This window comes from Mesoplodon mirus, assembly GCF_964341445.2.
Source record: "Mesoplodon mirus genome assembly, chromosome: 3".
Lineage (NCBI taxonomy): Eukaryota > Metazoa > Chordata > Mammalia > Artiodactyla > Ziphiidae > Mesoplodon > Mesoplodon mirus.
The window spans coordinates 20,715,784-20,779,425 of NC_138978.1; the positions used below are offsets into that span (position 1 = coordinate 20,715,784).

At 51.4% G+C, this 63,642-nt stretch overlaps 4 protein-coding genes across 4 annotated transcripts; all 4 read left to right on the forward strand.

The window, feature by feature from the left end:
* The first annotated feature begins 14,615 nt into the window (after positions 1-14,615).
* C1QA (complement C1q A chain) lies at positions 14,616-17,565 on the forward strand. Its single transcript, XM_082614009.1, has 3 exons — positions 14,616-14,631; positions 15,571-15,740; positions 16,816-17,565. Exons 2-3 carry the CDS (start codon positions 15,578-15,580, stop codon positions 17,388-17,390), a joined length of 738 nt encoding a protein of 245 aa, XP_082470135.1. The 5' UTR covers positions 14,616-14,631; positions 15,571-15,577; the 3' UTR covers positions 17,391-17,565.
* A 2,985-nt stretch (positions 17,566-20,550) lies between these two features.
* Positions 20,551-25,610, forward strand: C1QC (complement C1q C chain). The gene is made up of 3 exons (XM_082614008.1): positions 20,551-20,669; positions 20,949-21,141; positions 24,775-25,610. The coding sequence occupies exons 2-3, from the start codon at positions 20,961-20,963 to the stop codon at positions 25,329-25,331; spliced, it is 738 nt and encodes a 245-aa protein (XP_082470134.1). The 5' UTR covers positions 20,551-20,669; positions 20,949-20,960; the 3' UTR covers positions 25,332-25,610.
* A 1,731-nt stretch (positions 25,611-27,341) lies between these two features.
* Positions 27,342-28,418, forward strand: LOC309799086 (heterogeneous nuclear ribonucleoproteins A2/B1-like; the record flags this gene model as incomplete). The annotated part of the gene is made up of 1 exon (XM_082612111.1): positions 27,342-28,418. One exon carries the CDS (start codon positions 27,342-27,344, stop codon positions 28,416-28,418), a length of 1,077 nt encoding a protein of 358 aa, XP_082468237.1.
* Positions 28,419-32,062: 3,644 nt separating this feature from the next.
* Positions 32,063-39,226, forward strand: C1QB (complement C1q B chain). Its single transcript, XM_082614007.1, has 3 exons — positions 32,063-32,165; positions 37,162-37,365; positions 38,516-39,226. The coding sequence occupies exons 2-3, from the start codon at positions 37,182-37,184 to the stop codon at positions 39,082-39,084; spliced, it is 753 nt and encodes a 250-aa protein (XP_082470133.1). The 5' UTR covers positions 32,063-32,165; positions 37,162-37,181; the 3' UTR covers positions 39,085-39,226.
* Positions 39,227-63,642: the final 24,416 nt, after the last annotated feature.

A 63,642-nucleotide genomic window follows, 5' to 3' on the forward strand; every position in this document is an offset into this window, starting at 1 on the left:
GTGGCACCCCCAGTTAGCCCTTCACAGAGGCTGAAGGCCCTAGGAAGTCACGACACCTCACTGCCACAGAAAACCCTGCACACACCTGGGTTCTGGGAAACAGAGCTGGGAGGGGGTGGCCAGAACCAGCCCCGGGGGCCTGAAGCCTGAGTTCTGAGTAAAATCAGGCAGCGGAGCAAATGAAATCAGGCAGAGGCCTTCCAGGAAACCAGAGGCTTAGCTGAAGGCAGGGAGCATTCAAGCCATGCTGCAAAGGCTCTTGGCAGTCACCCAGCCCCACCCCTCAGGTGACAGAGGCAGCCTGGCATGTGAGCAGTTCCAAGAGGTTACACAGCCCTGGTTCAAACCTCAGCCAGGTCTCCTAGGACTTACACTGCCTGCCATTATTTAGTGCCTGCACAGAAGAGACTGCCGCTCCCATTTTACAGATGTGGAAACTGAGGCTCAGAGAGGCAAAGGTGCTCGCTCAAGGCCACAGAGCTGTATACGGTAAAACCCAGTTTACACCTCTGCTCTCTTATTCTCTTAGTGTTTGGCCTGGGGCAAATGACATCACATCTCAGAGCCCCCATTTTCTTATCTGTAAGCTGGGAATGATATATTTCCCAGGCAGGGAAGTTGTGAACATTGAGATTTTTTTTTTTTTTTAATCCCTGCCTGCCCTACAGTGTGGCTAACTGCCATCGCCTTTGGCAACAGGGAAGCTGAGGCCCCGAGATGGTGTCAGGGACTCAAGGCTAGCACGCAGGCTGCAGAGGGAGCAGAGGCTAGCCAGCCAGCCCTCTTTCTGTTCCATAAATGTCTCTAAGTTCAGACCCAGTTCTGCCTATTGTGGGATGTCTGTGGGGGACCCTCAACAGGTCACCCGCAAGCAGAACTTTGATGCCCTTAGATCTGCCTGGCTTTGGGGATGTTTTTCTTGAGCATCACCCCATGGATTCTGCCCCCGGCCCCACGAGGCAGGCAGGATGGTGCTTGTTAGAGGTGAAGATACCCCCCAAGAAAGAAGGGAGGGACTGAGGTAGCATAGACAGAGCCTGGCCGAGCACCCAGTCTCCAGCCCCCAAGCCAGGGCCCCCTCTAGGTGCCCGGGCAGAACGAGTGCCCCAGCCTGACTCTAACAGCATCCTGGAGCCCACACCCAGGCCGGCCCCAGAGGCCAACCCAGGAGCTTTTGCTTCCTCTCTTCCCTGCCAGGTCAAGCCGGCCTCCGGAAAACCCCCCCAGCAGCCTCGGTTCTTGGGGGAGATGGTGGGAACAAAGGGAAGGGTGCTGATTCCACCAGCCCCTACCCCAGTGTGTGCCAACTCCCACCAGGGTTCCCAGCAGCTGCTGTCTGCTGGGAGCCAAGAGGCTGGAGAAATCGAGTGGGGCAGGGGCTGCCCAGAGAGGGCTGCTTGGAAGTCCATTTCCCAGGGGAGAAAATAGCTGAGCCAAGGCCGTTTGCACTGCTCTCCCTCCCAACCCCGTGCCTTCACCCCAAGCCCCCCACTAACACCTACAATACCCTGGCAGTGTAGGCAGCAGGCACATTCTTTACTTCTTTACTTTGTGGAGACAAGGAGAAGCCAGAGGCTAAGCAGCTCTCCTTGCTTAAGTTGCCTCGAGGCAACCAGGCACCTGCTGACTTTGAACCCAAGTTCCTTCTTCATGATCCTTCCCATTAACTTGGCCACATCTCCCTGAGCAAGCACTATGTATTTCTGGAATAAATAACATCTAGTATTTTGTAAGCACTTGCTGTGTGCTTGGCACTATTCTGAAGACATTACTGTCTTGACCCCATTCAGCCTCAGCCCAGTCACATGAGGTGGCTTCTATTACTATCCACATTTTACAGCTGGGCACACGGAGGTGCAGAGAAGTGAGGAATAAAGTGACTTGCCTAATATCACACAGCTGGGGAGAGGCAGGGTCAGGATGTGAACCCAGGCTCTCTAGGCTGCTTCTCTAGCAAGTGAGCAAGCATGGTGGGTGGGGGGGGCGGTGGATGAGAGGGAGGAAATGGTGGCGGAGGTTCTGTTCATGGGCCAGGCACTGTGTCAAGCTGGTAACAGGTAACTCTCACCTGCCCCTGCCCCTGTCCCCCAGGACTAACAGTCTGCTGGGGCTTCTATGTGGCTCAAACAATTCAAAGTCCATCGTGACCCTTCTTGACCCACCACAGGGTCCACACACAAGGACCCTCCACTCCAGGCATCTCAAAACGGACGAAAGTCCTCTTACCTGGAATTCAGGGCCCACGCCAGGGAAAATGGGGGAGTCCATGGCCCCTGTCCCCCACCCCTGCCTTCCCCACATTTTCTCTCTTGGGGAGGACATGGTCCATAGTCTCTTGTGGGTGGAACTTGGTTGTGCCTGGGCTCCCATCTTCAATTGTGTGTTCTCATGGAGAAGCTTCTGCGCCAGGCCAGGTCTCAAATCCCCACCCAATAGAGCAAGAAGAGGCCACGGAGCTCAGCCCTCTTGCCATGGTCCCTCCCCACCCACCTCCCTTCACTATAGCCTTCAAGCTGGGTCTGGTTCCCCAGGGGGCCTCCTATCTTTGCCCCCACCCAGGGCTTGTTCGGTTCTAAGACCCACTCAGAAAAGGAGTATTTAGCTACTGACTCTGCTGCCTCTTCTAGCTTGAAAAGTCAGAGTGTGACAAGACTCAGGAAGCCACGTTACCTCTAATTCATCCCTCTAGTGCTTTAAACCAAAGAGTCTTTGGTCACCCAAGCTGGACACATTCGGGGGGGCGCGGGAGGAGGACTCTCATTTTTGCTTTTCTTCAAAGGGAGATTATCTCAACAATATTCTGAAGGAAATTCCCTATTATGAAAGGGAGGGTGTCGGTGAGACCAGGCACAGATCATAGTAATCTAAGGTTTAAAGTAATCAGAGACTTAAGCAAGGGATAGATGGAGGGTTGGGTGCTATAGGGACAGGAGAGAACACTGGAGGGTAGAGATGGCTTCCTGGAGTCGGGGTGCGTTCAAGATGAGCCTTGGGGAATGTGTGGATTTGGACTATGGAGATGGTGCAGCAGGGCATGCCAGGTGGAGGGGAACTGTGATGGCAAAGGCATAGAGCTGAACAGGTAGCAGAATGGCCAGTGGGCTGTGAGCTGGGTAGGGGTCTGGTTCCTGGATCATTGAGAACTGGGGCTTCTGGCAAAGACCTTGGAGTGGCCCCCCCAAGATGGTGGCAATAGTAGGGTCTCATGAAAGCAGGGACTCTAATAGATATTTGTACATCCATGTTCAAGGCAGCATTAATCACACTATAACCAGAAGATGGAAGGAACCCAAGTTCCATCAATAGAGGAATAGATATTAACAAATAAAATGTGGACAATACATACAATGAAATATTATTCAGCTTTAAAAAGGAAGGAAATTTTGACACATGCTACGACACAGAGGAACTTTGAGGACATTATGCTAAGTGAAATAAGCCAGTCATGAAAGAGTAAATACTGTATGATGTCACTTATATGAGGTACACAGAGTAGTCAGATTCACAAGACAGAAAAAAGAATATGATTGCCAAGGGCTGGAGGGAGGAGGAATGGAGAGTTGCGTTTAATGTGTACAGAGTTTCAGTTTGGGAAGATGAAAAGAGTTCTGGAGATGGATGGTGATGACGGCTGCACAACAATGTAAATGTATTTAATGCCACTGAACTGCACACTTTAAAATGGTTACAATGGTGAAAATTTTTGTTATGTATATTTTGCCCCAATTAAAAAAAAAAGAGTGGAATCTCAAAGGTCAGGCGTGGAAAGAGTGGGAGATGTGGTCAAGGCAGAGGAAGCAGTGAGGTCACAGATCCTAACACCAAACAGGCTCTGGTGAAAGGCAGGCACAGCTTCCAGTCCACGCTCAGCCGCTTCTTAGCTGTGTGCTTTTAGGCAAGTCACTTGTCCTTTCTGAGCTTCCTTTTTCTCATCTGCGAAACAGAGACAATACTAGTTATTTCTATTCTCTTGCAGGGTTGTTGCAAAGGTCAAATGTGGTCATAAAAACAGCTCTTTGGGCTTCCCTGGTGGCGCAGTGGTTGAGAGTCCACCTGCCAATGCAGGGGACACGGGTTCGTGCCCCGGTCTGGGAAGATCCCACATGCCACGGAGTGGCTGGGCCCGTGAGCCATGGCCGCTGAGCCTGTGTGTCTGGAGCCTGTGCTCCGCAACGGGAGAGGCCACAACAGTGAGAGGCCCGCGTACCGCAAAAAAAACAAAAAAAAAAACACAGCTCTTCATTGAGCAATTACCACATGCCAGGCACTGAGTAAAGCGCTTTGCACATATTAACTTGTTCAATTCTCAGAACAGCTCTATAAAGATGTATTTTTAGAGTCCCCATTTTACAGATGAGACAGGCAAGACTTTAGGAGGGAAGATGCCTGCTCTGCATTACACAGTGAGAAGTAAAGGAACTGGGACTCAGACCTGAGTCATGATGAGAACCTATGAGTACCCAGAGGGGAGTTGCTGTGGCCACCTTCTTCCTCCTCCTCCAAGAAGTCTCCCAAGTTTCCTGCACTGGAGTAACTCTTGTCTTACCCACTGGGAGCTCCCACCTCGGGTTTCTACACTGTCTGGCACCCGATAAGCCTTCCACTTCGGGAGTTATTTCTGGATCTGCCTCCCTGCCACAGAATTTAAGCTCTCCAAAGGTGAATCTGGATATTTTTCATATTAGAATCCTGGGAGCCCAGCCTAGCCAACCCAGAACTGATGAAAGTCTGGGCAGTGCTGGAGAGCTCAGGCTGAGGACAGGACGCTGGAGCTCAACAGGGATCAGCTGGGGAGGGTGCAGCCTGAAGGGTTCTTTGAGGGTGTTTGTTGTCAATGACAACGACAGCCTGAAAATGAAGAGGAGGAGGAGGATGGTTCAGACTATGAGGCCAGCAACAATGTCAACGTCATTATCATTCTGTGTCAGGCCCATCCTGTGCTGTACGGGTCAGGAGAAAGGAAGTTATGCTGTAGAAACAACCCATACCTCAGTGGTTTGACACCATCGCTCCTGAAAAGCCTGTTGTGGTCCAGATGACTCTGCAGGGCGGTTGTCCTCCATGCAGACACTCAGTGAGCCAGGCCACTTGGATTCTGTGGCTCTAACCATCGCAACATGAGGACTCCACAACAGCAGCAGAAGAACAAGAGCGTGTTAGAGGATTTGCACCAGCAATGTCACTTATGCTCACATGTCTTTGCACAGAACTGGTCCCAGACCCCGCCTACCTGCTAGGATGAGGTGGGGGAAGTGCAATCCCCCTGTGTCTCCAGATGTGCAGAAGCTCTTAATATCTCACAATATATGACAAACATTTCACATATCGCACCTCACTTAACCCTCATGATGATTCCTGAGCACAGACAATCCTGGGACAGTCAGTAGAGTAGAGGCCAAGGCTTTGGGCTCTGGAGTCAGATCTGGCTTCAAATCCTAGTTCCACTGCCAAACAAGTGATGTCCTGGCTCCATTGGTAGTGAGCTCCCTGTCACCGGAGGTATACAAGCAGAGGATGGATAACCACTTTGGTCATCATCATCCTTGTACATTAATGCGTGATGTATCCCAGAAGACACCTACATTTTATTTATTTTAAAATTATGTTTTACAGAAGTAAAATATATATACAGTGAAATACACATAAATGTACCATTTGGTAAGTTTTGACAAATGTGTACACCCGTGTACCTGATACCCCAGCGTAGATATAAAATATTTCCATCACCCAAAACATTTCCTCGTGCCCCTCTCCCTGCTCCCCTCTCCCATCCCTGCACTTTAAAGGACAATGTTTAACTCTGAGAGATGATTTGACAAATGTGGGCTTTCAGCAGAACCTGGAACAGGATGAGGTGAGTGAGGTGCCCAGGGCACACATTTTAAGGAAGCATTCACTCTTGTTATCAGTTCTGCACTCACAGCGTCCTGAGTGAACGCCTCCTTAAATTTTCCTCCCTGGGAGCCTTAGGCTCCTTACCCTAGTCCTGGTCCAGAATTACAGGTAAGGTAGGAGAGATAACGTACCTGGGAATAGAAAGGCCATTCCTGAAGCCTTTCAAGTCACATGTCACAAGACTGACTGCAGCCCTGAAAGGCAGACTGGGAGAGGATGAGCCCCCCAAGGGGACGGAGCCTTGACTCAGAAGTTCGTGACCCACAGGGATGCCACGGGCATATTTTGATGCTTTCTGTTAAGAGTTCCCATTTACTGAACACTGAAATGCCAGGCCATGTTAGACAATTTGTGTGCTGTCCAACTCTCAGTACAAGCCTGAAAAGTGTGTCTTTGTATCCCCATCTTTCAATGAGAAAACTGAGGCTCAGGAAGGTGGGAGTGACTTGCCCAGGGTCACATAAGCAAGGACCAGTGGTGTGATTCAAAGACAGCCCTCTCTGAGCCCTGAGCCTATTTCTCCCTCTGCCTTCCCGCAGAGCTCCAGACACAAGGACGGCAGGTGTGCTGGGGAGCCCCAAAGGTGAGCCCCCTACTCCTACGCTGACCCCTCCAACCTCCCTAAACTGGACAGCCCAGGACCCCTGCAGCTGGGGCCACCGTTTCCCAGAGCCTCTCCCTTCTCAGCAGCCGGCGCCAGCAGCTCTGACAGCCTTTCCTGGGAGCCTGAGAGGGTGTCATTTGCATATACTTAGGAAAAGCCTTCATTTTTCCCACCTGCAGCAAACTCCAGGCTGATTAGTTCTCCCCACGTTGGAGAGTTAATTACTCTCCCGTGTAGACTGGTGTTTATTTGTAATCAGCAGAGGGCTGGGAAGAGGGGGAGGAAACAGGCTGAAGCAGCTGTCATTAGCCCAAATTCCGAAGCCGCCCTGTGGGTGGAAAAATGAGTAGGAGCTGATCGCCGCAGACCTGTGCCCAAATCCCGGCTCTGCCCCTGGGCTTGCCCCCATTCAGGGAAAGGAGAAAGAAGACTGGACCTGAGGTAGGGAAGTGTAGGACAGTTGCCCGCTGTGAGTGGCTGGCAGGACAGAGGCGGAGGCTCAGAATGTCACACTGAAGAAAGCAGCGCCTCAGGAGCAGGGCATTGTCTATCCCGGACATCTTCCAGGACCACCTTAGGGTGGAGTTGGCGGCGGAGTCCCAGCCCCAGAGACAGGAGACTGGACCAGCTCTGCTGTGTAACACGGGAAACGGATTGCCCTCTCTGAGGCTCGGTCTTCCCATCAGTTCACCGGGGCTGACAACAGTAGTCTCACCAGTCCCCTGGCAGGGAATCACGTGAGGCAGGCAGGGGCTGTGTAAAGCATAAATCTCTACTCAGATGTAAGAAATATTTCTGAATTCCCAGGATGAAAATGGTCTCAGCCCCAGGGAGATTTAGTGACCTTGCCTCCCTCCCACCCCCACCCAACCCAACAAACCTGGGCTTTCCCCCACTTCTCCTACTTCATCAAGGCATTTCTAGACACTTCAGCACCTGCTCCCCACTTGTCTGATAAAAAAGGCAGGCCAAGCCCACCTGTCAAGATTGGAGAGACCCTCAGGTGCTGTCAGAGCTCCAGAAAGATGCTGGGCTGCCTGCCTCAGCTTGCTCAGGGCACCTATGAAAACGGCAGAAGCCCCACCTCACAGATTCTAATGTAGTACGTAGGGACGCAGCTCAGGCAACAGTATCCTTGACCAGCACCCCCAGGTGACTCTGACCCAGGGAACTACTGCTTTGGTTCAACTCCTCCCTCTTTTTTACAAATAGGGAGACTGAGGACCGGAGGGGTGATCTGCCCATGGACACCCTGCAGAGCTGGGAGTAGAACCCAAGTCCCCTACCTCCGCCCATAGTGGCCTCTCCTGATGAAAGTCTGGGGCAGGGAGAGAGCTGGCAATGATATGGGGGGTCACAGTGGGAGAACCTGGCTGGGGTTCTTGGCTCACCCACAAGAGTAGTGATCTTGGCCCCCAGACTGAGGTGAAGGCACCTATTCCCCTTCCCCCTGGGAGGCAGGGACAAGCATCCCCTTCAGCCCACATCTTCCTACAAAGATAGGCTTCCCAGTGAGCCAGGAAGAGTGGGGAGAATAGTCACCCACAGGCTGTATGACCTCTGTAGGCTGCCAGATAAAATATAGGATGAATAATGTTTTTAGTATAAGTATATCCTATGCATAGTGTTGTTTATCTAAAATTCAAATTGAACTGGGCATCCTGTTTTTGTTTTTTGTTTTTTTGCGGTACGCGGGCCTCTCACTGTTGTGGCCTCTCCCGTTGCGGAGCACAGGCTCCGGACGCACAGGCTCAGCGGCCATGGCTCACGGGCCCAGCCGCTCCGCGGCATGTGAGATCTTTCCAGACCGGAGCACGAACCTGTGTCCCCTGCATCAGCAGGCGGACTCTCAACCACTGCGCCACCAGGGAAGCCCCATCCTGTATTTTTATTTGTTAAATCTGGCGGCTCTAGACCCATGAGCAAGTCACTTTACCTCTCTGAGCCTTAGTTTCTTCCTCTTTAAAAATGAACCAAAATACAACCCTGTAAGGATACTGTGCAAATTAAGTGAGATGATATATGTAAAATGCTTGGCACAGGGGAGGTAAATTTGTGAAGCCTGCAAATCTTGCCGTCAGAGTCCCCATACCCAATACTTCTATCTCCTCCATTCCTCTCTCCCTTTCAGAGTTCCTGTTTTAGACCCCCGATCTGCAGGATGCTAGTGAACATCTTCAGAAAGGTACCTGCTGTGGTGGACATAACACTACCACTTACTGGCTGTGTGACCTGTGGGGATTGTTTACCCTCTCTGATCCTCATCTGTAAAAATGGCTTGTCATACATAGTACTACCTCCCTGGGGTTGTGATGATGAAATTTCTAGATAGTGTATTAAACACTAGTCCTAAGCCTAGCAGTAGGGCTCACTAAGTAGATAGAGCCCATTAACGTCTTGTAAATGCACTAAGACACAACTTTAATTGTAAAACATCCCAGAGAAGGCAAGGCGTACCCCACGGAAAGAATGAGTAAAAGTGGAATCGCAGGCCAAGCGATGGGCAAATGGGGGAGGTCATTTCTGCACAGCGAGTTGGGGGCGGTGGTGGAGGAGGACAGGGGGAAGAAGGGTGGCGGGGGATTTAAAGGTGGGGGTAGGGTGGGGCTTTCCCCTGGCTACTCCCCATGCATCTATGTGAGCTCCTTTGAAGCTCGCATTATCCAGGCCTTCCTGGTGCCGCATTTCCGCGCTGTGGAGTCCAGGCAGCCCTCGGGATCCGGGGCCCATCCCCCACCAGGCAGAGGCCTGTCCTCCTTGCTGGCTCTCACAGGCTGCACTGTTTGTTTTCCAAACTCTCTCCTAATCCTCTTAATCTTTTAATTTTTTTTTTTTTTTCTTTGCGGTACGCGGGCCTCTCACTGCTGTGGCCTCTCCCGTTGCGGAACACAGGCTCCGGATGCGCAGGCTCAGCGGCCATGGCTCACGGGCCCAGCCGCTCCGCGGCATGTGGGATCCTCCCGGACCGGGGCACGAACCCGTGTCCCCCGCATCGGCAGGCGGACTCCCAACCACCGCGCCACCAGGGAAGCCCTCCTCTTAATCTTTTTACATCTCATCTGCCAGCATGCCTGGTGGCTTCCATTAGCGCCTTTCCAGCTCGACCTGCGCTCTGTGATCTACATGTTGGGAACTTCTCCCAGAGAGGCTCCACCTGGCCCCTTGCAGGCTTGGCTGCTTCCTCCTGGGCAGCCAGGATGCTGGTCTCCAGCTGTGGCCAGCTGTTAGGGGAGTTTGTCTTCTTCGTATTTTTCTTACTCTCCCCACAAAATCATTTGTGCTGTGTTTGGTCTTCTTTTTACATTTTTCCCGAAAACTTCTCCACTGGCCTCCGTGCATGGCCCCCTGAGCAGCAGGTGGGAATTTTGCTAAGTGCCTGCCACATGCCAGGTTCAAGCCACACTGATCAGAAACCTTGTCCCAGTCTGAGGGGTCACTGCCATTCCCCAGACACAGGAGTTCTCTCGTGCTAGAGCAAAAGGGAGGCAGATGCTGGATTTGAACCCACGCTGCCTCCGTCTCCACAATAAATCATTTCTTGTTCTACAATGCCCTCCGTTTTTCATAAAACAATCCCCCAAAGCTCTTTTATCTGCCGAGAGAGGCAAAGAATAAAGAACATGCACTGAAAACGTGTAGCAGTTTCTGACAGCTCCCTCCCCAATTCCCAAACACCCCCCCCACCGCAAAAAAAAACCCTGATCTTTTGGGTGGAGGGAAGGAGAATGGAAGAATTCCCAAACAGCCCGCCCCCCAAAAAGCCTGATCTTTTGGGTGGAGGGAAGGAGAATGGAAGGAGAGATTCAGAAGGCCCCAGAAGAGGGGAAGGATTTCACAAGAAAGCCAAGATTAAGACAATCTCCATAATAAAGAGCCGGGAAAAGGAGAACCATCGGATCGGGTAGAGGGTCCAGGAGGTTTGTGTTTTTGAGGGAGAGGGAGTGGAAGAGGGAGGTGTGGGGCAGTGGATGGGAGAGGAAGGAGTATCCACGTCAGCTCCATGTCCCCTTCTTGGTGTTCAGACAGTACAACAGGGATTTGAGCACATCCGTTCACAGGGTGGCGCAAGGAGGAGAATTGTACGAGAATGTTCTCCGCAGCTCTCTTCATCATAACCGAAAATATCCATGAACGGGAGAAGGGCTACGTGAAGTGCGCTGCACGCAGGCAATGGAGTACTACTCAGCAATAAAACCGAACCGACACGAGCAATAACACAGCTGAATCTCACAAGCATATAAAATGAAAGAAGCCAGACACAAAAGACACACACTGAACAATTCTATTTACGTGAAGTTCAAGAACAGGCAGAAATAACCCATGGTGAGAGAAGTCGAAACGCTGGTCACGTTGCGGGGAGGGGGGAGTACAGTTGTCCCTCAGTATCTGCAGGGGATTGGTTCCAGGACACCCCTGTATCCCCTCGGAGACCCAAATCTGAGGATGTTCAAGTCCCTTCTATAAAATGGAGAAGTATTTGCATATAACCTACCCACATCCTCCCCTATACTATAAATCCTTTCTAGATTACTTATAATACCTAATACAATGTAAATGCTATGTAAATAGTTGCCAGCGCAAGGCAAATTCATGTTTTGCTTTTTGGGAACTCTGGAATTTTTTTCAAATATTTTTGATCCGCGGTTGGTGGAATCTGGATGCAGAACCCTCGGACGCTGAGGGCTGACTGTACTACAAGGGGCAGGAGAAAACTTGCTGGGGTGATGGAAATGTTCTGTATTTTGATCTGGGTGGTGGTAAAGGATATCTTCATTTACACGAGAAGCCATTGAACAGGGCACTTAAGATTTGTGCATTTTACCGTATGTCAATTATACCTCAATGCTTTTTAATTTAAAAAAAGGAATACAAGAACTTCAGAGTTACATTATATGCACATTTGACTATCTGTATTTTGCCTAGTAAACTTCAGAGTGAGAAAGAGCTAATGATACCAATGAAAATAAGGTAAGGGATGCTGCCCATCACTCCAGACCCTCAAGGAGCCTATTCTGGAGCGTTTTCCTGCCTCAAATCCAGAGCCTCTCGTGGTCTAAATGCCTCACCACTGAGTACAACTCTAAACTTTAAAGATTGAATTTCTTTCTTTTTTTTTTTGAAAAGGGGGTATATCTTAGCCAACTGATATGCAACTGAAGAACAGGAAATCTGTTCTGATGTCAAAGCTAAAAGTGACAGGGCTTCCCTGGTGGTAAAGTGGTTGAGAGTCCGCCTGCCGATGCAGGGGACGCGGGTTTGTGCCCCGGTCTGGGAGGATCCCACGTGCCGCGGAGCGGCTGGGCCCATGAGCCATGGCTGCTGAGACTGTGTGTCCGGAGCCTGTGCTCCACAACGGGAGAGGCCCCAGGGGTAAGAGGCCCGCATACCGAAAAAAAAAAAAAGCTAAAAGTGACAGCATAGAAGTATCCCGAAATGGTAATACAGTCTCCAAACATGGCGCTTTCCTAAGAATTTCTTCCAAGGGTAATACTGACCATTTACAATTACTGCCTTATATGCTGATTTTGGAACCCAGCCCTTGAGTGAGATGTGACTCCACCATAAGGAATTTGAGTAATTTAGAAATTATTTTTCTGGTTATTTCTTAGACCCTTGGCTATACTGTGGGATGGAGCTCCTGGATCCTGACCTCACAAGCATGACAAGGGGTTTCCTCTCATCCCTATATCTCCTACCTCCCCTCCAAGAGCCTGAGCTCTGAAGAAAAGGAAGAGAACGCCATCCCCTCTGATTGAAGGTGTCCCAGCTGTGACATTCACAGGACTATTGCCAACCCATTACTTTTCACACTAATGATATGTTTATTACTATCGATGTCTTTTATTTCTTGGGAAGTGTTTATACTCTTGTAACAGCCTGATAAGTGAAATCATCCAACACTTGGAAATAAGGCAAATAGATAACTGGTGTCCTTTCAAAGTCAAATTCGAGTAGTGTCTAACAAGCCTTCCTAAGGATCATCTGACACTCCAGGGGAATGTCACTTTGCTTGACTTATTATTTACTATTGATTAGGGCCCAGGCTCTATAAAGATAGCTGTTAGCTGGTACAAAACTGATAAGTTGCCAATTATTTTTGTCTGATAGAGATGCAAATGATTTCTTTCCATTACAGAAGATAGCCCCAACTTTAGGATTTTATTGCCCTATAGAATATTAACCAGTTTTGTATGTAACTTAGCAACCTTATGAATATTCCAGAATTCTTGGTTTTTTGGTTATTGTTGTTTTTGTTTTTACTGAATCTTTTTTACCATATACAGGTATATATAAATTTTTTTCTCATATCCTTCATTGCACTAGCTTTGTTCCTTCATTTATAAGCTACAAAGAAAATTCACATGAGCTCACTATGTATTTCTATATGAATTGTGTATTTAATATTTTGAAAACTATATTCTGAGAAGCCTTTCACAGTATTTGTTTTTCCCTCATGCCACCTCTGCCGTCCTCTGCTTCCCACCACTCTCTCATCTTGAGAAAGTGAGGCTCAGAGAGGTTAGGTAACTTGCCCAAGGTCACACAGATATTATTCATAATGATGACTTTTTTTTTTTTTTTTTGCGGTACGCGGGCCTCTCACTGTTGTGGTCTCTCCCGTTGCGGAGCACAAGCTCCGGACGCGCAGGCTCAGCGGCCATGGCTCACGGGCCCAGCCACTCCGTGGCATGTGGGATCTTCCTGGACCAGAGCACGAACCCGTGTCCCCTGCATTGGCAGGCAGACTCTCAACCACTGCACCACCAGGGAAGCCCAATGATGACTTATTTTAATGTGGTGTTTGACAGTATAAACTTCCTCATATATTCATATAATCCCTCGGCAGCTCACTGAGGAGACTGTATCATCCCCATTTTACAGATAAAGAAACTGAGGTCTGGAAAAGTGATGTGGCTTGCCCAAGGTCATAGAGAAATTCTAGTTCCCCTAAGCCCCTGAATCCTGGAGAGCAGTAGAGGGGCTGGCAGGAGGAGCTCTGTGTTCCCACCCTTAAACCAGAGCATCCCTGTCTAGATTTGTTATATATATATATTGTATGTCACACAAGATTGCAAATGAAAAAGGAGTCCCAAAGGCTTGAAAACCCTGACCCTAGACTGTCTTCACCTGCCCAGGTACAATAGCCCTCCCTCTTCTCCTCCACCTCCTCCTCTCCTCCTCCCCCTCTTCCTCTCCTCCTCCCTCTGGAAAGCAAAACAAAATGACAAAAAACATGGTCATGGGAAGAAACAGAAAGACATGGTCAGCCCAGGCCTGAACACATATGGTCTCCAGTCTGGAGGAGACAGAATCACTCAGTCTAAAGGAAAACATTCTCCGGGTCCAAGCTGTCAATGACAAAGTGAGCTGTGCTGACAGGTAATGAGCACCCCATCAGTGAGAGTGAGTAAGGCTAGATGATCCATCCAAATGTTAACAGCAATTTTCTAGATGGGCTTTTGTCACTAATTTTTAAATGTTGATAAAAGCTAATTATTAAGTGGTCACCATGTGTCCACTGTTTTGTATATGTATTATGTCATTAAAACTTTATAATATTCGACAAGGTAGAATCTGTTGTTTCCAATTTACGAACAAACAAACTGAGACCCCAGGAGGTTAAGTATCTTTCCAAGGACATGCAGCTAGGAAGTGGCAGGTCTAGGAAGCTGATTACCGAGCTTCCCATTACTATTGCACTGTTCTTTCTTCTGTATTTCCAAGCTTTGGCAATGAATACACGCTGCTTTCATAATCATGAAAGTCTTACAAGTTACTGATTTTGTAAAGGTTCCTTCTGCCCTGATGTTCTAGGCCTCTGTGGGTCTCTCAGCCCTGCCCAGTATCCCCACCACGGCTCCCCCGGCAGACTCCGCCTTGCTGTCCCTGTCCCCACACCATCTGTGGCTGGGGTAGGATGTCCCATGTCCCAGTCTTGCTGAGGTCTGCTCAAAATGTCCCTTGCAGGCCTGTGGCCCTAGGGCAACACTGGGGGCAGTTTCAGGGAAGGAGAAGGGGAAGTGGGAAGGGATGTGAAAGTTGGCCACAGGCCAGCACCGCCCTGCTGGGTGTCCCACAGGGGTCCCTGGGTGAAGGACGGGAGTATCCAGTGCGTTGACGACCAGACGCAGGTGAGGCCAGCGCTTGACAGGGAGGGAGCTGTAAAGTTCAGGGAACCAGGAGGGGTGGCCCAGGAGGCTGGACCGGGCAGGGAGGGAGGGAGACCTCTGCTGGCTGGTTCTGTGCCAGGACAGTGTTGCGGGGTGGGGGTGGGGGGACAATGATCTAGGACCCAGAATGAGTGAGTGGGGGGACCTTAACTTCAGGGGCTTGGGGGGAGGGGGGAGGTAGTGACAGACCCATGAGCTGTAACCAAAGTTCCTGGGTCCTGCCCCCCCCCCACAAAACACAAGAAGCTGGGAAAAGGTTGGGGGTGTCAGAGCCCAGCAGAGGGGTCCCACGAAGGGATAGCGGGTGGCAGTCAGCCCTCTGTCCTCCGGTGGGTGCTGAAAGGGGCCGAGTGTGTGGAGGAAGGAACAGATGTGTGTGTCAGGTGTTTGTGAATTCTGGTGTGTATGCACAGCTCTGCCATCTGGGTGAGAGGGTGTAAATTAAACAAGGAGAAGGCACTCAATAAATATTTGTTCAGTCATCTGTAGGAGTGTATGACTGTGTGTGTCCAGGTGAGTGAGGGGGGGCATGTCATTTTGGGTGTCAGCTTGTGTGTCCAGGAGTGTGCGGTGGACTTTTGAGTTTGCTTATTGTGTCGTGTAGGTGCGTGAGGGAAAAGCTGTGTTCGTGTGTCTGAGTGTGTAACTATATGGGTATGTTCAGTTGCATGTGTGTATCTGTGTGAGTTTGTGGTTCTGTGTGTATGTTTGGGGTCCCTGGAGTAGGATGGAGGGTGGACATTGAAGGCCCTCGAGGGGGGGTGTGTGCAATGGTCGGGGAGATGATATATATAGCTAGACAGATAGAATTGGGCAGGGTTGGGGGGTTCAAGTGTGGGTGTTGGGTGTGCATGAGTGTGTGATGTCCAGCCTGCCCAGGCCCTGCCCATGTCTCCACAGTGGCACCATGGAAGCCCCCTGGGGCTGGCTGGTGATCGGTGTGCTGGCCATATCCCTGGCCTCTTCGGTGACCCAGGACGTTTGCCGAGCACAGGATGGGAGGGACGGGGCCGCAGGAATACCCGGCCGACCCGGACGGCCAGGCCTCAAGGGGGAGCGAGGGGAGCAGGGTAAGCCCTCCCTCTGGACCCCAGCCCCTCATCCCTGGGCTTCGCCTGGCCACCAGGGTGGGGCTCGGGATGCCACTGAGAAACAGGAGTCCACCTGGGCCAACACATGAAGCCTCTCCAGTCTGCACTTGGTCCCAGGGGCTGAGGGGGCCCTAGCCTTCTTCCAAGGCCATGTCCACAGGCCCCATTAGCCTCTCTGTATCCCCTTTACTGCCCGGGTCCTCTTTCTTTGGCCTCACCTTCCTCCTCTGGACAGTGGGTCACTGCAAGCAATGAATATGAAAGGTCCCAAAGCTGTGCTCAGTCTTTGGTCTTTGTTCAGTTACCAGAAAGATTAATGCCCTTGGCTTTAGACTCAGGAGCCCTTGTCTTGCTGTGTGACCTTGAGCGACTTACTGATCTTCTCTGAGACTCAGTTTCCTCATCTGTAAAATGGAGAAATAACCCCACCTAGCACATTGAGAGGGATCAATTCATGGCAACTATCTTTTTTGCTTCCAGCTTCCCCACAACTCTGTCCCTGCGTCCCCCTTCCCTCCCCCTTCAGGCTTCAGAAACTCTCATGTTCTAGAAAAAAAGGCTAAGGGTGAAGGGAAAGGGAGGAGGGCACGACCAGAGCAGGAAAGGAAAGTCTCATGTAATCGCCCTGAGCCTCCCAGTCCACAGCAGACCAGAAAGATCGGCATAGGCATTTGCAAACAATCTGCACACAGGCATCCTACATGTAGTCCCTGAATCTGAAGAAGTCAAGGTCAGTGCCCTGGGGGGAGTGTGGAGTGCACGGCTGTGGGCAGGAGTACAGTGAAGCCAGTGGACTGCTTTTCCCAGAACCAGACACTCCCAAGTGCCTGTTCACATTTCTCTCCATTTTACAGACAAAGAAGCTGAGTCTCAGAGAGGTTGAGACACGTGCCCAAGGTCATGCACAGCCAGTCAGAATCAATGTCTTGAAGGCCCAGACACTCCCCCTATCCTCTATCCCACAGCCGTCCGGGGTCCCAGCCACTTCCCTGAGGTCTGGAGGACACTAGACCAATTGGGACTCTCACTCCCAATCTGGCCTTTCTCCCCACAGGGGCCCCTGGTATCCGGACAGGCGTCCGTGGCCTTAAAGGAGACCAGGGAGAGCCTGGGCCCCATGGAAAACCTGGCAGAATGGGCTACCCAGGACCCAGCGGCCCTCTGGGGCCCCCTGGCCTCCCAGGGTTGAAGGGCATCAAGGGCAACCCCGGAAACATCCAGGACCAGCCACAGCCGGCCTTCTCGGCCGTGAGACGGAACCCTCCGACGGGCGGCAACGTGGTCATCTTCGACACGGTCATCACCAACCAGGAGAGCCCATACCAGAGCCACTCGGGCCGGTTCATCTGCTCTGTGCCGGGTTACTACTACTTCACCTTCCAGGTGGTGTCCAAGTGGGACATCTGCCTGTCCATCGTGTCCTTTGGGAGGGGCCAAGTCCAGCGTTCCTTGGGCTTCTGTGACAGCAACAGCAAAGGAGTCTTCCAGGTGGTGTCCGGGGGTACGGTGTTCCAGCTCCAGCAGGGAGACCAGGTCTGGATTGAAAAAGACCCCAATAAGGGCCGCATTTACCAGGGTTCAGAGGCCGACAGCGTCTTTAGTGGCTTCCTCATCTTCCCATCCACCTGAGCCCCTCCCCACCATGGCCTCCGCTTCCTGCTCTGTGACCCTGGCCCACTCACTCCACCCTTATGGTGTCTATGCCCTGCTCTGTAAAGTCGGGGTGCTGTTGCTTTAGCTGCCTGAAGGAAGATCATTTCTTGGAACCCTTCCTGGAATAAAGACCTGAGTCCATGTCTGCTGAGCTTGAAGTTCAGTCGCTACCCTGGCCGTTGGGACGGAGGCTTAAGAATGACAACAATTACTGAGTGCTTACAGGCCAGGCCTGCATTTAATATTTTACAATAAATAGTTAGCAGGTCCTGGGAGCCTCATCGGCCTGGCCTCAAATCCTGGGCCACCATTTACTTACTAGCTGTTCAATTATGTGCATTTTATGTTACTTCAGTGAATCTGTTTCCTTATCTGTAAAGTGGGAATTCTGATGGCACCTTCCTCAAAGGGTTGTTGGGAGGATTAAATGACTTAATATATGCATAGTCGTGCATAGTAAGGGTTACATACGTTTTAGCCTTAACTATATTTTGTTTAATCTTTACAGTTGAGCTCTGAGGTGGGTATTATGACCTTATTTTACAGATAATGAAACTGAGGCTAGGGGGCTGGGACAAACTTAAAGCCCAAGGTTAGTGTGTAAGGGGAGAAGCTGGGGTTTGACTCCAAGTCCTACTGACGCCCAAGCCTGTGTGTCTACCTACTACCCTAGCCAGCCTCCACAGACACACGCCTGACAATTGACACGTGTCATTTCCAGCGCTCAACCAGAAAGGCAGATCCAAGGGCATCCAGAAGTCTTCCTGAAGCCAGGTTTCCCGAGGCCAGCGCTGGACTTCTACCCCGGCAGGCACAGAGGCTGGGGCTGCTGCCTGCTGGGTATCCCACCTGGGTGGGGACTGGGAGGGTCTGGAATGTTTGTGGTGCTTTCCCAGGGTCCCACTTAGCCTGTCTGGGTGCTGCTCAGAAGCAAAAAGCCCCACTATGCCCTTCGTATGTGAGAAAAGTAAGGCGACCAGAAGTTCAGTCCTGAAAATGTCCAGTGTCCTGCGCTTTTTCCCAAAGGAAGCCGATTTTACCTTTGTGCTGCAGACATTCACGGTTGCACACACACGCACAAGAATACACATCACACTTGCACACACACCTCCCGAGATGCACGTGGACCCACATTCCTGGACCAAGACTCGTCTACTCCTCACCCACACACCCACGCCCTGCGACCCACCGGCTGCACCCCTGGACGAACTACCTACGCCTCCAGACCCACAGGCGCACTCAAGGATACGCATGCATCATACCCGTGCACACCCACCTCGTACACCTACGTGCCCCCATCAACCATCAGTAGTGCTCTCACACACATGTGTTCCAGACACACCCCTGACACGAAGGTGCACACACCCTCCTCTCCCTCTGACATGCATGTGCCTTAGAAACGCCTGTGATCTCCGAGTCCTCACGTACCCACAACCTCCACGCCTGCCTTCCCCACACACTCAAGACCCACTTGGTGGGGGGGGGGGCAGGCCCATCAACAGCCTTCGGGGCTTAGGAAGAAGAGAGTAAAGCTCTGCAGCCCCAGAGCAGTTCTGGACTCCTCAGCCCCCTGCCCACCCAGAACACACACACCCACGGACTGGGAAGAGAAACAGATCTGTGAGCACCTACTATGTGCTGGACATTTTATAACCATGGATGCATTTAATTCCAGCAAAATCCATGAGGACCCTGAGGCTCACAGAAAGGAGACATCTACCCAAGGTCACACTGCCAGAAAGTGGCAGGGCCTGAATTTGAACCAGGTCTGCCTGACCCCAAAGTGAAGGGCTTCTTTCATTGCAACGGGGCTCAAAGACAACGTCAGGGGTAGAGGGCCCGTAAGAAGCTGGAGAGGCCAGGCTATAGAAATGGCGGGGGTGCGGGGAGCACCCCACTGCTTCTTACCATAAATTCCACCCATACCCACCCCTCTTTGCAGAGGCAAATCACTTGCCCCTCTGGAAGGAGGGGACCCAGCCGCAGCCCAGGCGGGCGGGGCAGGGGCGGGCTGAGCACGGGCTGAGGCTGCCACCTGCTGGAGAAGCCGGACCCAGGCGCGAAGGAGGTGAGGACTGAAGATGGGAGAGAGGCCTGGGCGCCATCGGCCGGGTCCCCCACCCTTCATAATGCTGTGTCCATCGTTTCTGCTCTCTCCAGCCTTCCACGCACCTGGGAATTCCAGGGACAAGTACACTCACGTCCTCGCTCTTGCTGCTGCACACCCTGCAGCCCTGTGCCAGAGGGTGGAGAGCCAGCTGGGGACACTGAGGCCCTGAGGGTCACCCAGCAAAGCAGGGGTAGGGCTCGGAACTCTGCTCATGGCTGGCACAGGGCTAAGTGCTGTGTATGCATTGGCACTGCCCTGCACGGAAGCTACTGGAAACCCTCATTTACAGAGGCAAAGCCTGGTCCTCCCCTACCACCCAGTATACAGATGGGATGACTGAGACCTAGGGGCCAGTGGTTTGCTGAAGGTCTCGGGGCCAGGGAGTGGCAGGGCTGGAAGGAGAACCCAAGGCCGCTGACTTTGTAGCCAGAAGAATCTGTCGGCCACAGCAGGCTGCCTGCTGTCAAAGTTTGCCCTGGATGTCCACCCCCAAGTAAGGCAAATGGGAGGGGGCCTATGGGAGCCTCTAGAATAAGACCTGTCACTTCAGAGGTGCATATGAGGCTTGTTTCTGAGGGCAGCTAAGCAGAGGGGTCAGAACGAGGCTTTGGACCCAAGAAACCATTCACTAAGTGACTTTGGGCAAGGGTTTTCACTTTCCTCAGCCTCAGTTTCCTCATCTGTACAGGGGGAATTATAACTTCCCCCTAGGGATCTTGCGAAACAATGGGGTCTCAGGCACAGTAGATGGCAACAAACAGGGAAGGGCATTAGCTGGGCTGAACTTGACTCTAAGGGAAGTCTGCCCAGGCGGCTGATGTTTACACACGCACACACATATAGGCACCCTTCAGCAGACCCGGGGCAGCGGACATTTCCTCATTTCAGACACTCATGACCTGGAGGTGGAGGGACACAGGGACAACAGTGCGGTCAGCCTGGCTCAGCACCCAAGAGAAAGTATTGAGTCAGGAAAAATTATGGGAAAGGGGATGTGGTATTGGGGAGAGGAGGGGAGGGGACAGCGCAGACTGCCCAGGCCCTTCTTGTTGTGTCCACACTGATACGGTGTCCTCCTGCCTTGGAGAGGGAAGCAGATCTGAGGACATCTCTGTGACCAGACCAGAAACCTCCCACCTGTCCAGGTGAGGACAAATGGCAGCTTTTCCACGCTGCCACTTCCTGAAACATGGCCCCAGGGACAGCCTGATTTGTGAGAGGAAGGAGGGTCCCCATCTCCGCTAAGCCGGGGCCTGAGCTTGAAGAAGAGGCCCCATTCCCCATCCATTGTGCGGTCCCAAGGGGCGAGGGGCCGGGGAAGGGAGGTCAGCTCCTGAGGGCTGAGAAGGACGGCCCCTGGGGAGAGAGAGGGTGAGGAGGGCAGGCCAGGGGCTGGGGGACAACTCAGCTCTCTCCCCATCCAGCTCCTTCCCCAAATGGACATGGGGTCCAGCTCCTGGCCCCCCCTTGTACCAAACCTGCTGCTGCTCTTGCTGGCACTGCTGCCTGGGGGCCAAGCTGGCACAGACTGCTATGGGATCGCCGGGATGCCGGGCCTGCCCGGGGCCCCAGGGAAGGATGGGCATGACGGATTGCCAGGGCCCAAGGGTGAACCAGGTGAGTCTGCTGGCCTGCTGGGGAGGGGTCACCTAGGGCCTGGGGGCAGGAGTCGGAAGTGTCCATCTGGGGCTGACTCTGGGGTAGGTGGACAGCTGCTTGATGGAGAGGAGTGTGGTCCCTCCAGCCACGCCTGCTCCCAGGGCAGAGTCTTAACTTTGTGGCAGGTCTAGCCCCTCTCCTCCTCAGAGCCCGGCCTCCGGCCACCCCTCACCTCTTTGCTCCTCAGTTTCCCCATCTGATAACAGGGAGAGAACAAGAGCACCTGCCCTAGAAGGTGGCAGGGAGGATCACGGAAGATGATCCAGGTGAAAGCCTTTGGCAAACTCTAAAGCGCTCTGTTACTATTTTATTCCAACCCCTCCACGACTTGCCCTGCAACATGGACCCCAGTGACTGTATACAATGCCCAGGTGGCCAGGGTTCAAGTCCCAGCCCCACCACTTCCCACTGTGTGAACTTGCACAGGTTACATAACCTCCCAGTGCCTCAGTTTCCTCATCTGTAAAATGGGGAGATGGTAGTACCTACTGCACAGGGGTGCTGTGATGATTAATAAAATTAAATATAAAACAGTACTAACACGTGGTAGGTATCAGTAAGTGTGGGCTATGGTTGTTACTGCTGTTGTCATCTTTGTTTTTATCAGAGGTGTGTGCTCCCTTCACTCCCTAGGATTCTGGGTAGTTGGAGAGGTAAGGAGTAAGGAGTCAGGATCACAGTCACAGAATCTTCTGGTGGAGATTCACAGGCAAGCCCTAGCATGACTGAAAAGGGCTGAGGACATGAACGGGCACTGGTGTTGGGTGAGAACTGGAGTCTGCTGGTGACTTGTCTGAGAGTAGGTGCACATCTGGGGGTGGAATGTGTCCAGAGTGGACATGAAGGAGGCTGGGGTGCGGCTGGGCAGAGGTGACAAGGGTGGCAGAGGCGCTGGGCGAGGGAGGCCAGTGGAGGGGAATGTCCTTAGGAATTTCCCACTGTCATCTTCCCTCCTGGCAATAGAGTGTAATTGTACCAACATTCCAGAAGGAATTCTCCAGTTCAGGGTGAGTCAAATGAAGCCCCCAGGTCTGCCATTTTTCCAGGACCCTGTACTTCACAGCTGCCTCTGGCCATCTCACTGTGTGGGATGGCTGATGGACACCAATTTTTTTTAATATAAATTTATTTATTTTTTATTTATTTATTTTTGGCTGCTTTGGGTCTTCGTTGCTGTGCGCGGTCTTTCTCTAGTTGCAGAGAGCAGGGGCTACTCTTTGTTGAGGTGCACGGGCTTCTCATTGCAGTGGCTTCTCTTGTTGCAGAGCACAGGCTCTAGGCGCGTGGGCTTCAGTAGTTGTGGCATGCGGGCTTCAGTAGTTGTGGCACACGGGCTTAGTTGCTCTGCAGCATGTGGGGTCTTCCCGGACCAGGGATCCAACCTGTGTCCCCTGCACTGGCAGGTGGATTCCCCACCACTGCGCCACCAGGGAAGTCCTGGACACCAATTTTTAGCTCCTAATTTGTGCCAGGCACGGTTCCAAGTGCTCTATGTATATTCATCTCATGAGGTAGATAAAATTAACTCTATTTTACAAATGAGAAAACTGAGGACAAAATCCTTTGAAGAAACGATTTACTCCAATTTTACAAATGTCAAAGCTGAGGTTCAGAGAGATTGAGCAACTTGCCCCAAGTCACACACTGGAATCCCGTCCAACTTCCAAGGCCACGCCCTTAACCGCTACCCTGCATTGCCTCTCAGGCCCCCTCCCCACTGCCATGTCCCCCCCTCCCAGTTCGTTGCTGGAAGTCAACCTGAAACATGAGACACAGCCCTGCTTAACATAGCTGACAGCCATCACCGAGACCTGACATTACTGAGCACTGCCTATGAGGTGCCCGGCACGGGCATTCTCCCACCCCACTCTGCCAGCAGCTCTGTGGGATCCGTTCTATTATGCCCTTATCTCAACTGGGCAAACAGAGGCTCTGGGAGGGGAGATCACCTGCCCGGGATCACGTGGTCTGACGCTTAGGTCTGTTGGGTTCTGATTCCCCACTCCTAACCCTGGGATCTAAAAGGCTCACAAGCCGCAGAAGATCTGTCACAGTAGGTCTGCACAGACACCCACCCCAAAGGTAGTCGGAGGAGGAAGCAGCCACGAGGGCCAGCAGGGGTGGTCAGAGAGGGCTTCCTGGAAGGGGAGACTGGAGCCAGGCCCTAAAAGATGAGTATGGTTTGGACAAGGGGAGAAGAAGCTCATAGGGGCTCAGATAACTAAGGCGGTAACCAGAGTCAGACACTGACTGGGACTAGCCAGACTTGACTGTGAGTCCTGACTCCACCTCCTACCAGCTGCATGGCCTTGGGCAAGTTTCTGACCTCAGTTTCCTCATATGTAACATGAAGTAAGTTGAAACAGGCCAGTTGTCAGAGGGGCTGAATTGGGCTGAGTGGGGCTGGGGGAGGTGGGGAAAGGCAGCCTCTGTGGCTCCATCCGGTGGATCCCATGTGCTAAGCTGGCCTGGGCCTGGGTGGTTCCAGCTCAGAAATGGAAACAGGTTTTGTGGGGCCCTGAATCTTATAAAATGTTGAGGATCCTCTTTAAGAAAAGTACTACAGAATTTGATGCGGGGGCGGGGGGAGGTTTCACAAATCTACACGTGCTACAAAATTGTTTCAGAACTATAACCACACAAATAATGCATGTAAAAGTGGAGCTCTGTGGATTGTACAAAGGTTAATTTCTTGGTTTTGATTTCGTACTTGAGTTATTTAAGATCGGGGACAACTAGGTAAAGGGTACATGAGACTTCCTTGTCCTTTTTTTTTTTTTTTTTTCTTTTTTTGCGGTACGCGGGCCTCTCACTGTTGTGGCCTCTCCCACTGCGGAGCACAGGCTCCGGATGCGCAGGCTCAGCGGCCACGGCTCACGGGCCCAGCCGCTCCACGGCATGTGGGATCTTCCCAGACCAGGGCACGAACCCGTGTCCCCTGCATCGGCAGGCGGACTCTCAACCACTGCGCCATCAGGGAAGCCCCCTTGTCCTTTTTTTTTTTTTTTTTTTTGCAACATCCTATGAATCTAATTATTTCAACATAAAAAGTTGAAAAAATTATAAATGTAAAATTATGCAAAGGGTCTTGAAAGGGCCAGTGCAAGTAAATGGGGCCCAAAGCTTAAGTTTTAGGACCTTTCCAGGAAATCTGCCTCTGACTGATCTTCTGATTTTTGTCAAGAAAAACTAAGAACCTAGACTTTTAGGTGAGGAGTTATCTGGGGCTGCATGCTGTCCGTGGGCTGACAGTCATGGCCTCTGGCATGCTCTCTGAGATGAAGCCCAGCTCTGCCACCTCCTGAGCTGGCTGGTCCTACCCTCCTCTCCATCACAAACATGGAAACTGAGGCCAAGAGACGGGGCCGTGCTGTAGCCAAGGTCAGAGGGCAAGACCATGGGGAGACAGGATTTGAACCAGGGTCTCTCTCCCCTCTTCTCCCTGCCCACTGCTCCCAGGTGAATAGGCTACCCTCTGGGGGAAAGAGAGTCCAGAGACGAAACCCTGGTGGCATGTCCCCTGGAGGATAGCCCTGTCCCTCTTCCCTGTCCCCTGCCCCATCACTTCCTTCCCACCTGCTCTCTCCCCAGGAATCCCAGCTATCCCTGGGACACGAGGACCCAAGGGTCAGAAGGGAGATCCTGGCACACCTGGCTATCCTGGGAAAAATGGTCCCATGGGAACTCCTGGGATTCCAGGGGCTCCCGGCAACATGGGACCCCCTGGGGACCCGGGCGATGAGGGCAGGTACAAGCAGAACCACCAGTCAGTATTCACTGTCACACGGCAGACAGTCCAGTTCCCGGCGCCCAACAGCCTGGTCAAGTTCAACTCAGTCATCACAAACCCGCAGGGGGATTACGACACGAACACGGGCAAGTTCACCTGCAAAGTTCCCGGCCTCTACTACTTTGTCTACCACACGTCACACACGGCCAACCTGTGTGTGCAGCTGTACCGCAGCGGTGTCAAGGTGACCACCTTCTGTGACCACATGTCCAACAGCAAACAGGTCAGCTCAGGCAGTGTGCTGCTGCAGATGCAGGTGGGAGAGCAGGTGTGGCTGGCGGTCAACGACTACAACGGCATGGTGGGCACCGAGGGCTCCGACAGTGTCTTCTCCGGCTTCCTGCTCTTCCCTGAGTAGGGCAGGCAGGCCCGCTCCGCTCCCCGGGACCACCCCATCTCCCTCAGCTTCCCTGCAAGAACCCACTGGGCCACACATCCTTGCTCAGGTCATTCTCGCCACTGGATGGACTCCTCCTCCAGGAAGCCCACCCTGCCCTCCTGCCCTGAGTTCTCTCCCTCCTCCAAGCTCCTTCAGGAGTCACTGCTTTGACACTTAACCAACACCTTCTGATACTGTCATTAGTGTTTTCCAAGTCTTGGAAGAGGCAGAGAGATACATGAATAAATAATTAAATCAAAGGCTATGCACGGCTCCGAATCCTCACTGCCAATTCCCTAAGCCATCTGTGGGCTCCAGATTCAGTCATCTAGCTGGTGTTCAGTAAAGCTTGGTGCCAAGGTAGAGACACTCAGCACCATTTGGTCATTTGGGAGAGAGATGGTCAAATGTGGCTGAAGGCTGCAAGGGGTCCCCAAGGGGCCATCTGCTGTCACTTGTTTGGGTGAGAGGCACTGCTCTCATTAGAGGTATTCGTGCTCACAGGTAAACGGGAGTGTGTTTGAATTCCCAGACCTATGTTGACCGATGTTGAGTTTTGGGAGCACCCATCACAGGAGGGTTTGGGCTCAGGCAGGCCCAGAACAGAGGAAGGCAAGATGTGCAATGAATTTGTGCTGAATTAATGAGTGAATTGGGGTGAATGAATGAATGAATGAATGAATAGTGGGTAAATGACTGGCTAAAAGCAGAGTGAATGAATGAGTAAAAAAATCATAATAGCTAACATTTACTGAGCACTCACTATACACCAGGCATTATGCTAACACATCTTTTAAATGATTTAATATTCGTAATTATGCTCTAGGTGGGCATGGATGGGTGAGGGAGAGAGTGAGAATCTGACTCCCGGATGTCTGATTTTCCCCGAATAACTGAGACTCTGGGGGCCCCCAGGAGACCATCCAAACCCACTACTGCCCACAAGCCATCAGGGTTTCACTGTGAGACTCCTGACAGTTGGGCCCAGGTGCCCCGATCCTTGTTGGAGGACCAGGAAGCCGGCCGTAAGCTGCTGCCCTTTCGCTGCGCTCACCACGAGAAGGGGTTGACAGTTCAGCTTCAAAAAGATAAAAAGTGTAACTTTCCTGTGCAGATTGAGGGTTTGGCCTCAGAGCCCAGTGAAACCCAAGGCTCACTCAGGCCAGGGAAAACCACCCCTGCCTGATTGGGCTCTCAGCTTGGTTCCACAAGACCCCACAGAACTCACAGAGGCATGAGATGGGCTGTAACCGCAGAGGCTGGAGCTCAGCTCTCCAGCCACTGCCATCCACTTTGGCTCCTTTGTTCCTGAAGGAAGCAGTTTCACACCCCCATAGCTTTGCCCATGATGTTCCTTCATTCTGTAGAGCCCCCACCCCGCTCATACAAATCCTCCGTCCACTTAGATAATACACACTCAGCTGTCAGGAATCAACACAAAGATCACCTCCTCCATGAAGCTTTCTCTGATTCTCCCCTTCGTGTCCCCACAGCGTCCTCCACCGACTTGGACCACAGACTCATGACTTGTTAGAGCCCAGGTTCCCAAATCTGGGGGTGCAACAAAATTACCTACAGACTTATTTATAAAATAAAAAAGCAGATTTCTGGACCCAAGCCTGTTACACAAAGCTTTGGGGAGGACTGCTATTTCCAGCAAGCTACAGGCTGTCTACATCTCGGGAGTGGGTCACAGGACAGCTCTTGGGACTGGGGGAACCTGCATTGACCTGTTTCACCAATCAGCCTATTCTGAAAAATTGAAAGTTGCTCAAGGTTGATTCAAGGGCTGTAGCGGCTCCAGAGGCAGCAACGCCGGGTCCCCGTGGAGGTGCTCCTAGAGTTGTGTTCCTGGAGCCGTGGAAGTTCTGACCGCAGGGTCAGGATCGATCGGGTCCGATCAGGTTTGTGTTCTCACCATAGCGCAGAGGCCAGTTCTGGTCCTGTTGGTGCCCTGAGATCTCCCTCATCCCCCTGAGTTTCAGGAAAATGGCTGAAGCTAGTAAGCCCATGCTGAAGAAAACTTCAAAATCTGTTCCTTTGGAGAGGAATAAGAGAGAAAAGGAACAATTCCGTAAACTCTTTATTGGTGGCTTGAGCTCTGAAACCACAGAAGAAAGTCTGTGGAACTACTACCAGCAATGGGGATATCTTACAGACTGTGTGTTAATACGGGACCCTGTAACCCAAAAATCAAGAAGATATGGTTTTGTCACTTTTTCATCCATGGCTGAGGTTGACGCTGTCATGGCTGCCAGACCTCATTCCATTGATGGGAAAACGGTTACGCCCAAACGTGCTGTCCCAAGAGAGGACTATGGAAAGCCAGGGGCTCTTGTCACTGTGAAGAAGCTGTTTGTTGGTGGAATTGCAGAGGATACTGAGGAACATCATCTTAGAGATTACTTTGAGAAATATGGAAAAATCAATGCCATCGAAATAATTACTGATGGGCAGTCAGGCAAGAAAAGAGGCTTTGGGTTTGTTGCTTTTGATGACCATGATCCCGTGGATAAGATTGTGTTGCAGAAAAATCATACCATCAATGGTCATCATGCAGAAGTAAGAAAGGCCTTGTCTAGACAAGAAATGCAAGAAGGCCAGTGTTCTAGAAGTGGAAGAGGAAGAAACGCTGGTTTTGTATATTTTCATGGTGGTGGTGGAAAGTTTGGAGCAGGAAACTTTGGAGAAAGAAACTTTAGAGGAGGATCTGATGGATATGGAAGAGGACATACATTTGGGGATGGCTATCATGAGTCTGGACGAGGACCTCGAGGTGGCAATTTGGGGGTTAGCCCTGGTCATGGAGGAGGACGAGGAGGATATGGTGGTGGATATGGCAACCAGGATGGGAGCTCCAGAGCTGGTTATGACAAATATGGAAGAAGAAATTATGGAAGTCAAAATTACAGTGATTTGGAGAATTATAAGCAGAAACCTTCTAAGTACGAATTACTGAAGAGTGGAAAACTTAGTGATTGCAGGAACATGGGAGGATCATATAGTGGAGGAAACTCTGGTCCAAGAGGCAATGGAGGAAGTGGGGGTTATGGACAGACAAGATGATATTGAGCTTCTTATTTGCCATGGGCTTGACTCTATAAATAGAGAATTAGAGCCCAGAGGTAACAGAAGAGCTTTAGGTTATCGAAATAACAATGTTCAGGAAACTCTTATCTCAGTCATGCATAAATATGCAGTGATATGGCAGAAGACACCAGAGCAGGTACACAGAGTCATTTTGTGAGTGGACTCAATTATGTAAGAACATTACCTTCCTGTGGAGGAAAGACTATAAAAAAATGCTTTTGAAACAGTTTCTTAGTTTTTGAATTGTTGTGTCTTTCCAGTTGTCTCTACAAAAGTGTGGAAGCATCCCTTCTTTGATAATGTCAAATTTCAAAGTTTTGGGTGACATGTGAAACCTTTTTCAAGATTTTTCTCAAAGTTTTGAAAGACTATTAGCCAGAATCATGGTGTAATAAGACATAACATCATTCTTCTTAAAAAAATCTATTTCGTGTGTAGAATTAAGAAGCTGTTGTACATTTAAGATTTAATAAAATAATTCTAAAGGTAAAAGAGTAGTAGTTTGTCCTCTTTGACAATTTTGCACTTTTAGTTTTTACCTTTTAAATGTTTTGCTTGTTTTATGATATCAAATTTTGAAGTGTAATGATATGACTTACCTATATTATGAAATGGTTACCAAAAAAACCTTTTTCTTCTTGTGATGAATAGGATTTCCTGCCTTAACAACTTTGATAGTATCCTACAGCTGTGCTCATTTTGGTGTCTTGTACATTCCACCTTTTGTAATGGTGAGTCATGTATCTATTGGTCATTTGTATATCTTCTTTGGATAAATGTCGATTCAGTTCCTTAGTCCATATTATAGTTTGATTATTTGCTATTGTGGCATATGAGTTTTTGTTGTACATTACCTGTTTTGTGTTTATGTACCTTATAACTGGAAGTTTGTATCTTTGAACAACCTTTACCCTGTATTTCCTCCCACCAATTTTCTGCTGCTGGGAGCCACAAGCATGATGCATGATTTTTTTTCTGTGAGTTTAGTCATTTTTTTCGGGATTTCACAAATAACTATGATCCTACAAAAAAAGAAGGGCTTGGGGAGGACAGAGACATGGGTGGGTGAACGGTCTGCCAGGTGAAGTCAATGCACGAGGTCCACCGCCTGGCTTTTCTGCACTTATTTCCTTACAGGTCTGCATCCCTCACTGGACTGTGAGCATCCTTGAGGGCGGGGCCGCTTTGATACAGGCCAGGCGCATAGTAGGTGTCAGTAGTGTCAGATGAGAAGGAAGGAGGGATGAAGACACACACACACACACACACACACACACACACAGCAATAACAGAGGCCAGGGCCTAGGAGCTCGGCCTGGTCCACAGAGTCTGAGAGCCTCTGGCAGGGACAAGGCGGGGGTCACGGGGCCGCTCCACTCACAGCTCACCTCCAGTAACCACTTAGCAGTCCACCCGGCAATGCCGCAAGTGATACATCTTTCTTCTCATTTCTCTTTTGTTTAAAAAAATCAATGCACCGTTTACGTAGGCCACGGTGTCAGATCAGAAACCTGTATTTCGGAAACGACCATTTTTGTGCCATTTTTATTTTCCATAATTGTTTCCTTGTCGTTCTCTCTTTGCCAGGAGAGACTGGCCTCTGAAAATGCCAGCTTGTCTGCTGGGCTGAGGGGAGCTGGGGGAGGGCTTTTAAGGGGGGTAGCAAGGGTGGGACAGGAGCTAGTACGAGGCACCCCAAGGACCAGGGGGCCTCTTTCAGACCACAGGATGTGGAAGGGTCTTAGGCTTCTCTTCCACCCTCTGTAGGGATTGTCCCCTCTCTATCAGGGATGCAAGCCAGTGTTTTAAGGGTACAGAGACCAGCTGGCTCTCACTCAGGGGCCAAGGGTCTCCCTAGCTCCTGACCCCTAATCCAGGCATGGCTCCTGTGCCTCCAGGCTCCAAGATTTCTATCTTCTCTTCAGAGAAATCACACTACTCCCAGGTTTGCCTTGGGTGCCTACTGAGGGCTGGGCACTCAGCTAGGCCCTGGACATGCGGGGTTACCACACTGGCCCCAAAATCACCCCAGGAGGGGGTGCCCATGTCCCTGACTCATATACGGGGAAACTGAGGTCAATAAACGCACCTGAGGCCACATAGCTAGAAAGAGGTAGGCCTGGGATTCAAACTTAGGAGGGGCTGATTCCAAAGCCCGTGTCCTGACCCCCCCACCCCGCTGCTTCCTGTTCTTAGGCTCATCCTGTTTCTACCCCGAATTCAAGCCCATCGTTTCCCATTTTTACCAGCCACCAAATCATTGGAGGGTCTATAGTTGGCTGAACCCAGAGACCCTTGGGTTTTATCACGAGTCTCTTCTTTCCTTATCACCCTCGGCAGTAAACACTTAATTTCTGCCAAGAAGCATCCACAAGCCCAACGATTTTCTTTCTCTAAGCACAGATGTCAAGAGAGCCCTCCTGACCTATGGCAGCTCCTGGGACTTGCTGGGCAACCATCCTTGAGAGGGGCATCACGCTGTTTTAGACGCAGCCTCAGCAAGAGGGCTGCTATCCCGGTGCCAGGGATGCCTGGCTCCAAGTCCTGCATCTGCCACTAGCGAGAGGTGTGGGCTCCAGCAGCTACTTCTTGTGACATTCATCACAGGAGCAATGAAACCATTGTGTCACTTGATGTTTAGTACCAGTCTCCCCCAGGAGAAGAGACACCCCATGGGGCAGGACCCAGGGCTGATTTGCTTGTGGCTCTATCGCCTGCGTACATAGAGGCTCACGACAAATGTTTGCTGAACAATGCTCTCTCCCCTCTGGGCCTTGGTTTCCCCATATATAAAATGAGCGGCATGGGCTGGGTGACCTGCAAGCCCCTCTCCTGCCCTAACTTGCTGTGATTCCAGGATCGACAAGCAACAGGCTCCTGCCTGTGTCTATTACAGTCATCAGCTACAGGTCTGCTGGAAGCAGAGGAAGGGATATAAGTAAATAATGACCACATTTAAAATTCATTTTTCATTATTAGATTATTTTCTGAGAACAGAAAAAGAGCCGGGGTGTAGAAGGGAAAGAAAGCAGAAGAGATGAGCCCAGAAAGGGGAGGCCTGGGACATGGTATGATATTAACAGTTAACATGTGCACTTCACTTTACAGTTTACCTTCCTCTTTCTCCTCCACTATCCCATCTGAGCCCCCCAGTGCAATCTGTAGAGCAAGTGCAATTATGGTCCCACCATATGGCAGAGGAAATCGGGGCTCCCTTGGGTTCCCTTGGCTGAGAATGTTTAGTTGGTAAGCGGCAGAGCCAGCATATGAATCAAGGTTCCTGACTCCAAATCCAGCCCTCGGGCACCAGGGCGGCCATGTTTCCATTTCATTGAGGAACACCCCTGTTCCTGAAGAAATTCATGAGGTCGGGGCCTTGGCAGGCAAGCCCCCAGTTGTGGACATTCTCCCGGAACAGCCCGATTCCCCCACAACTGCTGAGCTGGCAAAACCAAACTGGCTACCCACCCATCCTATTTACAGTAAACCCCTCCAGATTGCAGAAATGGGACCTGAAACTGCCTGAGGACAGCAGAACAGAGTGAGAGTGGGGTGACAGGGAAGGGGGCTGGCCTGCTGGGCCCCCGGGAGGGGACCGTCAGGGGAAGGCCCTTGTTTTCGCTGGAGAATGGAACTTCCGCTTTGGACTGAGAACAGGAGGCTCCCAGCTGCCTGTCCCACTGCTGCCCAGCCCAGCGGCATCAGAGGACGCTAGGTTCCCAGGTGAGGATGGGGCTTGGTGCCTGGGGGGACTGGCGGGCATGACCAATATGGCAGAGGGTGGTGATTCCCAAAGTATAGGCCCTGCATCCCCTGCCTCAGAGCCACCTGGAGTGTCTGACAGTGAGGATTCCTGGGCCCAATCTCAGACCTCGGGAGTCAAACTCTCTGGGGGTCAGCTTGGGAGTCTGCTGCTACCTGGGGCCCCAGGTAATGGGGAGGCACCAGGATAAAGGCTTTGGGGTCACCAAGACTGGAGCTGAGCCCTGCTTCTGCCTCTCAGGTGCTGGTGATCTGGGCCAAGTCACATGACCCCTCTCAGCCTGGACCCTCTCTGGGGATATCAGAAACTTTCAGGGCTGCTGTGAGCCCTAAAGGATATCAGCTCAGCCAGAGCTTAGCACACTACCTGGTGCGAGACATGTCAGAGGCAGGGATGAAATTAGAACCCAGGTTCCCCTCTGCTCAGCCCAGCATTTCTCCAGCACCCGCCTTCTCTTATTTCCTCGCAGTCAGATGAGAAAGCTCAGCTTGACTCTTTCAAGGAAATGACTTGACTTGCAGGCGGACTTGTGATGAGTTGTTAGTACTGACACCACTCAATAATGCTTGTGAAGGAGGGTGTGGGGTCGGGCACTGCACTAGGGACCTGGCTCCTTCTAGGTTCCCTCGCGTGTAATCCTCTGGCAGCCCCGTCAGGTTGAAATTAACTTTGCCAGAGGCTCAGAGAGAGGTTAAGGCGCTTGCCTGAAGTCATGCATCGAGGCAGGAGTTCAAGGTCAAGTTGGCCTGACTCCAAGTCCGGGGGAAAGGGGCTCTTGGGGCTGGAAGGAGATGGAAGGGAGGCTGATATGGGGAACGTGTGAGGAGCCAGGCTGACGGCGGTGACAGGCGGTAAAGGCAGGGGGTGGTCACCAGATGAGTTTTACGTCCTCGCCCAAGTCTGAGACTCCGTGGCCCCTGAAATGGGCCAGAACCCAGATCTCCCCACTCCCCACCCCCACCTCCGGCTCCCCCGAAAAAGCCCAAGTCTCATCGTGGGTCAGGACCCTGCTCCCCTCAACCCCCCGCCCCCCCGGCAGGTGGCCAGGGCTCCCCACCCCTGCGCTGCCTGCACCTGAGAGACCTCCTCTCCCTGAGCCCAATCTCCCAAAGGGACCAGATTCTTTTTTACTTTTCCAAGCATCCTCCGTTGTGTCCTGAAGCCTGGGGACTCTCGGATGACAGTGATAATCAAACACTAGCTAATATTCATTCACTAAGCACTTCCAACATGTCGGGCTGCCGTGAGCCCTAACGCATCTGTCCTCCCGCCAACGCTGTGAGGTAGAGATTAGTATTATCTCCCTTTTACAGAAGGGGAAGCTGTGGTCAGAGAGAAGCAACTTGCCTAAGGCCCATAGCTAAGAAGGGGCACAGGCCTGGTTGGACCCTGGCAGTGTCCCTTTCCTTATGACACTCCAGGCCTCTCACCCTTGGTGACTGTTTGCTGCCAAACAACAGCAGCAATAATAGTAATGATAAAAGCCATCACCCAGCACCGGCCCCACGACCAGCACCGCTCTAAGTACAACCCAGCCTGTAGCTCCTTCTGTCAGGCTGTCTGGCTCCAAAGCCCATGTGTTTTTGGTTTTTGGGTTTTTCTTTTTGCGGTACGCTGGCCTCTCACTGTTGTGGCCTCTCCCGTTGCGGAGCACAGGCTCTGGATGCACAGGCTCAGCGGCCATGGCTCACGGGCCTAACCGCTCCGCGGCATGTGGAACCTTCCCGGACCGGGGCACGAACCCGTGTCCCCTGCATCGGCAGGCGGACTCTCAACCACTGCGCCACCAGGGAAGCCCCAAAGCCCATGTTTTAACCACCAGGTAGGGAGGCCACTTAATGTAATACCCCGTGGTATTTGGATGGGTTTGAATGGGGAGCGGGTTTGAATCTCAGCCACACCGGGGCTGCGTGACCTTGACCGAGGTTCCCGCCCTCTCCACTGTCCAGTTTCTTCGTCTGTGAAATGAGAAAGCAGGGGTGCTTTCCCAGGGGCCTGCTGTAAGGACCAAATTAAATGAGAGAACGTGGCCCGTGAAGTGTTTGGCACAGAGCCTGGCACCTGCTAAGTGCCCAACGCATTGATTATTCAGGGTGTCAAATTGTCGTTGTGTAAAACCTCCAGCCAGATAAGCAGGATCATCCGCAGAGCCACCCTCTCTTGGGAGCGTGACAGAGCCTAAGCCGGTCACTCGTGGCCCTGGTCACACCCACATTTGCAGCCCCCCTTTCCTTGGTACCCAGTACAGCCCCTGGTCTAATTCAGCTCCTGGTCTGAGCCATGAACTGATTAGGAGCAGACCAAGGGGGCTGAGGCTGACTTTCTGAGCACATGAGCCCCACATCAGCAGGTTTTTCTGGGCTGGCACAGGCCTCACGAGGCAGAGGGGGCAGGGGTCTGGCCACAGCCCCACCATCAGCCAGCTCACTGGGCGATTTGGGGAGGGTTGTTTTCTAATGTTTGCATCTCAGTTTCCTCATCGGCAAGGTGGGAAAATAATCACAACCCACTTCCCTGGAGTGCTGTGAGGATCAGACAACCCCAGCTACGGGTCTGAACTAGAGCCCAAAACCCTATGATTCTTCCCCAGCCGTGGCCTCACCTGGACCCCCACGGTTATCTTGGGAGATGAGCAGGGACCCCTATGCTCTCTTATTTTAAGAGCAGGAAACTGCTCAGCCTTTGTGGGCTGAGGGGTTATGAGGGAAGGCTTCCTGGAGGAAAGATGCTTTGACCCGGGCCTGGAAAAATGGAGAGAATTTGGATCTGGGCAGAGGTGGAATGGGCTGCCTCAGAAGGTAATGAGCTTCCCATCACTGAGATGGTACAAGTCATGGATGGAAGGGGCCTTGGCAGAGATGTTATTTTTTTTATTTTATTTTTTTGTGGTACGCGGGCCTCTCACTGTTGTGGCCTCTCCCGTTGCGGAGCACAGGCTCCGGCCGCGCAGGCTCACCGGCCATGGCTCACAGGCCCAGCCGCCCCGTGGCATGTGGGGTCTTCCCGGACCGGGGCACGAACCCGTGTCCCCTGCATTGGCAGGCGGACTCTCAACCACTGCGCCACCAGGGAAGCCCGGCAGAGATGTTACTGAGGAGACTTAGCAGTAGGCTGAGGGTCCCTCAAGAAGTTAAACACAGAATTACCATAAGATCCAGTAATTCCACTCCTGAGTATATACTCAAGAATTGAAAACAAGTTTCAAACAAATCCTTGTACGTGAATGCTCACATTAGCACTAGTCACAGTCGGCAAAAGGTGGAAACTTCCCAAATGCCCAACAATAATGAATGGATAAACAAATTGTATTATGTCCATACAATGGAATATTATTAAGCCATAAGAAGGAATGAAGTACTGATCCATGCTACAATGTAGATGAACCTCAGAAACATTATGCTAAATGAAATAAGCCAGACACAAAAGTTCACACAGTGTATATAATTCCACTTATATGAAATATCCAGAATAGGTAAATCCATAGAGTCAGAAAGCAGATTGGTGGTTGTCAGGGACAGAGGGGGGAAGTAGGATTTGGGGGTAACTACTTAATGAGTACAGAATGTTATTTGGGTGTTATTGAAATGATGGAAATAGTTTGGAACTAGATAGAAGAGGCGGTTGTACAACATTGTGAATGTGCTAAATGTCACTGAAATGTTCACTTTAAAATGGTTACGCTTATGTTATGTGAATGTCACCTCGATTTAAAAAAGAAAAAAAGAAGAACCTAAGGGTTGGACTAGATGAATTTTAAGGTCCCTTCTGTCCTGAGAATCGATGCCATGGGCACTGGCCATGCTGACCAGCTCAAGACAGCCCAGGGATTCTTCCTCGTTCCCTGGATTAGGAAGGGGCAAGCACCGTCCTCTCACCGGGGCCCACAGACTTTGGAGGGCCCTGAGAATATTCTGCCAGAAGAGGTGGCCTGGTGCACTGGCAGGGACACGGGCTTCCACGCCACACAGGCCTGGGTTTGAGTCCTGGCTGCCGTCCTTCCCGTGTTACCCTGAGCAAGTGACCTGGCCTCCCTGAACCTCAGTCTCCTCTTCAGTGTAGAAAAATCGGTTCTTCCATGAAGGGCTGCTCTGAGGATGTAACGTGGCCCGCTGTGGAAGCAGCATAGGCAGCCCGAATTCAGAAGTTCTAATGACTGAGAACACTTGGAATAAAATCCCAAACCACAGCTATCAAGACCCTGACCTCCGGTCCTCCGACCCCTGACTCCCCTCTGGCTACACTGGCCTCCCTGCTGGTCCTCAACATTTCCGACTCTGTGCTGCCTCTGGCCCTTTGCCCTCCCTGTCCTTTCCTCCTGGAACATTCTTGCCCCAGCTCTGTCTGAACCTTCAGGTCTCGGCCTAAACATCACTTCTCAGAGATGCCTCCCTTGTATAAAAAAACTTTCCTGGTTCGGGCTTCCCTGGTGGCGCAGTGGTTGAGAGTCCACCTGCCAATGCAGGGGACACAGGTTCGTGCCCTGGTCCGGGAAGATCCCACGTGCCGCAGAGCGGCTGGGCCCGTGAGCCATGGCCGCTGAGCCTGCGCGTCTGGAGCCTGTGCTCCGCAACGGGAGAGGCCACAGCAGTGAGAGGCCTGCGTACCGCAAAAAAAAAAAAAAAAAAAAAGTTCCTGGTGGGAAAGTCTATAGACTTTCCTGGTGGGAGGACTTCCCTCACAAAACCAGCCCTCCAGGCACCCTTTCATTTCAGCCAGGGCACTCACCACGGTCTATAACTAGTTCTATTGACTTGTATGTTGACCTGTTTATCGTCTCCCAGACTGTCAGCTCCATGAGGGCAGGGCCCACATCTGTCTTGTTCACCAGCGAATCTCCAGCACCCAGAACAGGGTCCGGGGGATAAGGCACTCAGTGAACACAGGAACAAGTGAAGGAATGAATGAACAAACCATGGCCATAACCTACCGCATCTTCTTGTCCCCCACCCTCCCCAGGAAGCAGCTGAGACAGGGCCATGATGAAGACCCCATGGGGCAGCGTCCCAGGGCTGCTGTCGCTGATACTCCTGAGTCTGCTCCACGTCTCCCAGGCCCAGAGTGTCTGCACTGGGCACCCGGCCATCCCTGGCATCCCGGGCATCCCCGGGGCACCGGGCTCTGACGGCAAACCAGGGACTCCAGGGATAAAGGGAGAGAAAGGTACTGTGGACTTTGGGAACAGACTAGTGTCACTGACCAAGGCCCCATCTCCTACCTCCCGAGTCCCAGTTGCCCACCTTAGGGATTGCAGAACACTTGCAAATCCATCAGCTTGCTGAGCCCTCCACAATAAATTTGCAAGGAAGGAATTCTGATTCCCATTTTACAGATGGGAAAACTGATGTCCGAAAGGCTACTGACTTGCTCAAGGGAACCCAGTAAATGTTGAGGCTGAGGCCAAACCATGGCTCTCTTACCACTAAATCCACTGCAGTCACACAGTCCTGGGTTCTTACCTCCAGGGTAGGTGGCTTCGCCTCTCTGAATTGCTATTTCCTCACCTGTAAAATGTGGATAATGATTCTTTTTCAGAGTTGTTACAGGGTTCAAATGAGACTTCCTGCCATAAAAACCCTCCTGTAAGATGTAGTTCATGCATTCATTTAACCATAGCCTTCCGCTTTCTTCATATAATCTCACAATCCCATAAAATATCATCATGCCCATTTTACAGATGAGGAAGCTGAGCCTTGGAGAATGTGACTCAGTCAAGGTGACCCAACTAATAATGGCAGATGTGACATGAGAAACACATCTGCCTGTCCCCTGAGCCCATGTTCACAGCCACTATACTCTGCCACTCTACTGGAAAAGGTTTTATCTTGTGTTCTGCCAAACCAAGGAGGAGTAGCTGTTTGGAGTGGTGGAGTGAGAAGGAGTCTAATACTCACTTCCAGGTTCAGCAAGAAAGAATGCGTGATTGATGAGGGATATGTGCCATCAGGGAGGGGGTGGAGAGGGGTAGCACATGTGCCCAGAATTCCTGATCCCTGCTCCAGGCTTAAACCTGTATGAGCTTGTGAGGAGGGTAGGTCCAGCACCTTCCTGAGGGAGACGCCGCTCCCCACCCCACGGGCATCGGTCCCCATTACTGTCAAGCACATCTCAGACTCGGAAAGCTGGGCTGGAAGGAGACTCAGAGGCCCTCCCTGACATCCCGTCCTCTTGTTCACAGATGGGGAGCTGAGGCCCAGAGAAAAGCAGGGACCTGTCTGAGGTTACGCAGCCAGGCTCCCTGCCTCCCAGCCCAGCTCCTTCTGGGTTCTCAGTGATCTCTGGCCCCCTCATATCTCTTGTCTCTGCCTTCCAGGGCTGCCGGGGCTAGCTGGAGACCACGGTGAGCTTGGAGAGAAGGGGGACCCAGGGTTTCCTGGGATTCCGGGAAAAGTCGGCCCCAAGGGCCCCGTTGGCCCCAAAGGTGCCCCAGGGCCTCCCGGAGCCCGTGGCCCCAAGGGTGAATCAGGAGACTACAAAGCCACGCAGAAAATCGCCTTCTCGGCCACACGCACCATCAACAGCCCCCTGAGGCGGAACCAGGTCATCCGCTTCGACCACATGATCACCAACATCAACTACGATTATCGAAACGGCAAGTTCACGTGCAGGGTGCCCGGCCTCTACTACTTCACCTACCACGCCAGCTCTCGAGGGAACCTGTGCGTAAACCTCATGCGGGGCCAGGAGCAGGCACAGAAGGTGCTCACCTTCTGCGACTATGCCTTCAACACCTTCCAGGTCACCACGGGCAGCGTTGTGCTCAAGCTGGGGCTGGGGGAGACCGTCTTCCTACAGGCCACTGACAAGAACGCCCTGGTAGGCATCGAGGGGGCCAACAGCATTTTCACCGGGTTCCTGCTCTTCCCAGATGCAGAGATGTGACCTGTGGGTCCAATTCACCCCCTCCCCTGCCAGCCACGCTCTCTTTACCCCCAACACCAGCCCCCACCTGGCCAAAACATGCAGTAGGGCTCCATGGATGTTGCTGAATGAATGAGTAAATAAACTTTTCAAGGCCAAGGGACAGTGGTCTAATTCAAATCTGTGTCCCAGCGACTGGCACATGGTAGGTGCTCAGAAATGTTGCTTGAATGCTGCTTGAATGACTGAACAATGAATGAATGAATGAGCTCTGAAAGCAGAAGCTCTATCTAACTGGTGGTGACTGGAGGGCCAGACTTTGTGTCCAGTTCTGTGCCAGACACACAATGGGAGATGGGGAGGGAACACCATCTGTTGAGCATCTATATGCTCAAAACACTGGACTAGACCCTTTCCCCCTTCTCTCATTAATCCTCGCACTCATCCTTGGAGATAGGTTAAATCATGCCCAATTCACAGAGGAGAAAACTGAGGATCCGAGGGATGAAGGGATTGCCCTCGATCCCACAGAAGAGCTGGGAGGGCAGGTGTGCCCGCTGATAACTGAGACCTCTTTCAGGGCAAGGCATCTAGGCCCCTAAAGGGGTATTCTCTGTGTAATGTCACAAACCTCCACCCAAGGGATCAAGGAGCCCTTCTTCAGTCTTAAGTGACCTTGGAATCAAGACCCTTCCTCTTTTGAGTCTCACCACATGCTCTCCCTCCCAATGACTTCCCAGCCTGGCTCAAGCTCAGCCATCCAGTTAGAACACACGTCACTCCCCTGCTCAATAATCTTCAGTGGCTCCCCACTGCCAACTGGACATAGTCCCTGCCCACGAGCTGGCATTCAAGGCTCTCTATGGATTGACCTTCCAGTCTCAATCCGTCCTCTCCTGGACAAAGAATATCTCCACTCCAGACCAGCTGGGCCCTTTCTGTCTTCTAGGCAAGACACATGCTTTCCTGACCCGATGCCCTTACTCTCACTGTTCCCCTTCCACTCTGCCTATCTAACCATCCTTGAAAACCTCATTCAAGCCACACCCTCTCCCTAAAAGCAGACTATGCCAGCCCTCATAGCTCTTACCCCTCCAACCTCCTCTAACCCCATTTCTCAATAGTTCAAGTCTGAGCACACACTGCCTGCATCTAGCGTTTCACTCATGCTCACCCCGACTCCCCAGCTAAGCTGTGAGCCCCTTACCCTGCTCATCTCTGAACCCCTCCCAGCCCTGCACCTGCTCTCTGCAGCCCCTCCTACTAGTCCCACCCACCAAGATTCTCAACCAATCCTGACCAGAGGTAGAAGGGATTTAAAGCACTTCAGCCTATCACATAGGGTTATAGCACCAGTCCAGCCTCCTGCTTGGCTAGCCTGTTTCTCAGGATTCCGTTCATTGGGTGCAGCTTCTGCCCTATCTCCTGGGCTTCGGGCCTGCCCCCAACCTCAGACTCTTCAAAGGGGACCTGGACTGAGCCTTTTCACCAGGGGCTGGGCCTTCTTTCTGCTACTCAACCCTTTCAGTACAAACTGTCTGCCTGGTCTTTGTGTCTAGTAAGAATTGTTATAATAATAACAGCTGCACCACGACTGAGTTACTGTGTACTTAGTGTTTTGTGTGCATTAGCTCATTCAATCCCCACCACAAACCCTGGGAGGCACATACTATTATCCTCATTTAAAAAATAAGAATCTGAGGCTCAGAGAGGGCAAGGGATTTGCCCAGGGTCACACAGATGCAAGTATACAGCCAGGATTGGAGCCTGCTTCTGTTTGTCTCAAAGCTCTTGCTAAATCTATAGACATAGCTCTCCTTGCCACCCTCTCCTGTTGGAATTCCCTCCGCAGTCCCCCAGCCTCTCACCTGAACCCATCCGACCTCAGGAGTCCACGTTCCCGAGCCTCTACCGTTGGGTCTGTCCGTACAGGGCTACACTTCACCCCAAGGGCAGATCTGCTTGCTGGTGGTGAGCACGTGCAGGGCACCCCAAGTCGCTGCAAGGACCCAGGCAAAGCCGGCCATGGCCAAGACATCAGAGCTCGTCTCTAGTGCTGCCTCAGGCCGGCTGGCTTTCCTGCAGGACCTGCCCTCCTCTGACTCCTGACCCGTAGACCCTGACCCTGCCGCCTTTCCTCCATCAGACCCCTACTCTGACAGCACTCTGAGCAGTGCCCCTTTTGTGCCTCCCCTCCCAGCTTCCAGATCTGCCAGAAATCCAGGGCACTCACTGCGTGTTTAGCCACGCCCACTGCAATCAAACATACCTTGCTTTACACAAACATTAACATATCTAAACACTTTACCTTTGTTATTGCTCTTTCCCACCCTGTGAGGAGGGTTCACCTTGTCAGCTCTCTGGAGAGACAGTTGAGGTTTCATCACAGGAACCAGGACCAAGAATGATGGGGGGAGCCTGGAGGTGACCATAGGTGGGTCTCAGGATTTTGCCTATTCCATCACTGTCCGGACCTGCCTTTTCCCCTTTGCCCCTTCTCAGAGTGGATGGGGTTGAAACTCAGATCTCCTGGCTGGGCTAGCAGTTGAGCAGGAGAAGGAAGGGAATTGATCTTCTCAGGCCTGTGACCCTTGACCTTCATGCACCCACCTTGACTCGGACTCATAACCCTCAACATGCCAGAGTCCTTTTAGTTTCCAGACTTCCAAGAAACCTCCTAGAAATAATTTACCAGAAAAGGAGGGACTTTTCAGGAGAGGCCAGAGGACCTATAGGACCCAGGATCAGGCGGGACAGCTCAGTCTCAGTGGACATGGGTGCCAGACCAGGGCTGCTGCATCTCCCACTGGGACCTCCCGGCTCTGAGCCTCTCTCTGCAGATTGGCCCTCTTAACTGTTAAAGGCAAGTGGAGAAAAATGGATGCCCCCAACAACAGCCTGGACCACCAAGTCATCCCCTACCCCTCAAGGAAATAACACAGAGACTAACGTCTCCAATTCCCAGTTCCCAGGAGAGGGGATCTGATTGGCCCAGCTTGGAGCAAGCACACTCCTGGCCCAATCAGCTGAGGCCAAGAAGGAGCAGGCCTATAATAATAGCAGCTCATGATTATTGACCTAAACGCCCAGTGAGTATTCTCTCCTGTAGTAGTCACAACAAGCCTAAGGAGCAAATCTTCTAATCCTGTGGTTGTCAAACTTCAGCAGGCATCACAATCACCACGAGGGCTTGTTAGAATTTGCATTTCCTGGGAATTCCCTGGTGGTCCAGTGGTTAGGACTCTGTGCTTTCACTGCCGAGGGCGCAGGTTCGATCCCTGGTCGGGGAACTAAGATCCCATGTGCCACAAGGTGTGGCCAAAAAAAAAAAAAGAATTTGCATTTCCTAAGAGTCCCCACATGCTGCTGGTGCTGCTGCCTGAGGGACCACGCTTTAGGAACCACTGCTCTAATTTTATTGCTCCCATTCTATAGATAAGAATGTTGAGGCTCAAGCAGGAGATGTTACTTGCCCATGTCACACAGAAGATTCAGAATTTAGATCCAGGGACTTCCCTAGTGGTCCAATGGTAAAGAATCTGCCTTCCAATGCAGGCGCCTTCCAATGCAGGGGACGTGGGTTCAATCCCTGGTCAGGAAACTAAGATCCCACATGCCATGGGGAAAATAAGCCTGCATGCCACACTACTGAGCTCACGCGCCTCAACTAGAGAGACTGTGTGTGGCAAAACTACAGGGCCCAAGCGCTCTGGAGCCCACCTGCCACAACTACAGAGCCTACACGCCCTGGAGCCAGTGCGCCACAACTAGAGAGAGAAAACCCACACGCCCCAACTAGAGAGAAGCCCGTGAGCCGCAATGATGAGCCCACGCACTGCAAGGAAAGATCCCGCCTGCCTCAACGAAGATCCCGCGTGCTGCAACTAAGACCCGATGCAGCCAAAAATAAATAAATAAATCTTAAAAAAAAAAAAAAAAAAAGAATGTAGATCCAGGCCTATGTAACCCAGGGATCCATGTGTTAAGCTCTGTGCCCTTCTGCTCAGACTGCAGGGTTGGCTGGGCAGTTCCCAGAGCAGCATGGGCGGCTCCACCTTGTCTGCCACCTCCCGGCTACAGTGCCCTATCCTTGATTCTCCACCTCCACCCTAGTCCATCCAGATGGGCGTGCCCCTCCCAGTGACCCACAAGCTTTGAGTCAATTAAGAAGAGAAAAGGAGGGACTTTCCTGGCCGTCCAGTTGTTAAGACTCTGCGCTTCCAAAGCTGGGGGTAGCAGTTCAATCCCTGGTCAGGGAACTAAGATCCCACATGCCATGCAGCCAAAAAACAAACAAACCAACAAAAAACCAAAAAACAGAAGAAGAGGAAAGGAGGGTGAAAGCAAAGAAGGAAGGTGGGGGCTTGATAAGTAATAATAATAACAGCTCACAGAGTACCTGATGCTTGGTGACCTTTACAATCATGTCCCCCTTTCACAGAGGGGAACACCAAGGCACAGAGCAGTTAAGTGGCTTGCCTGATGTTACACAACTAGTAAGTAATACAATGAGCATTCAACACAAGGCAGTTTGGCTTCGGAGTCACTGCTCCCCACGGCAGGCAGGAGCCCCCTGAGGGGCTGTGTGGTGTGGCAGGTGAGGGCACTGCCTCTTGAGTCAGACAGAGTTAAGATCAAATCCTGCCTGAACTTTTTACCAGCTGTGCGACCACGTCAAGTGACTGCCCTGGTCTTCTATGTTACCTGCTTACAAACAAACGATGCAGTGCGCACGCTGGTATGTATCGGTGATTCTTCTCTTGGATTAAGTTCCTCGAAGTGGATTCCCTAGGGGAAAGGATGTGTAAACTTTGAAGGCTTTGAAATGTGAAAGGATTGTCTGTCAAGGCTGAACACGCCAGGCCAGCTCCAGGCTTGCTGCCACCAGGGGGGAGCAGACACCAGGAGAAGGACAGCCTGGAAGAGGAGCTGGTGGACGGGCAGCTGAGATGGGACCTGGAGCTCCTGCCTCCTCCCTCCCTTCTCCCCAAGCCCATCCCACTCCCTGGGTGGGCTACAAGCTTCTGGGGTGGGGCTGAGCATCCGCTTTGAAGACCCAAGTTCCTCTAAATCAGGGTCTTCAAAGTGTGGCTCCAGCATCAGCATCACCTGGGAGCGTGTTAGAAATACAGGTTCTCTGTCCCCACCCCAGATTGGGTGAATCAGAAAATCTGGTGATGGGGCCCCACATTCTGTGTTTTAAAACAAGCCCTCCAGGTGATTTTGATGCAGCTAAAGTTTGAGAATCACTGCTGTACACCAGGGGCTGCCAAACTTTTTCTGTAAAGAGCCCGATAGGAATTATTTTAGGTTTGGTGGCCATACAGGCTCTGTTGCAACCACTCAACACTGCTCTGTAGCATGAAGACAGCCACAGACAATATATAAATAAATGAGCATGGTTCTGTTCCAATCAATCTTTAAGCACACTGGAATTCGAATTTTACATAATTTTCAAGTCACAAAATATTTTTCTTTTGATTTTTTTTCAACCATTTAGAAATGTAAAAACCATTCTTAGCTAGCAAGCTGCAGACAGTCTGTGGGCTGGATTTGCCATTCTGCTCTAGACCCAGGTATGGCTCCAGGCTTGGAAAGGAAAGAGCAGGAACCTGAACCCAGAACTGCCTGATTCCCAAGCCAGTTCTCCTTCCATTAGGCTAGTCTGCCAGATTCTAACCTTGGGACATTGACAGAAAAACTCTCTGGGCTTCATTGTCTTTGACTGTAAATTAGGCATTGCAATTCCTACCCTGAGTGACCAGAGGCACTGGGTCTCCAATTCTGGTGGGCAACGAAATCCCCTGGAAACTTGCTGGTGTCTAGGCCCCATCAGAGGTTCTGATTCCGTAGGACCTGGAAGCCCCAGGAATCTGAACTTTTCTCAAACACCCCTGGTGATTCTAGTACAGGTGGACCTTTGCTCCCAGTGAGAAGGCTAAGCTGTCAGACATGAAAGCGGTGACCAGTAGTAGCCCAGCCTCTGCTCACAGGAGTCAGTGGGCTACACAGGGTTGAGGGAAGAAGGGAAAACAAATTTCTTGTCTGTTGAGAGCTACACAAAATGAGAAACGCAGTGAGGGAGGAAAGCCTGGGAGCTTAGGAACTGGAAGGACAGAGAGGCTGTATTCAATTTCCACCTCTGCCACTTATAGGCTGTGTGTTCTCAGGCTAATTACTTAACCTCTCTGAGTTACAGTTTCCTCATCTGTAATATGAGGGTGATAGTCATATACACGCCAGAAATCTGATGAGGGTTAAGTGGGATTCTATGGACAGAGCCCCTGGCATGCAGAAAGTTCTCCACAAGTATTAGTTATAGTTATCAATGGTGGGTTGTCATTGGAACTGGGGTGCTGTGATGGTGCAGGGCTCCTCAAACTCTAATGTGCACAAAACCCACCCAGGGTCTTGGTAAAATGCATTTTCTAATGCAGCAGGCCTGGGGTGGGGCCTGAGAATTTGCTTTTCTAACAAGCTCCCCGGGGAAGTTGATGCTGCTGGACCAGGGACCACACTTTAAGTGGCAGGGTTAGGGGCCCTGGTTCAGTCTGTTGATCTGCCATGAACTGGATTTCTCTCAACCACAGGCAGCGGTTAGCACAGGAGCTGGTGGTACCTGGCAAGCACTCAGTGATGAACCTCTTACTGTTACTGCTGCCATTGTGGTCATGTGATTATATTCTGATGGGGACGGTGAGCCAGTACGCAGGCAGACACAGGAAAGGATGGAGAGCTCAGGGTCCATCTCCCCGATGCTGAGCACCCCTTGCTCCGAGCACTGCGGGTCTGGCTCCTGTTTCTCCCCCACATCCTTGCCTTTCTGGTCTCCTGCTGACAACGGGCACCAGGTGCCCTGCCTTTCCCCCCACTACCCAACACGCACACAAACACACACCCTCCTTTCAGAGCAGGCTGCGAGCTGCGTTTATTTTTGCACGTAGCCAGGAGGCATGCTCATAGACAACCCTGTTGGCCAGATGTAAGAGAAAAGGGTGTTGTTGGAGAAATCCAGCAGGGCCCACCCAGGGAGGGACACCCACAGTGAGGGGACCTGGCAGAGCAGGAAGCGCCCTGGATGGGAAGCCAAGAGCTCCCAGTTCCAGGCTGGCCTCGGAATCTGACTTAGTGTGTGACGTCAGACAAGTTGCTATCCCTCTCTGAGCCTCAGACTTCCCCACAGAAGGAGGGGCTTGAACTAGATCAGCTGCATTAGACCCATTTGTGACAGAGATTCTCAGGCCCGCCCCAAGCCTATGGATTAGGAACCTTAGGAGGGCTTGTGACACCCATAGGAAAAGGGAGAAGAGTTGTTACCGGGTCACTGACCAGGGAGGACACAGTGGCCAAGTCCCCCAACACACCTCGATTTTCCAGCATCCTCACCTATACAGACCATAGCCAGGACCCAGAAGGAAACAAAAGAGGCCAGAAACAGACATGTCACAGCTCAGAGAGCCCAGAAGATTCATGTTTATCAAATGAATGAATGAAAGCATATGTGTGTTAGTTAACTAATTGATTGATGAATATTTCTTACTCCAGAAAGTACAAGGTCTGGAGACAGATATACATAATATAGGCTCAATAAATAGTTGTTGAATGGAAGGAAGAAAGGCAAGATGGAAGGAATGCCAAAATCATGTCCTGCCCAGAATGAGAGGGAATGCAGTAGTGTTTCGTAGGCCCTTGGGACAATTTCCTTAGGAAGACTTGACATTTCCAGGGGAAACAAAGACAGGCAAGCAGGAGAAACTTAACTGAGATCATGGATGTCATACAGACGTTAACCCATTTAATCCTCATGACAATCCCCCCTGCCCCCTCCCTGATGTGGGCATTGTCACCCCCATTTGCAGGCAAGGAGACCAGGGCTTATTCCCCAATGATGCAAAGAACACTGAGCCCCTAGCGTCTCCAAAGAGACGCACCAGCAGCGAGTGGGCACATCTGATGGAACATATTTTCTTGGAAGCCTCCTTCCTCACTTCTGTTCCAGATCTTCCTGCCTCCCCTACCTCATTTTCACGTTGTCTTTTGCAGATTCTTCTCATCTGTGCCTCTTGTCACGTATTTGTCCCTATAAGCCCTTACAGCATCCAGGGGAGCAGGGAGAATGTAAACAAGCCGTCGGCAGAAAGAGAGCAGAAGAAGCAAAATACAGTACACGGAGCACCTACTGTGCATCAGGCACCTTGCCCGATGCTTTGTGCACATTCTCTCATTAGCTTCTCACAAGAGCCCCACCTGGTTCAAATCCAGCTTTGCCACATTCTAGCTGGGTGACCTTGGGAAAGGAAGTCAGCTCAACCCTGAGCTTTTGTTTCCTCGGCTGTAAGATGGAGCTGTATTGGCTAATATTGGCATGAACGTTAAGTGAGCTAGTGCGTGTAAAGCACCTAACTGGTCTGTAGTAGGCACACAATCAAGAGTGGTTTTTATAAAGAACCACATTCCACACCTGACACACAGTAGATCCTCAACAAACGTTGGCATCTTCATCTGAAAAATTAGACTATTGCTTGTTGTAGGGTTCGGAGAGGCGAACAAGATTTGCACACGGAAAAGTCCAGTGCCCACCTTGGGACAAACTTCCCTTTCTCCCCCCAGCCTGGGTTTGCAGCGGGCATGTGGGTGGCTCCGCAGTGTGGGCTGTCTGCAGGCTCCGGCTCCTGAGTTTGCACCCCTCGGGGCAGCTCTCCCCACAGGCACAGGTTTCCTCGGGAGAGACAGCTGGGTCCTTGTTAAAAAGTCATCTGCAGACCTTGTTTAGAACATGTCAGCTAATGTGATTAAAGACAGGACATAAATGTCAGCCTTGCGGGGACCCGCCCCAGCTGGTTTCCAGGGAAGGAGACCTGAAAAACATGTCTTCATTCCTCCTGTTTCTCAGTGCTGGAAACCTGTACAGGGCATGCGAGGGGTGGCGAGCGGGACAGTCTGCCCCCAACCAGGCCCAACCACAATTGTGTGACCTGGAGTCACCTATGCCCTTTGAGCCTTCTTCCTCATCTATAAAATAAGAACAATAAACTATGTGCCATGGGCTGTTAAGAAGATAAAGGATAACATTTGTAAGGTACCCAGGATAGTGCCTTGCACAGAGCAGGTGTTCATGGCAACCAGGAAAGTAGAGACGTGGACACTGGGAAATTGAGCTGCACCCTTTGTCTACAGAGATGCTCAGAGAATGTCCCTTTAGCTGGATCCAAGCTGGTAGGGACTTTGAGATCCTTAGTGAAAGGACATTAAAAATAGATAATGGGGGCTTCCCTGGTGGCGCAGTGGTTGAAGAGTCCGTCTGCCGATGCAGGGGACACGGGTTCGTGCCCCGGTCCGGGAAGATCCCACATGCCAGGAGCGGCTGGGCCCGTGAGTCATGGCCGCTGAGCCTACGCGTCCGGAGCCTGTGCTCCGCAACGGGAGAGGCCACAACAGTGAGAGGCCCGCGTACCGCAAAAAAAAAAAAAAAAAAAAAAAAGATAATGAGAGCAGAGTAAGATGCAGGTGCACTGGTTCCAGAGTCATTGACTCACTGTGACCTTGGGTAAGTGACTCTACTCTCTGGGACTATAAAAAGGGGGGCTGATCCCTGGTCTGTCCAGGCTCTTCCTTCTGGAGCACTGTGATGAGGCTGAAGCCTGGCCTGCCCATGTCCTTGCTGGCCCTGGTGGACAGGGCATAGAGCTACTGAGATTCTGATGCTCCCTAGGCCTGGATTTCAATCTTGGCCCCCTACCTCACCCAGGCCATGGGCTGTGGGACTTCAGGCCAGTCCCCTCATATCTCTGGGCCTCCATGTGCCCATCAGTAGCATTGGGCACAAGTTATGGCCAGGCTCTCAGAGACAACTTGATGCAGAGAAAGGGCACTGGACTGGGAGCCAGAGACCTGGGTTCAAGTTCCAGCCTGAACCTCCACTTGGTGTGTGGCTTTCCCTCTTGAGCCTCAGTTTCCCATCTGTAACATGAGGAGGCTGGACCAGGTGATCTCTGGGCCACCTCAACTCAGGGACATTGACTTTCTTTCAGGAAAGGAAACAATGGCTGGGACTGGGCTGAGGGAAAAGGGCAGTTTAATGATTAACCAAAGGGCAGAGCTGCCTGCGGGGAGAAACGCCTGGACTCTCTCGGAGCCCTGTAGCCAGGCTGAAAGATAAACCCAGAGCAGGGAGTGAGCTCACCAGGCTGCAGCCCCAAGTCCCAGATAAAGGTGGCACTGGGAGACCTGCGTCCCAGACCTAGGAATGGTGGAATGAGGACAGGGGAGGGGAGTTGAGCTTCCTTCACACCAATTGCTTCTTAACGTCAGAATAATAGAGTCATAGCAGCTGGCATTGACTGTGCTCCTCCTTTGTTCCAGGCTCTCTTCTAAACACTTCCTATATCTTAACTCATTTAATTCCCATGAGGCAGGTATTATTATTATGCCCATTTTGCAGATATGGAAACTGAGGTACAGGGAGGTTACCTAACTTGGCTAAGGCAGAGCTGGGACATGGACTAAGAGAGTGTGTCCCCAGAGCTGCACTCCTGACGTAATGATGATGATAAATCATTCAATGTGCACTTACTGTGTACCAGGCTCTCTGCTAGCTTCTGTACAGCATGATCTTCATTAATTGTGACAGCCTCTTTACGAGGAAGGTGTTTCATTAATCATATTTTGCAGATGAGGAAATGAAGGCCTAGGGAGATGAAGTGCTCCCCAGCATGTGGCTGAACTGGGAATCTGACCCAGATCTGTGTCCAGGGCCTGCCACCAAGCTGGAGAGGACTCCTCCCCAGAAACCCTGAGGGGGTTCTAAAGCAGGTGTCAGGAGGAGACACAGCCATGGCTGTGTGTAATGTGACAAAAGCCCTTCAGGCCCCACTCGGGGGCCAGAGAGGAGGGGGCCAGGGTGTAGCTAGATGGTAGGGACAACCCCACAAAGGAAGTTTGGGAGCTTCAGAGAGCTGTTGTGAGCTTCATCAGAGTTGTGGAAGCAGGTCTCTTTATTGAGCACCTGCTGTGTCCCAGGCACCACATGGAATTCTTTATATTTATTGTCACTAGACAATAAGTTCTTACCTGTGATGTAGGTACCATTGGTCATCATCCCCATTTTATGGATAAGGAAACTAAGGCACAGACGAGTGGAGTCACTAGTCCAGTGTCACATACTTAGCAGGAGCCAAGCTCAGGTCTGTGGGTCTCAAAGTCAGTGCCTCTTCCACAGGGCACACTTTCCCATCCAAGTTTAAGTGTTCAAACCTCGGGCAAGTGCACGGCAGCACGGTATCTGGTGCATAGCAGGCACACCCAGAGTGGAAGCCCACCCTGCGCCCTCCTAGCTCCCTCCCAGGGCCCTAATGGGTTAACTTCCCTGAGGCCCCTGGTCGTCCTGGTCAGCCTCCCATCTTCTCCCCTGCATTATGAGGACCAGACCTACTCCTTGCTCCGGGCAGCTGACGGGTTCTCTGTTCAGTGGTTCGCACTCCAGATATTAAATTACTCATAAAATGTTTGGCCTGTCCCCAAAGCGACTGCCGCCTCCTCCCTGCGCCCGCCACTCACCTCCCACTACAAGGTCAAGTTCTTCAGTGGAGGGGCGCAGCACTCAGAATATGAACCGAACTTCATCTGGAATTAGCCTACGATGGGGTGTCGGGGAGCCCGGGAAGGAGGCTCTGGTAGGGTTGGGATTTTCCAGGAGAAGGGATCCTGTCTGTGACCCCCATTCTGGGTTCCCAAGCCTGGCCTGAGCTAAGAACTGCTCCCCCAAATCCCAGTACTGCAGAGTATGAAGAACCCAGAACTTCTGACCACCCCAATGCCCTCAGGACAAGGCCAAGGGTGACCTGGAATAGGTTCCCATTGTCTGAGGGGCAAGTGGTCTCTCCTCTCCTCCTCCCTCCCCCATTCAGTTGTCATGGCAACTACGGGGGGGGGTGTGGAGACTGGACCGCTCAGCTCCTGGCCAGGCTACCCAGTATGCTCTGCTTTCACCCAGTTTTCTCTCTCGCTGCCCTTCGGCAGGCAGGGGGGTGGGGCCAGTTCTGCCCTGTCACCAGCCTGCAGAGGGTTCACATCCAAGGGTCAGCACCTCCAGTCCCCAGTCTTCAGGGAGGAGGTTTTCCTGCACAGTCCTCAGCACCAGGATTTTTATGAATGTGGTTTGACAGAGAATGATTTGGGGGGTCTCTCTGGAGCCCCGTGGAGTTAATGAGGTCAGTTAAGCCCTGGGATTAGAAGGTCGGGTCATGGGTACAGCCCGTGTTTGCAGAGTATCACCCCACCCCACCCCTAGCTCCCACCAGCTGTTTCAGAAATGCCTAATGCTGGTCGTCTAGGGAACTGGTAAAGGAGTGTGGCTGAGGTCTGGCAACCCCGTCCCAAGTACCCCCAGTCACAATCCTCAGGGACACACCCTGCAGTCTGGGCTTTGTGGACCTCGCCTCTTTCTTCCTGTCTAACAGAGAACACATTTTCATAATAGTAATGCCTGTTTTAGCAGGCTCTCATCACCCAGGCCTGGGGTTTCATAAATTCAACACCCAAAGGAACTGGGTGTGGCCTTTGTCATAGCTCCTCCATTTGGGGTACACTGCCACCAGGTGGCGGCAGTCACTGCCAAGGTATAGGGTTTCGCTGAGATTCCAGAAGGTGATTTTCCAGTTTACATCCTTTACCACAACCTATAAAATGTAATCTCATTGCTTGTTTTTTTTTTACTTTTATATTAAGGTTACAGGGCTTTATCAATTGCTGAAGTTAAGCAGGCTTTAAACAAACTCTACATTTTGGCAGTATAATAGCAGCACAGTCTCTGGAAGAACCCGACTGCCTGAGTTAAAATCCTGGCTCAGCCGCTTGCTTGCTGTATAACCTTAGGCAAGTGACTTACTCTCTCTGTACCTCAGTTCTTTCTCAGCAAAATGAAGATGATAAGAATTATCTCCCTCATAGGGCTATTGCAAGGACTTAACGAGTTAATGCACATGAAGTGCTTAGAACAGTGCCTGGCACAGCACTAAGCTCTAAAAAAATGTTGGTTATTCATATTTAAAGATGATGCATGAGAGCAAAGTTTCAAAAATAATTTGCATCCTGAGATTCACAGGCATATCTTTCTCTGCTTGGTCTTTTATCTGCTAATTCGTCTCAGGGCTGCACTGCTTATAGACAACAATAATCTGCCCTGATGCCGCCTCCAGCTCCCTCAGCCCCACATTCAAGCCGCATCCTAATGTTTTACCTCCTAAGTGTCTGTGGCGTTTGTTCCCTCCACTCCAGACTCCTGCCACCTTGATTTCACTCCTGAACCTCTACAACTGTCCCCTGCCTCTCGTTCTGTTCCCCGAACAGCCGATCTCACTGCAGCCATGAGATTTTTCTAAAATAAATCAGCCCTGCTCAAATGCCCTCCGTGGCTCCCCGGCACCTCCAGGATAAAGTCCAGCTCTTTAACTGAGTCCTTCTCCCCGACCTTTCTCTCCAGGCTCATCTCCCTCCCCTTGCTGTCAGAATGCTGTGTTCCTACCCTAGCAGCCTCCCTGCCCTTCCCCCGAAGCCTCAGGTTCTCTCAGGCACTATGGCCCGTGCAGGAGCTGTTCCCTCTTCCCCCATCTCCGGCCTCCCCCCACCCCCTCCACCTCTCCACCCCCGCCTGCCTAGCTCCAGCCTGCTCAGCCTCAAGATTTGGCTGCTCTCTCTGCTCTGGGAAGCCCTTCCTGATGCCTCTGCAGCCTCCAGACAAGATGGAGACCCTTCTTTGGATGCCCTGAATCCTCTGCATGCCGGATGGGCCCTGTTGTAGACTATCTGTATCCCCAGAAGATGCCCTGCATGCAGCAGGTCCTCTGTGAACCTCCGTGGAACAAGTGCAGGATGACCACTCTGTCCTATTCAGTCTGGAATGTCCTCTTTCCCACCTTCTCTGTTCCAGTACCTTCTATTCATCCTTCCAGGCCTGGCTAAATGTCACCTCCTCTGAGAGCCTTGGGTGACCCTGGCCCCCATTTCATCCCTGCATGAAATATTTAACTCCGTCCTCCAGCAGGCAATCTCAGTGGGAATGAACTCGACACCTATAACTCTACGGCTGTATCCCCAAGGCCCTAGAACAGCGCCTGGCACATACTCAGAGCTCAAGAAACATGTGTTGAATGAAGGAACAGACAAATGACCAGGATTACAGTCTAGATCAATGGTTCTCAACCAAAGTGATTTCACCCCTAGAGGCCTTTTGGCAATGTCTGGAGACATTTTTGGTTGTCACAGCAGTGGGGAGGGGTGCTACTGAGATCTAGTGGGGAGAAGCCAAGAAAATGGCTAGACATCGTACTGCTCTCAGGATAGCCCCCACATGAAGGAATTATATGTCCCCAAATGTCAGTAGTGCCGAAGCTAAGAAACCCTGGTTTAGAGCTTATTACATACAAATCTGTCCCCCTAGCACACTGAGGACCCTCAGTGTGGAACCTCAGCTTATTTCTCTGTTTGCTCAGCACCCACCAGGGAGCAGGCACTCAATCAACAATTATTTTTTAAAATAAATTCATAGGTGAGATCATTCCTGTTCTCTTCTCTGCCCAGCTACCACCTCTCACTTGGAACTTGGCCTCAAACGGGGCTCTTCCTGGGTCTCCAGGCTTCAGTTTGCCAAGTCCCTCCAGTTTCTCCTGGCCTCAACCTTCCTTTTCTCAGGTCCTCCTGGTCCACACAGCTATGTGGAAAAAGCAAGCAGGAAAGGGAGACCATATTTTCAAGAAGGCAGGGAGCTTTGTTGGGCATTGTGGGCCCTGGGAGGAAGTCTTGCTTGGCCATCAACTTGCTAGGTGATGGGAATAAGACAAAATCTGGGCCTGTTCCCCAACAGACTGCCTGAGGCATCCCCCCTGCTTCCAGTGAACCCTGGGGTGTAGCCTGTAGCCCAGGACTTCCTGCCCTCCCTGGAGCCTGGGTGCTCCCGGCTCTCCGGCTCACATGGGGTGCCGCCGTCTCCAGGGGCGCCACTGTCAGCTGTGACCCCTGCACCCCCAGAGGCGGCCAAACAAGCGGCCTTTGTGGGCTGGGCGCAGGCGGCCGTGGGTAGCAGCACAAAGGGTGGGAAGAAAGGCGCCAATCCTCTTAGGACCAGCCGGGCGCTTTCCCACTGAGGCCCATCTGCTCCTGGGGAGCCCGGCAGAGCTGGCGCCTGGCCCCACAGCGGAAAGCAAGCAAAAGCTGCCCGGGAATGAAAGGCCAGCCTGGCCAGCCCCGATCCCCACGGCAAACACAGGCCTGGCCTGGGGCCTGGGAGGGGGCACGGCTGAGCCCGGGGGAGAACACACTTAAAAGCGCCGCCCCGGGAGGGGGACCCTGGGCTAATCCCCTCCTGCCCTGCGCCTTCCCTTCCCTTCCCACACCGCTGCGCCTGGCTGGGGCAAGGGATGGGAGGGGGGAGGGGCTGGGATCCAAGGTCCTCTCTCGAGTGCCAGACCCCCAGTGCACCCCTTTATATGCACTCCTTATCTTTTCCTTGCCGCACCCCATTTTATGAATGGACTCAGCAAGCCTAGGTCACTTGTCCAAGGTCACCCAGCTGCTTCATGGCAGAGCTGGGATCTCAGCTCTGAGCTGAATCTAAATTCATTCACTGGGGTGAGTCTGAAGTTTGCTGAGCCTCTCTATGCCAGGACTCTACAACCATCTCCATTTCTTCCTGCAACCCTTGGACACATGGGGAAACTGAGGCCCAGATGCAGAAGGTGATTTGCCCAAGGTCACAGACCAGATAAAAGTCCTAGCTCTACTCTGCATTCTGGTCCCAACCCTCATAAATCTATGTGCAGCCTTGGACAAGTTAGCATCTATGAGGCTCAAGATCTTCACCTGTAAAATGGGCATAAGATTAACCATCTCATAGGGTTGTTGTGAGAATTCAACTGATGAAATCATTCGTTATAGTCACTTAGAATGGTGCCTAGTTCACGTTTAAGTGCTCCAAAATGTTAACCATTATCAGTTGTAGAACTCTTCACAAGAGTTTTGAAGAGTGGACGGATAATATTTGTCCCATTTTGTTGGTGAAGAAACAGGTTCAGCGTGGAGAGGTGACTGACTTAAGGGTAATAGTAGAATGGGGACCTGAATTCACCTCTCTGACTGCTCATCCTATAGGCTGGAGTTGGGGTGGTGCTGGAGAAGATTGAGTCTTTAGACTCAGCTGGACTCAGGTCCCAGGCCCAGCTCTCCCATCTTCTGGCTTACAGTCTTGGGCTGGTCACATCACCCTTTGGAGCCTTGCTTTCCTCATCTGTAAATGGGCATCTGTGAAGAGGGTGATTCTGAGGGTTTGCTAAGATCATCAGTTAAGACTTTAACTCAGGCCTGGCACACAGTAGGTGGCCAATAATGGTATTAAATGGCCCAGAGCAGGATGGATCCCAGAACCGGAAGAGAAGGAAACAGTGAGTTTCCGCCCATTAATGGATGGCCCCAAACACTCATTTTTTCCATGGTTGGGGTTTGTCTGGCAGAGTGAGGAAGGAGCCGGAGTGAGGGGGAGGGAGGCAGCAGCTGGAGCCCAGGCTGAACCCCTTCCAGGGAGGGGACTGTGGACAAGCTTCCCCCAGCCCCCACCCCGCCACATGAGGCCCAGAGCCCGGGAGTAGTGGAATTCAGAATATCAGAGCCCAGATGCTGTCTCTGCACACACACACACACACACACACACACACACACATATGGCCCAACTCTGACCATTTTACAGATTCCTAAACTGAGGCTCAGGAAGGAGGCTGTGAACTTTCTAAAGATCACCAGCTAATGAGCATAGTCCTGTCTCCAGCCACCCTCTCCCCTCCCTTGAGAGGATCTGTCCCTGCATCCCACCAGCCTTCCTCCAGGCCCTGCCCAGCAAGGAGCCACACAGTGAACAAGGTGGCCTGAGTGAGCCACCCGCCCCTCCCATTTCCCCGGATCTGGAGGTGGACTCTGCTCAGAAGATGGAAGTGAACCCATGGTTCTTCCCTCTCTCTCTCCTCCCACACCCCACTCCCTCCTTCCTATCTTTTCCCTGCTTGCTCTCTGTTTCTCTCTTTTTCTCTCGCTCACACTGTCTCTCTCTGTTGCTCTCCCTGCCCCCACCCCGGCCCTTGACACACTTTCCCCAGGGAACCTGGCTGTGTGTTCCTCTCTGTGTACCAGGGGCTCTCCTGGGAGCTTCCCCCACTGATGGTGTCCCCCTCTGGAGCATGGGGTGATGGTCAGTGCAAGGTCATCGTCCGGGGCCAGTTCTGGACAGGGCCTCTGTCTCCCTCTGTGCACATGGCCAAGACACATGATAGGCGTGGTCCCACAAACATTCCCGTCCCCAAGAACCTGAGTAATGGAGTGATTTGAGGAGCTATGTAAGAACTTTATTCACCTTTGAAAAGGGTCCTTCCTCCAAATCTGGTCTCTTCTACCCCTCCCCCAACAAACCTCCCATGCCTTGTGTCCCCCAGGGACCCCCATCTCAACCCACTGGCCTGACTGCCTGCTCAGAGCTCTCAGACTGCCTCCTCCCAGAGCAGAGTGGGCCTGTGGGTCTTGATTCTGATTCACCCCAAGGTGTCACCAAAGGACCACAGCATTCGTAGTTAACTTTGGCCTTGAGGTCACCAGGAGTCAGGCAACCTGGGTTCAAATCCCACCTCTGTCCATAACTGGCTGAGGGTGTTGGGCAAGTTACCTCTCTTGGCCTTATTTTTCTTCATCAGCGAGGTGGGGATAATTACTGATTTGTAGTTGAAATTTAAGAAAGAGATGTTACAAAAGAAACTGGGGCTAGGGTGACATGTTGCTGAATTCATGGATTGGCTAATTTACGTACAACAAAATGTCTGCTCTGCATGGGCCCTTTATACTTATAGGGAAACTGAGGCTGGGAGAAGGGAGGCCCACCTGCCAAGGGTCTGACAGCAAGAGGCAGCTGCGCCCAGACTTGAATTCTAGCCTGGCTCTCAGCAGTTACTCAGTGCAGATTATCAAAGACAGCCGATTCCAGAAGGGAGATCAAAGGCCTGCTTCTTTATTCACAAAGAGAAATCCTCATTAAAACATGGCCAACGGCTGAGGCAGCCAGGGAGACGGGCCACGTATGCACAAAAAGAGAATTAATGATCCCAGGCAGACTGTGCCGAGCGGCGAGGGAGCCATTCAGAGAGTCTGAGCTGGGGGGAGCTGGGGCCAGGGCAGGGGTGGTCTGGGAGGGCTTCCTGCAGGAGGAAGGGACTCAGGTCGGCCTTGTGGGGGAGACAGGATGTCCAAGGAGAGTTGACTACAGCTACTATTCATTGAGGACCTACTGTGTTCCAGGCACTGAAAGGATGGGGAGCCTATTCCCATTTTCCAGAGGAGAAAACTGAGAGGTAAGGGACCGGATTGATGCCATAGGGCACGCCAGGGCCAGAATTTAAACCAGTTCTGGGGTCCCCATACCTCCAAGCTTGTCACCGCTGGGCTGTGCTGCCCATGTAGGAATAGTGTGTGTGCATGTGTGTCTCTGAGCATGAGAAGAGGATGAGGTCATGGTCTGTCACCAATTTGTCAAAAGCAAAGGGTCTGGGAAGTGCAGTGGAAGTGCCTGAGAAGGGTCTGGCTAGAACAGCAGGTTAGGGGCAGTCTGAGAAAAGGTGCTTCAAAGGTGCCGGTTGAAGTGTTCATGCAATCGCCCATTCTTTGATTTGACCAAATATTTCATGAGCATGTACTATGCAACAGATACTTTTCCAAACACTAGGGGCACAGCAGTGAAAAAACAGACAGTACATGGTCTCAAGGAGCTGATCCCTTGGGGGGAAGGATGGAGAATAAACACAAAAATAAATAAAATCATTTCAGATGGTATATTAGTCTCCTAGGGCTGCTGCAACAATCTACCACAAATTGGGTGACTTAAAACAACAGAGATTTATCATCTCACAGCTCTGGAGGCCAGAAGTCTGAAATCAAAATGTCGCAGGGCCCTGAGTCCTCTGAAGACTAGGGAAGAATCCTTCCTTGCCTCTTCTAGCTTCTGATGGCTCCTGGTATTTCTTGGCTTGTGGCAGCATCACTCCAATCTCTGCCCCTGTCTTCACATGACCTCTTCTCTGTGCCCTCTCCTCTTCTTATAAAGACTCATTCCATTTTACAGAGGAGGAAACTGAGGCTCAGAGAAGAGAAATGACTCACTGGAGGTCACACAGCCAGGGGCGGGGGAGCCAAGTCCAACTGATCCCCAAGGGTTATGTAGGGACCCCAATGCTATACTACATGTAGGGGGGCTGGACACTCATTACTTCTATGGGAGGAAGGCCCTCAGCTCCAAGGGCGTCCACCTGGGGGGAATGGCTCTCACCTCTGTAAGGTCCAGGCCCTTCCCCTGGCAGCAGCCCCGTGGTTTTCCTTTGGCGACCCGCCATCCTCACGCTCTGTCTATGCAACTTGGGAGAGGCTGATCCTGCTGCCCCCACCCATCCCACCTCCCGCTCCAAGAGTGGGCACACCTCCCAGGCCTGGCCAATCAGCATAGGCCATTCTCCTATGGCAGCGGTGCCTGGTTCAAAAATGGGCACGTGACACATGTCAGGCCAGTGATAGTCTACCCAGGAACTCTGTGGACAAATATTGGGAAAAAGGAGCCCTCTTTTTTTTTTTTTTTTTTTTCGGTACACGGGCCTCTCACTGTTGTGGCCTCTCCCGTTGCGGAGCACAGGCTCCGAACGCGCAGGCTCAGAGGCCATGGCTCACAAGCACAGCCCCTCCGCGGCATGTGGGATCTTCCTGGACCGGGGCACGAACCCGTGTCCCCTGCATCGGCAGCCGGACTCTCAACCACTGCGCCACCAGGGAAGCCCAGGAGCCCTCTTTTTACTGAGCTTGCTCTTCAGGAAGCCCTCTTGCCAACACGTGGGCAGACGATGCTTGGGGATAAAGCGCTTGAGGAGGAAAACAGAGGTAAGAGACGGGTGGCTGATGACATCACTGGAAGTCCTGGATCCAGCCATGCCAGAGTGGGGCTAGCACATGGGCAGAGCTCACCCAGTTGCCCGAGGAGGGACCAGGGCAGCCTGGAATTAGCATTCTTACAACCCAGGTCAGCTGTAAGGGACCTCCCAGAAGCGTATCAGAGCACAGGACCGATGTGCTCTGTATGAGAGGTCAGGCCCATGGCTTGATGTGGAAGGACCCACGTCGCGTTCACCTGGCCCAGCACCTGCCTCTACTTGGCAGGGTGTCCACATTCTCAAAACACAGCAGAACGGCTTTTGGGGACTTTCTCAGTGATGCGCTGAACACGCTGCTCCCCTGAATCTCCCCCACCCCCATCTGAGCACCTTGCGCACCCAGCTCCTGGGCCTCCAGCCACCCTCTCAGCCACCCGCTCCTCCCACGTCCCCAGTTCTCCTCTGGGCTGAGCCCTCGCTGAGCCCCTCCTGGGCTGCTCCTTGGAGCTGGCTTGGATTACACAGTGTTTGCTCAGCAAGGCTGGGAGGAGACAGACCCCCACCCCCATCGACTGGCTCCTGCCCGGCTGGTGTGCCGCCTCCAGGCCCCACACCCCTTCCCATCTCCCTGCTGCTCTCACAGCAGTGGTGGGTGCACCCAGCTTGGGGACCTTTCCCCAATCCTGGCAGCTCTGTCCTCAGGGACAGTCTCCCTCCCAAACAAGCTCATCTCCAGGGGCCAGTCTCTGGGTGCTGCCTGTGGGGTTCAAACTCAAGTAGTCCCCAACACGATTCACCATCTGCTCCCCAAACCTTCCTCGACCACAGCCCTGACTGGGCAGCCAGCACTCAGGCACCTGAGCTGGGGCTGGAGCTGGAGCCTGCTTCCCAGCCCTGCAGCCAAAACCATGCCCCAGGCCCCGCCTCTCAGCCCCACTAACACCTCTCAACCCTGCCCCTCCTCTCCAGGCCCTCAGGCAGGGCTCTGCCTCAGCTTGGAGGGATGGGATGCAAAACCTGCCCCTCTGCCTCCAGGATCCCCTCCTCCCATTCATCCTCCTCAAGGTGTGCTCCAGAGATCCCCTTTCAGGGAGTTGGTGAGGTCACATTTTTTTCATGATAATAAACCAGACATAAAAGAGATCTGCAGGGACTTCCCTGGCGGTACAGTGGTTAAGAATCCACCTGCCAATGCAGGGGACATGGGTTCGATCCCTGGTCTGCGAAGATCCCACAAGCCGTGGAGCAACAAAGCCCGCGCGCCACAACTACTGAGCCTGCGATCTAGAGCCTGTGAGCCACAACTACTGAAGCCCATGTGACACACCTACTGAAACCCACACACCTAGAGCCCGTGCTCTGCAACAAGAGAAGCCACCGCAATGAAAAGCCCGCTCACCGCAACGAAGAGTAGCCCCTGCTCGCCGCAACTAGAGGAGCCCGCGCGTGACAATGAAGACCCAACACAGCCCAAAAAATAAATAAATAAATAAATAAATAAAATTTATTAAAAAAAGAGAGAGATCTGCAAAAATGTAAAACAATGCCACTCTGCTCAGTCTATACTTTTATTTTGGAAAATACAGTTATCTTTCATAAAAAAGTATTATTTATTTTTAAATGTAATGGGTTTATTATTGTTACTTTGAAGTGAACAAGTAAATATTTTAAAGTTTTCTCAGTCTACTGGATTGAATCCAAGCCCCATGGCCTTTTAAAGTTCCCTGAAGGTGCTGTTCCCTCTTTTGTCTCCAGATCTCTGCCCACACTCTTCCCTCTACCTCAAATACCCTCTTCATTTTCCTTCACCTGGCTTCCTTCACCTATTCCCTCTTCAAGATGAGAGTCAGACATCACTTCCTCCAGGAAGCCTGCCCTGATGCCTCTCGTCTCCCCTGTGCTCCCACCACTCTCACACTGCCCTCTTTCAGAGTGCCTAGCGTCTCTGTTTTGGTGTGTCTCCCCCATCAGATTGCAAGCTTCTCTCTCACCTCTCTATGCCCCATCTCTGGCACAGAGCCTGGCACTCAGTAAGTGCTCAGTGAATTTTGGAGCTGAATGAAAAGTCTGTGACAGGTGGATAGATATTATTGGTGGGTCCAGGGTTCCTATGTAGGAAAAGCTTCGAGGTCACTGTCTTGTTAAAAGGCATTTCCGAGGGTGACTAGGGCATCTGTCTGAAGTTATAGTGGTTCTTACAGAGTGAGCCATTTGAACTCTCTGAGCCTCCATTTGCTTATCTGTGAGATGGCATTAATGACAATACCTCTCCTCTCTACTTCACAGAAATGTTTTGTGAACCATAAAGGGCTGTGCACATGCAAGATTTTCATTATAACTATTAGAAATGGAAAGGGACTTGTAGATGACAGGATAGCCTTAATCTTAGAGCTGAGAAAGATCTGCGCAACTGACTCATCAAACCTCCTCAACTACAGGTGAGAAGACTGAGCCTTGGGTGGGAGGAGTTACTTATATAATGTCACACAGTGTCATGGACCACAGGAGGGCCATTTTCCATTCTCCATTCCTAACCCTGTATCTTCCTCTGTCAACTCAAGGGACCCCAGAAACTGGTATCCTCCCCTGGGCATCAACTACTTGGTTACCATTCTGGCCTGTCCTAACTTGTTTGTGGAAGAAGCTCTTCCCCCTCTGTGGCTGTTTTCACATCTGTCAAAGTAAAGGGCTGGATGGATAAGCTCCAAAATACATTTCAGTATGATGTTTTAAATTAATTAAATTATTTATTTATTTTTGGCTGTGTTGGGTCTTCGTTGCTGCACGCAGGCTTTCTCTAGTTGTGGCGAGCGGGAGGCTACCTCTTTGTTGCGGTGCGTGGGCTGCTCATTGCAGTGGCTTCTCTTGTTGCAGAGCACAGGCTGTAGGCATGCAGGCTTCAGTAGTTGTGGCACATGGGCTTAGTTGCTCCGCAGCATGTGGGATCTTCCCGGACCAGGGATCGAACCTGTGTCCCCTGCATTGGCAGGCAGATTCTTATCCACTGCACCACCAGGGAAGCCCCAGCACTCTTGATACTTTTGATGACAGTGATTAGTCAAAATTGTCAAATCCTATAGCCAAAGTCTTCTAAATATGGTATGCATATCCTTTGGCCTAGAACACTTCACTTCTAGGATCTTATTGTAAGGAAATAATGAAAACATTGAATGTTGTTCATGGTTTATACAAGAGAGTGAGACAGACAGGCAGAGAGAAGTGTCCAATCTAAGGACAATGGTCCTGGCAATTGCCAAAGATATACACAATGGAATAATTCAGCAACCACTCAAACTGATGACATAGCAATGCATATATAGATGTAGAAAAATATTGACTGGGAAAAGCAGATGATAAACAATATAGGTAGCACATTCCTATTAATGTTTTTGCTTTAAAATGTATGTTAAAAAAACAAACAAAAGATTCACTAAAATGTTAAAGATGTTATCATTGGGTGCTGGGATTATGAGTGATTAAAAAATATATCCTTTTGGGGTTGTTTTGCAGTGATTGTATATTACTTATAAAATAAGACAACAAATAGAATCAAGTCCCTTTCAGCTCTGAAATTCTAGAATGTGGTGCTCTTCCCTGGTTGTGTCCTCATTAATATCATCTTGTCCCTCTCAGCCTTAGTGTGAATCATGGAAAACAGGAGCAACAGTCAACTTTAGAGGAATGTGGATTTAGTGGAGAAATGCCGTGAACCTTTGGCCAGGACATGAGCAGTGGAAGTTGTCATCCATGAGAAGGCTTTTCTGTGACTGCAGAGGCAGGAAACCAGGTGTCAGTGCAGACAAAAAAAATTCCTCAGGGCGTGAAATGGGACTTGGAGTAGGGCCCACTGGATGGGGACAGAGGGCGGCTGTCCAGCAGGACAGCCAGTCCTGACACGGGGAATTCCAGCGACCAGAGCATCCCAGAGCGATTTGGCTGCCAGGCCTTCAGAGCATTTGCTGCTCCATCACCCCTTTTTACACTCAAGGAAACTGAGATCCAGTGAAGTGGACCAGCAATGCCTTTAGACCTACCTGGGCAAGAGAAGCCCTGTCCCTAGGCCCTGCATTTTGTAAGCAGTGCTCTCAAACTATCTATTGCAAAGGACCGTTTGGCTTTTAAAATTTCCAATCTGTGGCAGACTGAACGTTTTATAAAGACAATAAAAATGAATTACTACTAGTAAGGCATCTAAAATAGTCTAATTCATAGAAACAGAAAGTAGAAGGGTGGTTCCCAGGGGCTTCGGGGAGTGGGGGGCGGGGAATGGGGGGTTTAAATAGCATAGAGTTTCCATTTTGCAAGATGAAAAAGTACAAGAGATTTGTTTCACAACCCTGTGAATATACTTAACACTACTGAAATGTTCATTTAAAAACGGTTAAGATGGTAAATTTTGTTATGATTTTTTTTACCATAATAAAAAAAGTTTCATAACTTACAATGATATAGATGCCAATACATAAAATTCTATTTTGAAATGACAGTCAATGCTTCATAAAGCAACGGTACTAAAGGAAAGTACCGTACACTACAGGAAATGAGAGAAACACATTGTATTTGTCTTAGAACATTTTATAAAATAATTACAAAAAGATGAATGACTAGGAAAGTGAACATGAGCTTGGGTGTAGCAGCAATG

Bases quoted from the DNA above. Each gene is read 5' to 3' on its own strand.
- C1QC (XM_082614008.1), top strand. From the start codon at position 20,961: ATGGACATGGGGTCCAGCTCCTGGCCCCCCCTTGTACCAAACCTGCTG. The intron at 21,142-24,774 runs GTGAGTCTGCTG...CTCTCTCCCCAG, and splicing joins AGGGCCCAAGGGTGAACCAG to GAATCCCAGCTATCCCTGGG.
- C1QA (XM_082614009.1), top strand. From the start codon at position 15,578: ATGGAAGCCCCCTGGGGCTGGCTGGTGATCGGTGTGCTGGCCATATCC. The intron at 15,741-16,815 runs GTAAGCCCTCCC...TTCTCCCCACAG, and splicing joins GGGGGAGCGAGGGGAGCAGG to GGGCCCCTGGTATCCGGACA.
- C1QB (XM_082614007.1), top strand. From the start codon at position 37,182: ATGATGAAGACCCCATGGGGCAGCGTCCCAGGGCTGCTGTCGCTGATA. The intron at 37,366-38,515 runs GTACTGTGGACT...TCTGCCTTCCAG, and splicing joins AGGGATAAAGGGAGAGAAAG to GGCTGCCGGGGCTAGCTGGA.